At 39.9% G+C, this 62,459-nt stretch overlaps 1 protein-coding gene across 2 annotated transcripts; it reads left to right on the top strand.

Annotated features, from left to right (window-relative positions):
* Positions 1-10,602: 10,602 nt before the first annotated feature.
* epg5 (ectopic P-granules autophagy protein 5 homolog (C. elegans)) lies at positions 10,603-58,457 on the top strand. Of its 2 annotated transcripts, none has more exons than XM_062050848.1 (45): positions 10,603-11,156; positions 11,561-12,157; positions 16,915-17,175; positions 17,263-17,461; positions 17,576-17,712; positions 17,801-17,908; positions 17,980-18,053; positions 19,159-19,267; positions 20,441-20,555; positions 20,629-20,779; positions 20,858-21,019; positions 21,099-21,256; positions 21,321-21,472; positions 25,205-25,345; positions 25,432-25,593; positions 25,675-25,797; positions 25,872-26,134; positions 26,218-26,358; positions 26,441-26,585; positions 27,584-27,781; positions 27,884-27,991; positions 28,073-28,195; positions 28,266-28,432; positions 30,546-30,782; positions 30,878-31,001; positions 31,083-31,227; positions 32,783-32,954; positions 33,058-33,220; positions 33,307-33,449; positions 33,535-33,691; positions 34,694-34,888; positions 34,967-35,180; positions 35,565-35,752; positions 43,138-43,345; positions 43,423-43,498; positions 45,647-45,750; positions 45,824-45,999; positions 46,276-46,488; positions 46,560-46,769; positions 49,735-49,879; positions 49,962-50,204; positions 50,273-50,486; positions 55,103-55,321; positions 56,208-56,318; positions 56,388-58,457. In XM_062050848.1, exons 1-45 carry the CDS (start codon positions 11,121-11,123, stop codon positions 56,449-56,451), a joined length of 7,551 nt encoding a protein of 2,516 aa, XP_061906832.1. In that variant the 5' UTR covers positions 10,603-11,120; the 3' UTR covers positions 56,452-58,457. The 2 variants fall into 2 exon arrangements, with proteins under 2 accessions (XP_061906832.1, XP_061906831.1); XM_062050847.1 differs by having other exon boundaries at positions 56,208-56,322.
* Positions 58,458-62,459: the final 4,002 nt, after the last annotated feature.

The following is a 62,459-nucleotide window of genomic DNA, read 5'->3' as shown; positions in this document are numbered from 1 at the left end:
TTATTATAGAGGTTTATTTGAAATAGGGACAGATACAAAAACATAGACATCTGAAACAGTTATCCGATGCATGCATCACAGTGTTTGTAGCCAAAGCTAATTTACAACACTTGTCCCCAACAACAACAACAACAACAACAACAACACAGATCCAACATCATTAAAATAGGAAAATAAAAAATAGAGTGAGTTGATAATAATGATAATAGTAATAACACAGACAAAGTGCAAACTAGATAAAAGCCAATAATAATAATAATAACACAGACAAAGTGCAGACTAGATAAAAACCAATTAGTAAAAATGAGTAAAAACTAAACATGGGAACACGATTGTTGCTCAACTAGCCATAATTTTGTTTGTTTTTTGAAAGTGACAAGTGCAGGTATACTTTTCAAAGTGTCCGGTAAAGAGTTCCATAGTTGTGGTCCTTTTATTGAAAAGGCAGTCTGGGCAAAAGATGTTCTACGGAATGGAACACAACAGTTGCCTTTTGACACTGCTCGGGTGGTAGATCTGGTACCACTTTGCAGTCTTGTAATTGCCTTGCAGAGCAATTGGGGAGCAGAGTTATGCAAGCATTTAAAAACCAGTTTGACTGTGTGTAACAAAATAAAATTGGTAAAACTTAAAATATTGTATTTGGTTAAAATTTGGCAATGATGATATCGTATACTCTTCTTGTCTAGAACTTTCAAGGTGCGGTTATAAAGACACTCAATGGTCTTGATTGATGACTGGTGTGCCTGGGACCATGTGGTTAAGCCATAAGATATGTGTGACAGAATCATTGCATTCATAAAAGTAAAAGCACAGCTAAGAGTTAAGCAGTGTCTTATAATCTTAAAACAGCCTAGGTTTGCCTTCAGGGTTTTACACATCTTCTTAATGTGACTTTTAAAATTCAGCTGATAGTCTATGATTATGCCCAAATATTTGACTTCAGGTACTTGTTCAATGACCTCCTCATTAATTTTTATATTCAGGTTTGTTTGAGGTAGCTTTTTTATGGAGAAGCAGACAGAGTTAGTCTTTTTAGTGTTTAGGGTTAAACAGGATGACTCCAGCCAAGATGCTATTTTGTCTAATTGAGCATTTAACTTCTCAGCAACTAGAGTACAGGTCTTACCTGATGTATATACCACTGTGTCATCCGCATACATCTGTAAATCTATATCTGTGCATACATCTGGTAGGTCATTGATGTATAGACTGAATAGTATAGGTCCCAAGACACTACCCTGAGGTATCCCTGTTTCTATTTTGCGGAAGGAAGATCTCACATTATTAATGGTGACACATTGTTCACGGCCCTTTAGATATGACTCAAACCAGGACAATGACTGTTTGGATAAATTGAATTTAGTTAGTTTTGAAATTAAAATGTCATGATTGACTGTATCAAATGCTTTTTTTAAGTCTAGAAATACTGCACCGACCACCTGTCCTTTGTCAAGAGAATGTTTGATCCTTTCAGTTAAAAAACAAGTGGCAGATTCTGTAGAATGGTTATGTCTGAATCCGAATTGTAGGGGAGTCAAATAGTGATTTGTCTCAAGGTGGTGCATTAGTTGTTCCGAAACAATCTTCTCCAGGACTTTAGATAAAACTGGAAGAAGGCTGATAGGTCTATAGTTAGATGTCATTCCAGCATCACCAGATTTTAAAAGTGGTATTACCTGTGCAGTTTTCCATCCATCTGGGAATTGCCCAGTTTTAATGGAAATATTAATAAGATGGGTAAGAGGCTGTATAAGGATGCCGCTATATTTTTTAAGAAAAGCTGTGTCTAGGTTATAAATATCCTTTGAGTATGTGGTGTTTAGGTCATGTGTGACATTTAGGACAGTTGTCTGACTAACCTCCTTGAGCTGAAATGAGCTGTCTTGTTCATTAGGTATGTCTGTTGTTTGATCATCATTAGTCCTACAAGAGAATGTCATTACATGATCCCTTATTTGAATACAAAATAACTTCTGACCACTAAGTTACTGCTAAAACATTAACTTTTATTTACAACAAGTATTGGTGGTGACGAACCCCAAGATGCAGAGATGGCAGGCTTGGTGCAGGAAAACATGATTTAATGTCCAAAAATGCAGGTAAAACGCAAACCAGGAACCAGGAAAACAGGAGACAGCAAACAGGAACAAGAATCAGGAACCAGCTCACAAGAGACGAGGAACCAGGGAGAACTGGAGACAGCAAACAGTACACAGCTTACAGTTTACAGCTAGTAGCATACAGCTAGTAGTCCACAGCATACAGCATACAGCATACAGCGACAATACTCCAGCACTGACTGGAGGGCAAAGCAGGTCTAAATAGCAGCTGGCTGATTGGCACCTGGCCACACCTGGTGTCAATCAGCCGCAGCTGAGGGGAAACAGTGCTCAGGGAGTCAAGCAGGAAACTGAACCAAAATAAGGGTGCTAAAAGAAAATAAAAACAAACAGAGGAAAAAACAAAACATATCTAAACTGTCAGTGACAAACCTGACAGTAGCCCCCCCTTCCGATAACGGATACCAGACGTTCTAGAAACCCCCCCCAAAAAAAGTCCAAAGTCACGGGAGGGTGGAGGGAGGACAAGGCGGTGGGCCGCTAGGCCAAGTGTCCCGGTAACCAACGGGGAAGAGTCAGATGGCGACGGCGAGTTGAACGGTGCCACAATTGGCGAGGCGGTCGCCCATGGAACGACCACATCCGTGGCCGACGAGAGGTCCGCATGCTGGTGCCTACTGGCCGCCAGCGCATCAGGCCAACTAGAGGTCGCGTATGCGACGATGCTGGAGACGCTGGCGAAGCCATTGGACGGCCAACCAGGGAAGAGGAAGACGACGTCGGCGGCGTGGGCGGAACCAGAGATGAGAAAGACGACGTCGTCGGCGTGGGCGGAACCAGAGATGAGGAAAACGACGTCGTCGGCGGAGTCACAGGAGCAGGCGGCTCCTCTGCCGGCGTGGGTGGAGTCACAGGAGCAGGCAGCAAGTGGCTGTGCCTCCCCAGCTGCACAGCTACTCATAGCCCCACCCCCCCCCCCCCCCCCGCCCCCCCCTCAGGGGACGGATCCAAGACGTCACCAGATAGGCCCACAGACGACAGGGATGGGTGGGAGAGGGCTTGAAATGAGGCCGAACTTTTCCTCAATTTAGCCATCATCCCCAGAATCCCGTCAAGCCTCTCCGCCCTTGAAATCTCTGCGGGGTTCGTATTAGGCTGGAGTATTCTGTCACGTATTAGTGGTGACGAACCCCAAGATGCAGAGATGGCAGGCTTGGTGCAGGAAAACATGATTTAATGTCAAAAATGCAGGTAAAACACAAACCAGGAACCAGGAAAACAGGAGACAGCAAACAGGAACAAGAATCAGGAACCAGGGAACAGCTCACAAGAGACGAGGAACCAGGGAGAACTGGAGACAGCAAGCAGTCCAGAGTTTACAGCTTACAGCTAGTAGCATACAGCTAGTAGTCCACAGCATACAGCATACAGCATACAGCGACAATACTCCAGCACTGACTGGAGGGCATAGCAGGTCTAATTAGCAGCTGGCTGATTGGCACCTGACCACACCTGGTGTCAATCAGCCGCAGCTGAGGGAAAACAGCGCTCAGGGAGACAAGCAGGAAACTGAACCAAAATAAGAGCGCTGACAGAAAATAAAAACAAACAGAGGAAAAAACAAAACTTAACTAAACTGTCAGTGACAAACCTGACAGGTCCTCTATTCCAGTGGTCCCCAACCTTTTTGTAACTGCGGACCGGTCAACGCTTGAAAATTTGTCCCACGGACCAAATGTTTTTTGTTTTTTATTTTCTATTTTATTTTTAATTTTTTTTTGTCGTAAAAAATTACAATCATGTGTGCTTACGGACTGTATCCCTGCAGACTGTATTGATCTATATTGATATATAATGTAGGAACCAGAAATATTAATAACAGAAAGAAACAACCCTTTTGTGCGAATGAGTGTGAATGAGTATAAATGGGGGAGGGAGGTTTTTTGGGTTGGTGCACTAATTGTAAGTGTATCTTGTGTTTTTTATGTTGATTTAATAAAAATATATATATATATTTTTGTATTTTTATTTTTTTTAAATTTCTTGTGCGGCCCGGTACCAATCGATCCATGGACCGGTACCGGGCCGCGGCCCGGTGGTTGGGGACCACTGCTCTATTCCACCCATAAAATCCAATAAAAAACATCCAAAAAGCGCCAACAATACTTCATTTACATGTCGTGACTTGAATATTAACCAAGTATTTGGGATATTGTCATTATAAGCTCTAAACACAGACAAAGTATTTATAGCGGCGCTGTGATCCAGAGATTGCGTGCCAATGTTGACATCATCGACTGATCAGCTGCTTCCTTGTTTCCTTGCTTGTTTGAGTTTGAGTTTGAGTTTATTTCGAACATGCAAGCATACAACAGGATACATCACAATTTCCAGTTTCTCTTTTCAACATGTTCGAAAAGGAGTAGGAAGAAGCAGAGCTTATTTAATCCTACCCCTTTTCTTTACATAATAATTGCTGAAACTTTTTTTATTCACTTCCTGTTCTCAATTTATTCACAATAAACTCCATAGGTAATCACAATAAAAATAAATAAATAAATAATAGTAAGAATTTAATAATAATAATTGGTGAAGAAAGTCATGGAAGTTTATTGTAGATCCTAAATCATGCCTCTCACCTGTATAGTAGAAGAACGAGGACGTATTCCGACAAGTGGAACATCCAGCACTGCCCTGGTGGATAAACCCCCTATGGTTAACAAAAACGTAAAAAATAAAAAAAAAAGGAGGAAAGGAAAGGAAGAGATCACAGACATGCCGACCACAAGGTCAGTAGCCCAGCAGCTGGGCCGCCATGCAACACCACAGAATACCATGCAACACACCAAGGTGCCACGATAGACACAGGGACTAGACCCAGCAGTCCCTAACCAAGACGGGCATCAGGAAGAGGGTGGGAAGCGGGCCCCAGGGGCCTCAGACATGCAGCCCGGCTGCAGCAGCCCCATACTTTGACCCCCCCCCCCCCCCCCCCAGGGCAAGCAGGCCCCCGAGAGCTCCCCCCAAAAATACATATATATACAGTATATATGTATATATATATATACATATACTGTATATACATATATATATATACATATTCTGTATATACATATATATACATGTACTGTATATATACACACACACATACATATTTACACATATACTGTACATATACTGTATATACACGTACACACACACACACATACATATATACATACGCATACATACATACACACTCATGCATACATACATATACATACCTAAATACATACATACACACTCATGCATACATACATATACACATATACATACCTACAAACCCCTTTTCCATATGAGTTGGGAAATTGTGTTAGATGTAAATATAAACGGAATACAATGATTTGCAAATCCTTTCCAACCCATATTCAATTGAATGCACTACAAAGACAAGATATTTGATGTTCAAACTCATAAACTTTTTTTTTTTTTTTGCAAATAATAATTAACTTAGAATTTCATGGCTGCAACACGTGCCAAAGTAGTTGGGAAATGGCATGTTCACCACTGTGTTACATAGCCTTTCCTTTTAACAACACTCAGTAAACGTTTGGGAACTGAGGAGACACATTTTTTAAGCTTCTCAGGTGGAATTATTTCCCATTCTTGCTTGATGTACAGCTTAAGTTGTTCAACAGTCCGGGGGTCTCCGTTGTGGTATTTTAGGCTTCATAATGCGCCACACATTTTCAATGGGAGACAGGTCTGGACTACAGGCAGGCCAGTCTAGTACCCGCACTCTTTTACTATGAAGCCACATTGATGTAACACGTGGCTTGGCATTGTCTTGCTGAAATAAGCAGGGGCGTCCATAGTAACGTTGCTTGGACGGCAACATATGTTGCTCCAAAACCTGTATGTACCTTTCAGCATTAATGGCGCCTTCACAGATGTGTAAGTTACCCATGTCTTGGGCACTAATATCAATCAATCAATCAATCAATGTTTATTTATATAGCCCTAAATCACAAGTGTCTCAAAGGGCTGTACAAGCCACAACGACATCCTCGGTGTCGAGTGGGTCTGACATAATATTGTGAAAGTCCAACAATACACCCCCATACCATCACAGATGCTGGCTTTTCAACTTTGCGCCTATAACAATCCGGATGGTTCTTTTCCTCTTTGGTCCGGAGGACACGACGTCCACAGTTTCCAAAAACAATTTACGATTTATACCCAATCATGGCACCCACCTGTTCCCAATTTGCCTGTTCACCTGTGGGATGTTCCAAATAAGTGTTTGATGAGCATTCCTCAACTTTATCAGTATTTATTGCCACCTTTCCCAACTTCTTTGTCACATGTTGCTGGCATCAAATTCTAAAGTTAATGATTATTTGCAAAAAAAAAAAATGTTTATCAGTTTGAACATCAAATATGTTGTCTTTGTAGCATATTCAACTGAATATGGGTTGAAAATTATTTGCAAATCATTGTATCCTGTTTATATCTACATCTAACACAATTTCCCAACTCATATAGAAACGGGGTTTGTACATACATACATACACACATCTAAACATACACATTTTTTTCACAACAATAATTACATACATTCACACACCCACATATATATATAAACAAACAAATCATTAAATAAATCCCCAGAGCCCACCGTCCACCGAGAACCAGCCGATCCATTCCCCCTCTCCCACAATCCCTGACAAGCCCACATCCAGACGACCGCTTGACATCGGGTGCCGAAGAAGTGCGAGGGCAGGCCCGACAAACCAACCAACACGAAAACAAACAAAACCACCACACACGTGCCACCACAAACCACAACAGCAACCACTCCCTCGCACCGGACCAGGCAGCCACAGGATTTTGCACCACACAAAAACGGCAGCAAAAATTAGGTCTGCAAAACCCCCGACAACCAGCACCACCCGATCAAAACGACCGAATAACTTCAAACGACGAGACAATGGAGACCAGCCGGCGCTAGACCGCCAGTCAGCCCAAATGTCAACAAGCAAAAAAGAGCCATCATCCCGAGAGGGACAAGCGGTAGAAAATGGATGGATGGATATTACAGTTTTTAGGTTATTAGCATTATATGTTTTATGGTATTAACGTGTAATTAACATGTTAATCATAACTAGAGCCAATCCAAGTAACAATCTCCCCACACTTATAACATTTGTTTTTGCTTCGTTTGTGCTTGATTGTGCTGCAAAACATGTTGGTCTAACCATTATAGTTTTTAAGTTATCAACGTTGTATTGTTATGTTATTAACCTGTAATTAATGTGTTATTAATCATAACGAGACCCAAACTAAGTTTTGTATCGTTAGTTTTTCCTTCGTTTGTCTACACATAGTTTTTAACTTATTAACGTTTTGTGATTCACCTGTGTGCACGTTGTCCAACTCTCCTAAAACGTTTCACAATCATTTGTGCTTAGTTTGTGCTGCATACATTTTTGTTCGTGCTGTTACAATTTTTAAGTTATTAACGTTTTATGGTATTAATGTGTTAATGTGAGTGTGAATGTTGTCTGTCTATCTGTGTTGGCCCTGCGATGAGGTGGCGACTTGTCCAGGGGGTACCCCGCCTTCCGCCCGAGTGCAGCTGAGATGGGCTCCAGCACCCCCCGTAATCCCTAATGGAACGGGCGGTGGAGAATGGATGGATGAATAGGTATTAATGTGTAATTAACATGTTATTACTCATAACTGCGCCCCCGCACCCCTTCCACAACTATGTCACAATCCTCCCCAACTTGTTCCATTCGTTTGTGCTCGTTTGTGTGATAAAGAAAATGTTGGTCTAACTATTAGTTTTCTAAGCTATGTTCATAACCAGCTCCATAAAACGTAATTTTTTTTCTTTCCAATTGTAATTATAATATATTCACCTACGTTTTTTGCAGCACAAATGATTGGGATAGGTTTGGGGAAGGTGAGGGCGCTGTTCATAAATCATAATTCAATATTAATTAAAAAAAATTATAATTTAATAACATTTATAAAAATTTAATTGAATTGCTATGGTATGAAAAGGGGTAGGATTAAATCAGCTCTGCTTCTTCCTACTCCTTTTCGGACGTGCTGTACTGAAACAACTGGAATTGTGTGATGTATTACATTGTATCGTATGCATGTTCGAAATAAACTGAAACTGAACTGAACTAAACTGAACTTATAGTTACACCAACATGTTTTGCTGCACAAACCAACACACACGAAACACAAACAAATGGAAAAAGGTTGCGAATATTTGGACAGGGGTTAGTGCATGTGCCTCACAATACGAAGGTCCTGGGTTCGATCCTGAGCTCGGGATATTTCTGTGTGGAGTTTGCATGTTCTCCCCGTGACTGCGTGGGTTCCCTCCGGGTACTCCGGCTTCCTGCCACCTCCAAAGACATGCACCTGTGGATAGGTTGATTGGCAACACTAAATTGGCCCTAGTGCAGTGGTTCTCAAACTTTTTTTGTCATCCCCCACTTTGGACAAGGGGGAGTTTTCAAGCCCCACCTGCCCCCATCGCCCCAACAGAACGCTAATGCCAAGCTTAACATTTTCATATTTATTGAACATCAAGTAACATCAAGTTGTATACATTCAAACTCAATAACATAAAATAACATCAAGTTCAATAATAAATAAAATAACTGTGCAGCTGTGGTATAACTTGCATCAAGTTCAATAATAAATAAAATAACTTGCACCAAGTTCAATAATAAATAAAACAAAAGTGTTATAACTTGCATCAAGTTCAATAATAAATCAAAAAAAGTGTTATAACTTGCATCAAGTTCAATAATAAATCAAATAAAAGTGTTATAAATTGCATCAAGTTCAATAATAAATCAAATAACTTGCATCAAGTTCAATAATAAATAAAATAAAAGTGCCACTTTGCAATCTTTGCAAAAAAAAAGGAGGAGCTATGCATTTGGCAAGACAGGAAAAGTGAACATGAGTTTTACAGTACTCCAGCATTAGTGACTGCAATGAGCCTGTTTTGCACTGCACAGCTTTTCAAATCGGGGTTGCAGGCTTGACACTGCCACTCTTAGCCTGCTACCCATCCGCGCGAACGTTTGTTCCGCTTAGCCCCGCCCCCATTAGTTACTGTTGCTATGTCTGTCAAACTTTCGCTCCTACCTAGAAATTTAAAGCCTAAAGGAAAAATAAGTAATTTACATTTATTTATAAAGCGGATTTCACAGACAGAATCACAAAGTGATTTACAGTGTGTATAGAAAATGAAAGCATAGTAAAAAAAAAAAAAATCTAACAATATAAAAAAACAAAAAAACAAATTTTAAGTGAAATTTCCTCCAGTTCCTCACGCCCCACCTGTCATGTCTCTATTCCCCACCAGTGGGGCGCGCCCCACACTTTGAGAAACGCTGCCCTAGTGTGTGAATGTGAGTGTGAATGTTGTCTGTCTATCTGTGTTGGCCCTGCGATGAGGTGGCGACTTGTCCAGGGTGTACCCCGCCTTCCGCCCGAGTGCAGCTGAGATAGGCTCCAGCACCCCCCGCGACCTCGAAAGGGGTAAGCGGTACAAAATGGACGGATGGATAGGTAGGTCATATTCAAGTGCATATTCAAACAAACACATACTTGCCAACCCTCCCGTTTTTAGCGGGAGAATCCCGATATTCAGCGCCTCTCCCGACAACCTCCCGACAGAGATTTTCTCCCGACAAACTCCCGGTATTCAGCCGGAGCTGGAGGCCACGCCCCCCCCCCCCCCCCCCCCCCCCAAAAAAAAAGTCTGCCGCAGCTCCGATTGGACCTGACCAGCCTCCGGGTACAAGTACTGGAGTACCAATTGCTTGCCAGGGAAGATCTTCCCCAGGAAGCAAGGATTGACCGGTTTTGGGCCATGCTAGGGAGAGATGGAAGATTCCACACTCTGGTGCATTTGATGAAAGCACTTTTGTGCGTGCCACACAGCAATGCATCATCAGAGAGGGTGTTCAGCATGGTTAGAAAAATAGTGACAGAGAATAGAAAGAGGATGGACAATTGAACCCTTAACAAAGCATTGTACTTTTAAGTACAACAATGAGTAGATGAGTGTTGTGTGTGTGTGTGTATATGTGTAAATAAATGAACACTAAAATTCAAGTATTTCTTTTATTTATATATATAATTTAAAAAAATTATATATATATATATATATATATATATATATATATATATATATATATATATATATATATATATATATATATATATATATATATATATATATATATAGCTAGAATTCACTGAAAGTCAAGTCACTTCCCGATATTGGAGGTCTCAAGGTTGGCAAGTATGAACAAACACCCCTAAAAATGACTATTGACTAACATTACATGGCAATTATTATGTAATTCTGGTTTACAATATAGAACGGACTCATATCACTATCCGCTTTCGATTGGTACAATTTATATATAACTTTTTTTTAATTCAAGATTGTTTTGTTTGCGAATGATTAGATTTGGTCTATTTGCCGTTCCGTAGAAAGGTGGAGTTCCCACGTGACGTGAGATTGTGACAGCACAGTTCCCGGGAGCAACATAACAAACAACAGCTGAACGGCGAGCGAGGCTGACATTGTTTGCCTACCGCTTACAAGACACGTTTTCTCATTTGTATGACATGACAACAAGGGACACATTTGACACGCCGACAGATGTACTAAATAGGAGGAAGACTGTGCGACTTGTAAACAAACCGCTACCAGTTAGCATATAGCTTAGCATTCGCCGCGTCGTTAATGTTTCCGCAATTTGGCTTACGGTCAAATGTTTGTACTGTGAAGTAAACTCTCTTCTAGCTGTACTGTTCATTGTCGTCAACGAGCTGTCGAAATAGATTTTTGTTTACAAACTGTGTTTATCTTGACAACACAGCCTGCTTCTTGGTGCTTATCGCGAGGAATAACATGTATGTTCCCTTGACCGATGAGTTGTTATCGATTGTGTACATAATGTTGCTGTGAAGACTGCCTACATTACAGTAGCAAAGCTTTCTCCGGGAGGGATGTAATGCGTGCAAAAGATGGAGGCTGTCCGACACAAGAAGGCCAAGGCAAAGGTGACGAGTACATTTGTTTTTGAATAGACAACACACATGAATAGTGAAGGGGATCCTTACATGGCACTGTAATATGTGGTTGTGATTGTTGCTTGAATTGTTTTTTTAATATAGTGTTTCTATATGGGGGACGGCGTGGTACGGTTGGGAGAGTGACCGTGCCAGCAACCCGAGGGTTCCTGGTTCGATCAACCAACTTAGTCACGTCCGTTGTGTCCTTGAGCAAGACACTTCACCCTTGCTCCTGATGGGTCGGGATTAGGGCCTTGCATGGCAGCTCCCGCCATCAAAATGTGAATGTGTGTGTTAATGGGGGAATGTGGAAGTAGTGTTAAAGCGCTTTGAATACCTTGAAGGTAGAAAAGCGAAATACAAGTATAACCCATTTATCATTCTATTGTCAGGTGGTCAGAAAGCAGAGAACGACTGAGGACAAGAGGAGCGCTGCCCCCTCAGTCATTAGTGATGATGCCTCTGAATTCAGCAGTATCCCTCTCAGCCTGCCACATCAGGAGAAGTGTGACCCAGTTCAACCCCCCGAGACAAAAGAACAGTCATTAGATCTGCCTGCTGAGTCTCATCAGACCTCCTTGTCACCAACAGCGGTGTTAACGGAGACTTTGCAATCAGGTCTACACTTGTCAGAGACGTTACCAGCCATAGCCGAACAGGCGCAGTCAACACAGCGGGGAGAAGCTGATGGCGGCGTGTTGGGGGCTCAGCTTCCAGGCAGCAACCTGGAAGCTGATAAACAGTCAAGTTTTGACGTGGAACATGTCCCAAGTGCTCCTGCACTGTACCCGTCTGTCCCGACTCTTGTGGAGGGATCCAGGATAGAGCTCCACAGGGAAGCCGTGAGGACTTGTGGCATAGGGCCTGCAGTTTTGGCACTGGCTGAGCCGGAAACTTCTCCTCCAAGTCTGCAGCCTCTGGAGTCTGTAGCGGAACTTTCCAGGAATAAACTCTACCCTGAATTGCCAAGGACAACAACAGATGTTCAGGTATTTCGTCACATACCGTGTTCCTATTTTGTGCCTAAAACTTTTGCCCACAAAGGCCAAAGTGAAAATGGGCTGCAGGCCAAACACAGTGCTTTTAAATGTGAAACACGAATAGCCCTAAATGTAAATAATACAGTTCCTTTAATTAGTGCAAATAATACATTGATAGCTAGTAGTTAGCCTTCCAGACATGCCATCAATGATTGGGTGCGCTTTAGGGTTATCCAGATACAACTTTTTCACTTCCAAAACAATACCAATATTAGCACCCTGAGTGTTTTCTAATACTGATATTAATCCGATATGAAAGCAACATGAATCATACTTCTATTATTTGGTAGTGTGCAATGTTAGAATAAGGTTTGACCAAGTGAAATTAGGCAGAGAACAATGGTAGGTATGAAAAACACTAACCTATTTATTATTAATCGTTTTGACTTAGGCTGTATTTAAATTGAAGTGGAGTGGTAATTGTTTTTTGGTGACACCTGGTCACAATTATTCAATAACTGAAGTTCATGACGCAGTAAGTTAAATGATGCAGACACGTTTGTATCCAAATACTTTTTAATATGATTCTGCCTCAGAGACTTTGTAAGTAATAAGCAACTCAGATTATTTGATACTAGTTTATTTTGACAAATATCATGTAAGCGATATGGCTGAAAACTGTATCACGATTTAAGTGTTTTATATCGATCAATATCGATAGTTATTTATGTTTTATGACCTATCAAAAATAAGGACCAGAAAGAAAAAATATAAAACTTTTTATTGTATTTTATTTTTTTTAATGTGACCTTCCTTTGATTATAATCCCCTCGGATATCAATGCAAAAAGGAAATGAAATGTCAACGCAACCATGGAAAACACTCAACCAATGTAAAGAAAATTCTAAAATCACATTGAACACTTAAAGGGGAACTGCACTTTTTTGTGAATTTTGCCTATCGTTCGCAATCATTATGAGAGATAAGAAGACAAAAGGTGTTTTGTTTTGTTTTTCATTCTAACATGGACAAATCGGCTTGTTCTTGGTGGCTAGCAATGCCGCTAATGGTAGCAATCCATTCTACTTATAAATGCGTTAAAAAATTGTCAACAATACTAAATTTACGTTCCGTACCCTGTATAATAACCAAGCTGTAGCAACATTGTTTTTGTAGGAGCGAACACAGAGTAACTATTTTTCTAGCGTAGTAACACATCAGTGTGATACAGTATTAACCGTAAAAGCTAGCTACGGAAAGAGATAAGCTAGCAACTGTGTGAACACGAAACACTTTTGAGTTTGTGATGCAAAACACACTGCGATAAGACAACAGTCAGTACTGACTGAAAAATGTGAACAATTATATTACAGTATTTGTAAAGTATTAGCCCACATTTCATGTTTCGTTTGTACACAGCTAGCCAGACAGCGTATGCTGTCTGTCATGACACACGCATGAGGTGCTGCGTGTATCATGATCAATGTAAAGTGTGACTCACTCAATGGACAGTTGTCTGTTTGGTCCAGCTGGACAGGGACGTTTATTCCGGTTTATTTGGGTAAGCAATCAATTTATGTCGAAATAGCATGGCTTCAAATTCCATATTTTGCAGCTTCGAATCACTTTCACCTCACTCTCGGCTTCCGTCTGCTCCAACGTCTCACTTTTCCTTCGTGCTGGCTTCTGTAAGTAGTAGTTCATCCTCTCATCCTCTATACAGATTCAAAAAGATAAGGTTGTGAATCCTCATTTGTCTATAAATAGTCGTCTTCGTTGTTTGTTACCGAATCTGCCATGTTTCGAAGACACGTCTTTGTTTCCGAAAGTACGACACACCGTTGTAGCCAGAAGTCGGAAGTGCGCTGCTATGGAAACGGAAGTAAATGTGCCGAGGAATTAGTTCTTGCATTGATTAAAATGACCAAAATGCAATAAATATTGTACATATTACATATTGTTATGAACATGTCTGTTACTACATTATATATATATATACTTGCAGTGTTTAAACAAATTGTTGATGGAGGGTTTTGTTTTAGAGGGCTTTTAAGGCTACAAAGGTTACTCCTAATAGCTGCTTCTTCCAAGCGTATTATATCATCTTTAAAATCCTCCCCTGCTCCCAAAAAAAAGATGTGTTTTTGTCTCTCATAATGACGATAGGCAAAATATTAAAAAAAAGTGAATTTCCCCTTTTTCTTGGAGGTGACAAGCGCCTTGGTCTGACAACGGTCTGTTTAAAAAAAAAAAAAAAAAATGCCATGTTGTCAAATGGTGACTTTTCCAGTTTTATCTGCAATTTCTTCGCTATGTGCAGTCTGCAGCATTCATTTTTAGTTTCCCTTCTCACTTCATGCAAAGAATCAATTGCAAGACGATAAGATTCTATTCTATATCCTCTCTGGCTCTCATTGAAGGCGGACGCTTTCCATTCCCTCGCCCTTATCTCTCCTGCTTGCATCTTTGTTACGTCTTGTCTTCCATCCATCCATCCATCTTCTACCGCTTGTCCCTTTTTGAGGTCGTGGGGGGTGCTGGAGCCTATCTCAGCTGCATTCGGGCGGAAGGCGGGGTACACTGTGGACAAGTCGCCATCTCATCACAGGGCCAACACGGATAGACAGACAACATTCACACACTAGGGCCAATTTAGTGTTGCCAATCAACCTATCTCCAGGTGCGTGTTTTTGGCGGTGGGAGGAAGCCGGAGTACTCGGAGGGAACCCACGCAGTCACGGGGAGAAAATGCAAACTCCACACAAAAAGATCCCGAGCCCGGGATTGAACACAGGACTACTCAGGACCTTCGTATTGTGAGGCACATGCACTAACCCCTGTTCCACCGTGCTGCTTGTCTTGTCTTAACTTTCTTAAAGCCTCTTTTGGCACTGCTTTCCAAAATCTAAACAATGGAGTTGATCAACTCCCTCTCAACAAAATTGACAAGATCTCGACGAGAAGCTCGGGTTTGGGGAACCTGCCTGTCCTGACGTAACGATTGTTGCTAGACACATGATGGCCTCTTGAGAGAAGTGGAGTGCCGCATTTGATCATGCTGTTACCTGATTGGCGGCGACCCTTTCAGTCGAGGACATTGAATATATCCGAATTATGATAACAGGACATCTCCTGATTGGAGTTAGCGTTGCCCTTGTGTATTGACAAATTGGAAGATGTTGGCAGCCGTTCAAGGTACCTTAAAGCTGCTACAAATGATTGTAGGATGTGGGCAGAGCAGTGGGCACTCAGACTTTTGTGATATAGACTAAATCGCAAACTTGTTAATATCTTGGAGACACCGTCTGCCCTGCATGGCAAAATATGATGAATTTGAGAACCATTAATAAAAAGATAGAGTGAAACGTTTAAATTTGTTTTTGTTCGTTCAAACACAAACATTCTAATCTGGATTATTTTCCTTGGCTTGAGGGTCGTAGCTTCAAGAGGCTCCCAAAAGGACAGTGCAGCGAAGACGCTTCAAATTCCTTCCCTGTCTCTTATGGACACACCTATTGTTTGTTGAATAAAACTCTGTGAGAGTGCTAAAGCCGCGGAACAAAGCCACTCTGCAGGCTTGCACACATACGCAAAACGCAAAATACACCCCACCCACCACATCCCATGCCTTTTCCTGACGGAAAACGAAGCAGGCCACCACTGGTGACGGCAGCTTCAGGACGGCTGCCCGCCCCCTCCCTTCTCGTTGCTAGTCTTGAGTTGTATGTCGTAATATGTACATGTGCTTTACTTGTGTTTTTTTGTGGTCTCAAACTTAGTAAAGTATTGTAAGAATTACGTGCACATTTTGAAAGTCTTGGCAATAATATACCAAACAAGGTACAGATATACACTAAGAGATAATGTAGGAAACGCACACATATAAACAATTTAACAGTGCACCATTTAAATCTGGTTTCCCTTTCTTGGTTGAAGCAGTTGTTTAAACAAACAAGCTTATTTACCTTTTCAGATCACAATGCTGATCTCTTTTTCATGAAATGCGTCCAGAGCTCATTGTAATTACTTACATATGTCCAATGTTCTCCAGAAAGCAAAATAAATCCACATTCAGCCAGTAGTTGCAACTTATTGCTCTTGTTTTGTATAGCACAGTTTGTTTATCCTTGCTGTAATTACGCCTTTCCAAGATATTGTGCGACAAATCAGCTGTATTTATATGAATGACATCATCTTGCAGATCTTGTTCTTCACAGATGTTAAGTGGCCCACATGCGGTGGCTGTCCATATAGCAAAGGAATTGTTTAACTTATCTGTTGTACTTTTGTTGACAACATTGATGCAGCTAAACTATGCCATCGTAGCATTCTCCTCTGCTTGTTGTCAATGTAGCATTCATGCTAGCTGCGCTGTCCTCGAGTACGCTTTGCTTTAAGATTGAATTTTAAACTTGATTTGCGCCGATATTAAGAACTGTGTCTTTGAAATCCAGCCAGTTACCTCCGTTGTATCTAATGTTCTGTTTTACAGGCCGTGTATCAATGCGGGTGTCTTCCGGGTTAAGCCTTAGCTCGGATGTGATTAATCTTCATTCATTTTTGATAACAAGATTATTAATCGCATGCGTTAGCGCATTAACGTTATATATAGTTTTAAAAAGTTATGTAGCAGCTTCATGCAGCTGGTTTGCTTATGTAATGTTTGTATTAATGATTTGGATAAAATATGTTATATTTTATAATGATTAATATGATGTTGTATACATTTATTTTACTAATAACGACCTACTTCTTATACTTTCTAGCCGTTCTCATTGGAGCAGCTGAGTGTTTGGGAGCCAAGTGTAGGACTGCAAGCTTGGCTAGAAGGCGTTAATGTATGTGCGGACCAGTTTTGTGCTCTGGCTCGGCAGGAGAACCATGAACTCGCCGAACTTCTGCAGAACTACTGGCGCTGTCGCAGACAGCTGACACAGTCTCACACGCAACTACACACACAGTCCTCGGACTGCAAAAGCACTCAAAATCGTCTGTGGAGCTTCAGAGATGAACAGTTAACACTCCAGGTTCAGTGTTTTGTAAACAAGCAAAATTCTGCCTTACATCTATTGACATGAAAAACTGCTGATGTATATGAATTTCGTCCTTAAAAGGGTATGTGTGCAGATCAGGCCAAGGTGTGTGGGTACCACCGCTTTCAGCAGGCAGAGTTCAGTCAGGGTGTGCTAGCTGAGCTAAGCAGGTTGTTTGAAGTTCGCCGTGAGCTGCTCCATCAAAAGGTGGCTTTGCACGCATACACAGCTTTGCTGTCACGCCTTCAAGTGGAGTCATACTTTCACCGCCTATTAAAAGGTAATCCCAGTCTTTTTCTTTTATTTGTATCAAACATTTGGCCCCACCTGTGACTCCACATATTACATAGTTCACATTGTTTATCCTTTTCTTTCGGTTAATGCACGTCATCAGATTGTTCTGCTAGCCAACAGCAGCCCTGTTCCCTTCAACCTCTTAAAGAGGCCATCAGCGTTCTTTTTAGCTTCACTCGAAGAGTCCTTGATGACACACAGTTCCAGACTGACATCCATCACTGGTTGGAAAGACTGGTAAACACGCATATGCACATACTCACCTTGTGAGTGTTTAACCCTCACCACACCATGACTGATTTTTTAAATATATTTTTGGCTGCAGGTGGCAGTGCTGCTGCATGTTGGTGAATCAGGAGAGCACCTCTACCTGCTCTGTCATCTGCTGTGCTGTCCTGCTGGGGTGGGCAAGTGGGCTGCCTCATTTCTTCAGGTTAGCTGAGAGAAACATTTTCCCAATAGTTGTCATGGTCTAGGTTTTGACCTTGATTTTAATCTGCTCAGATCCAAGTTTGGGGGAACACCTGTGGAGTGCAAGACTTCATGCAAGCTCTTGCAATTCTCATGTCACCTTCTCGGTAATGAAATACACTCACTTGCCACCACATTGGGTACACCTTACCAATTGAATGATACAAAACCAAATGTATTAATAATACTTACACAGTATTATATAGGGATGTCCCAATTATCATTTTTGGCCTCCAATCCGGATACGATTTTTTGGGCCTCAGATCCTATCCTATTTTGAGTCCCGATCTCATTCTTTGACAATAGATTATTTAAATGAACATGTTTTATTGCAAGTAACTTACGTAAACAAAACAACACATTTTTATAACATTTATCGTATTAAATGTACAACTTGCTAGTATTGTTGTAAATCAGATAATTTTTTAAACCAGAATGAAATGGTTAATGGACAATAGTTAAACAACAATTACTATTGGCTTTTACCCTCAAAGCTTTCCTTTATACAGAGACTGTAAACAAAATAACAAAAACAACTATTTGTGCAATAACAAAAATATCTAATCACTTTACTATAGTTTATATACTGATACTTTACGAGGTATCGATAGTATCGACATCTTGATCGATCACCCCTACTTTACGCTGAAGCTTTAGCGGTTAGCTTGTTTGACGTCCTGCTCTGCTGTGTGTGCACAGGTAGCATGCTTAACCATTCATTTTCTTCTAGTCCTCCAGTGATAATCATACATGGAAGAAACTTAGTTTATTTTCCGCCGTGGTAGTGAGGATTAGTATCTTGGTAGCGGTTTTGCATTGTGGATCGCGACGCGCTCATTGAGCTTGCTCTCAAATTAGAGCTAGTGTTCTGGCAAAACACGCACCCTCCTGGAATTTGTGCAACTCCTGCATGTGTCTAACAAGGAATCTGGAAGTTTAATTGTGTCTCTCTGAGTGTGCATCCCTTTTGAAGAAATCTATCACGTGAATACAATAATTGGCCAATGTAAACACTGGGACACAGCTGCAGTAATGATTAGCTGGGATCTGCTGCCGATCAATTAAAAGGGCGATCCGATTCAATGATTAAGATCAGGACATCTCTAGTATTATGTTCGTGTAGGTTTACACATGTGGTGGCCAGTGAGTTTGAAGCATTGTATCAAAAGCAACATATATTGCTCACCAATTGTGTCTTTGTTTTGAATTTAGACACCGAACAGAATTTCTGGGTCATATGAAACCATGTGACAGCCTTAATTCAGCTTCATCTGGACCTGAGTCAGGAAACTGGACCCTTGTGGATGAAGGAGGAGAGGAGGTACTAGTAGCTACCCAATACTTACATGTTTGCAGAACAGAACTAGAGAAACAAGACACTGTATAAAATCCAACAATAATAGCATGGTGGTGCATTTGGTTAGTTTGGGTTAGAATCCCAATTTAGACCCCTCAATGTGGAGTTTAGTTTTCATGTTCTCCCTGTACTTGCATAGGTTTTCTTAGTTTCCTCCCACCTCCCAAAGATCTCTAATTCAGGGGTGTTAAACTCATATTTACTGAGGACATACATTGCAATTATGGCTGCCCTCAGAGGGCTGCAGTGAATATTTATGAATATAAATGTATTATCTTGTTACACAATTTACAAAGGTAACTTTTTTTGGATTATTGTGTTTTTTCCTTGATTAATGGATAACTTGTGTCAACCAGATATTTAAGTATTTATTTTTGATAACCAAATAAAAAATGTTGCCTGATCGGATCATATTAAAGTGTAGAATTTATGCAGTTACTGCAGTAAATGTTTCTGTCGAAATTGAAAGAACAAATAAATTGGGCTAGAAAGTGCTTTATTATTTCCAGCTTTCACAGGCCACATAAACATTATATATCGAATACTGTAAATTGACAGCTTTTTACATAAAACGATGTGGCTGCCCACATAAAGTAATGTAGTGGATCACATAAAATTACATGGCATACCACATAAAGTGATGTGGCGGGCCTCATTAAATGAAGTGGCGTACCACGTACTGTAAAATTATGTAGTGGGCCACACAAAACGACTTGGCGTCCCACAAAGTAAAGTAGCGGATCATACAAAATGATGTGGCAGACCACATAAAATGATGTGGCGGGCCTCATTAAATTATGTGGTGGACCACATGAAGGGCCTTAAGTTTGACACCTGTGCTCTAAAGTGTTCATACCCTCTGAACTTTGACTGCAATGTTAATATAATTCCATTTAGTTTCTACTGTTGTTACAGCTTTAGGACTTTTTTTTTAAATTGATGATGTTCAGATGATGTTTTACATAACAAAATGTTCCAGTCTTTGTTCCAGTCAGCTGAGTCACACTTGAAGCTGTTAGGATAAAAAAAAATTGTGCTAAATGAATGCCCATTTAAGTATCAGCCTGTTGATTTCACACTACAACTGATGCCTGTATTGTTAAGAAATGTTCTGTAACAGACTGGTCTTATTTCCAGGATGAGGATCCGGAGAGCAGCTGGTTGCTGCTGTGTGAGGACGACCTCATCTCCTTTATGACCCAGTTCCCTTTTCAGCAACTCTATTCACACATGCTGGGGATGAGCAAGCCAGGTGAAAGTGTGCACATTTATTTTTGGCTTGTAACATTGTAAATGAATTAAGTGACTAAACACTTTGTTTACAGGTGTCTATGAGCCTCAGGGGTACTCTAGTCAGAAGATGATGCGTGTGTTTGCATTTGCATCCTCGCTCATTGAAATTCTTGCCCTTGGCCTACAAACCTATAACAGGGCTCGATACAGACAGCTAGTGAAACGAATAGGACACATCATACGGTTAGTGCGCCAACTTGATCATCCACAATTTACACACAAACTTGATCTCATGTCTTTGTCTTTTCCCATCTTTTACAGGATTACACTGTGTTATGTCAGTGATCACTGGGCTCAGTATGTGAGTGTGGCTGGCACCAGTGTGTCCAGCGCTCACGCCCCCTCTTTGTCGCTGGAAAAGCTTCAGGTGGAATATGACCATCTCTTCATCAGGGCTGTTTTGCATGTTCTCAGAAACAAGAGGTGTGTTGTTGTTCTAGATTTAGAGATAAATAAAACTAGTATTGTATATTTATGAGATGTTATTCTCTTTCTCTCGCAGGTTGGGAATTTGGTTGTTCATGTCTGAGATGCCTTATGGGACCCTCTCCAGCTGCATGCTGTGGAGGATCCTTTATGTAATGCAGTGTGCAGAAACAGCCGGACTAGAAGCTATTAGTCCTGCTAATGACACACAATCCAGCATTCAGGCTCTTAGAGGTAAACAGAGTTAACTTTATTTCTGGGACACCGCTTCTGCATTGAACTAACGTTTCTCTTACAGAGCCAGAGCACCAGGAGAGGTTTGAGCGGTGGTTGTGTGAGGTGAACAGCTCTGACGGCATCTCCCTCCTCACCGCCTTAGCACACATGGCCACACCCACTCAATACTCAGATCCTGCCTTTGTCACAAACATCACACTGCTGATATACCAGGTGTGAGAAAATTGTTTTAAGGATATATTGTAATCAGGGTTTTTACGGTCATGACACACCTGGAGAAGTCATAGAATTTTAAAAAGGCAATTTTCAGGCCCTAAAAAAGTTATGGAAAAAAATATTATATCAGAAGTTTTGGGAAAAGTAATGAAAATATATCTAGAGTTTCATTAATCCAGACAAAACTGGTGTGTTGTAGGTAGGGATGGGTACCAAATTCGGTACTTTATTAGACACCGACCAAACTCCTTCGATACTACCGTGCCGTTCTGGGCAATATAGAACAAAACTGATATTGTGATATTTTTTGTCCGAATATCTTTAAAAAAAAAAATTGCAAATTGCTTCAGTGTTTTACAGCTAGATAACCAGTGTTGAGAACACTTAAATTATTTTTGTTGTAAGTAGTAACGTAATGTGTTGTTTATTCTTTAAAAAGTAGTAAGTTAGACATTTTCGTTTATTTTGTGTATATGTTAGGTTTATATCCTCACGCTTGTGCGCGGCACAGATGTAGCTTCTACTCACTCACTGTGGTGAAAGCTGCTGGCTGTTCAGGTTACAACTAATTTTCAGCCACCCAACCGCTACACTACAGTACCTTATTCCGCATAGGCCGCCTTAGCACACATGGCCACACCCACTCAATACTCAGATCCTGCCTTTGTCACAAACATCACACTGCTGATATACCAGGTGTGAGAAAATTGTTTTAAGGATATATTGTAATCAGGGTTTTTACGGTCATGACACACCTGGAGAAGTCATAGAATTTTAAAAAGGCAATTTTCAGGCCCTAAAAAAGTTATGGAAAAAAATATTATTTCAGAAGTTTTGGGAAAAGTAATGAAAATATATCTAGAGTTTCATTAATCCAGACAAAACTGGTGTGTTGTAGGTAGGGATGGGTACCAAATTCGGTACTTTATTAGACACCGACCAAACTCCTTCGATACTACCGTGTCGTTCTGGGCAATATAGAACAAAACTGATATTGTGATATTTTTTGTCTGAATATCTTTTAAAAAAAAAAAATTGCAAAATGCTTCAGTGTTTTACAGCTAGATAACTAGTGTTGAGAACACTTAAATTATTTTTGTTGTAAGTAGTAACGTAATGTGTTGTTTATTCTAAAAAGTAGTAAGTTAGACATTTTCGTTTATTTTGTGTATATGTTAGGTTTATATCCTCACGCTTGTGCGCGGCACAGATGTAGCTTCTACTCACTCACTGTGGTGAAAGCTGCTGGCTGTTCAGGTTACAACTAATTTTCAGCCACCCAACCGCTACACTACAGTACCTTATTCCGCATAGGCTGTGGGTAGAGGCACTTCTAAACCGAGTTGCAGTTAAATATTTGACACACCGTGCAAGCAGCAGAGAGGAGCTCCTGTGCCAAGTCGCTAACAGAAGTGAACAACATAAACAGATGATATTAGTGATAAAGTCGCTACAAGGAGAGATATAGGTTCTAAACCAAATTGGTGTATGTGTAAGTAAAGCTGTAGTCTCTCACCAATCGCCAAATGCAGTCGCTGTCCAGAGCATTGCATAACTCGGGAGTCAAGAATTCGGAACCGCGCCGCCATATTTTTTTTTTAAAGTTTGACGCGCCTCACAGTGCATCATCAGAGAAGCCTCCGTGAACACCCAAGGGGGTGGTGGTGAGCCAAAGAGGATACCCTGTGCTTTGCCTGTCAGGTGCAGAGAAGATCAAACAGCCGTAAAAAAGTACTGGTATCGAATCTAAGGTACCGGTAATTGGTACTGTATTGGTTCAAATGTGAACTATACCCATCCCTAGTTGTAGGCTAATAAAATGTAAATAGGACTCATGTTGGTGGTGTGAAAAATTATTCAATCTAGTCTGTGTGAGTATGCGGCGTGCAAGCTCCAAACAAACTGCAGACATTCCCCACTAGTTACTTCTGTTGGATAAGTGATGATGCTAAAAAGAAAATGCCAGCGAACTGCAGTTCAATAATATGTTGCTTTTTAAGGATAAATGCAAATTTTGGCTGGCAAAAGACACTGACCCAAAACTTGCTGAATTTAAACTTTGCTGTAAAACGTTTGACATTTCAAATATGGGCGTGGCAGCGGTCGAAAAAAAGCACAAAACTAGCCACAGTTGCTAGCACCACAATACCCATTGGTGAGTTTATTAACACAGATGCTGTGAGGACAGCCAGCAATACCACTACAGTTTTTACAGCAACAAAGCAGACAACTTTGGACGTGTCTGCAAAAAATAAAGTCCTTAAAGCCTAGATAGTGTGGGACAAGAGGCGTCGTTTTCCCGCCATATTCCCGGACAGCCAGATTGTAGCATAGTATAACTGCTGAAAACAAGTGTGTTTACGCCTGTGCTTTTGGGCTTGCGCTGCATGTTAAAATACTCTTACTGTTATTATTGTCCCAACAAATGGCATATGTAGTGCTCTTTGACCAATGCCTTAACCACTATTTAACCACCAAATGGATGTATACGTAAGGCAGTGGGATGGAGCAGAAGTAAAGACTAAATACGTTGGAATATGGGAAGATGAATCTAAATTAGCCTGTCTGGTTTCTTTTTCTTTTCTTTTTTTGGAGAGACACCATACATTTTAGACCAGATATTACTTAGTGTTACAATAATGACTTTTTGAGATAAAAATAATTATTTTGGAAATTTAGTAAAAGGTTTTAGAGAAATCATGGACAATCACTGATTACAAAGTATAAGAATCCTGTGTTATACGATAGGATAGGATAGGGACAGACTTTAGTCATCCCACAATGGAATAATTATGTGGTTGCAGTGCTGATTCAAAAAGTACACAAACAAGTATTAAAGTAGCGCAACAGTCACACAACTGCTACCCTTCATTGTGCAGTCCCTTAGGGGTTTAAACCAAAAGGTAAAAAAACATGAGGGAAACATTTAAGAACACAAAGTGGGATATAAAAGAGGACATAGCTGCTGCAACCAGCTGCAACTTCAGCGGAGCCATTTTTACATACAGCAACAAAAGTAAAACGCAATGAAAAACAAAAAATTTGTAATAAATAATACGTACTGCGCACATATGATTGCACAATGCACAGATAAATAATAAAACAATAATACAAATAATAGTATATTTCATTATGAACATAAGCAACATAAGATGTGTATTAAAAGTATGTGGTATGGAATTACACTGGCTCATACTGAGAGGTGTTTTTAAATGATAAATAAATGATAAATGGGTTATACTTGTATAGTGCTTTTCTACCTTCAAGGTACTCAAAGCGCTTTGACAGTATTTCCACATTCACCCATTCACACACACATTCACACACTGATGGCGGGAGCTGCCATGCAAGGCGCTAACCAGCAGCCATCAGGAGCAAGGGTGAAGTGTCTTGCCCAAGGACACAACGGACGTGACTAGGATGGTAGAAGGTGGGGATTGAACCCCAGTAACCAGCAACCTTCCGATTGCTGGCACGGCCACTCTACCAACTTCGCCACGCCGTCCCGTCCGTTTTTAAAGTTTTAATTAGTATGGAGTTAATTTAGGGAACAATAGAAACACATGAGGAAGGTCAGTTCCACAGAAACGTATTCCTACAATTAAAAATACTGTTATAATACTGTTAAATCCTTACATTTTTGACAGTGTATCTGAGATCTACTGTACTGTATTTTGGTGAAGCCCAAATTCTTGACAACTGGTTTTAATCACCGTGGTTTTGTTCCAGGTGTCTTATGTGAGTGTTACAACCAGAGAAATCTACTCTAAAGTTGGAAGGGAGTTGTTGGCTGCCATAGCAACAGCTCACCCTTACATTATCTCGGTGCTCCTGGAGCGGCTGAGAGAGACCATCCAAGCTGTTGGCATGGTTTGTTCTCTTTTGACCGAAAGCTTACTCTGAGAAAAGCGTGTAAAGTGCAGAACTTAAACCTGTATATATTTCCGTCTGCTTAGGCGGCGCTGTACTTGTGCAAAGAGTTGCCACTAAGTCTGTGGTGTCCACGATCAGAGGAAATATGCGTGATCGGCGCTTGGCTGCTCCACCATCCTCTGTCTGCGGTGGAGAATCGTCTGGCTTGTGTTATACTAGAGGGTCTCAACTGGGGATACTCACAGGTAGTATTATATGCACTCCCAATCGTTTACAATATACTTTTGTTTCGAAATGACAAAGCCTCTTTGCATTTGGTCCCGCAGGATGGCTCTTTGGCATTGTCGTCATTGCTCCACAGTGAGGTTGCTCTGCTGGTAGCCGAGGCCTTTCAAAAGTATCTGACTGACAAACCATACAGTGGCCTCATTTCAGAAGGCATTAAACAGGTCACATATAATCACAGACATCTACCGTCCTACATTTTGACAGCATCCCTGAGACCTTCTTCTCCTTCCTCCAGGTGTCTTATCTTGCCAGTGTCCTTCGTTTAGGCGTATCCCCTGAAGCGTCATTCAGCCAATGGGCGTGGCAGCTCTTGCTGAGGCTCAAGCTCCATGCCAATGCTCAGAACCCAAAAGGAGCCTGGTCAGTTCCTGCTTCAGTGTCCAGCCCACCTGCAGAACTTACACACTGTCCTAGCATGCACTCCGTGCTTAGAGCTGTAAAAGCAGGACTCCCTATTGGCGCATACCTGTCCATTGCCATGACAATAGTGGGACATAGGTTTGTACTCGTGCACTCATAATGATCCTTTACAGGCCGATAGAATGAATGGACGAGACTAAAATGTGGATTTTTTTTGTCAGCCTGGAGCGCTTTTGTACTGATGGAGTCAGCCTGTTGAAGAATCTGATTCAGTCTCGTCACCTGAAAGCTGCTGTACACCTGCTTGACAACATTCTTCCTCAAATCTACCCACTCAGTTTCTACCTTCTTAACAACTCTCAGTAAATAAGGCACCTTTTTACTGCATAAGCTTTCCCAAGTGCCCCACTAAAACTGTACATTGTTTTTTCCTGTTGATTCTAGGTTTGTAAACTGCATTCAGTTATTTTTGCAGTACGACAGTGTGTGTCCTCAAGGTGTGACGCAGCAGGTCACTCACCGGGTAGCGCCACTCCTCACTGGAACCACTTATGGAGACAATGTTCGACTGCTGAACAGTGTCATTCAGGTCACCATCAAAATATTAAACAAGGGAGTTTTTGTTGTAAAGCAATGTGCATGTATGAACAATATACACAGGAATGACTTTCAATGCACTGTGCCGGTATTATCATAAGTCTATTAGTGTCACTGGGCTGTGTAATTATTTTCGGTAGCTTTTACAGAAAGTTGCGACAAAGTTGCAATGTTTTGAGGCTTATTTTTTCAATAACATTGAATCATCTTGTGATTTAATTTTTTTTTTTCATCAATGTTTTGAGTTTACCTTAATCTAAAAAAGAAACAAAAACAAACATTTGGAAAACTAATACTGTATTGATGTTTTATAGTAATTGTCAAATTGCATTTTAGCAATTTTACTGAATAATAGTAATAATTATACATAATTACAGATAGAAACATTCCCAAAGGCTTCCTTATTGTCCTCTTTATGTTCCAACACATTTACCCCCAAATGTTGAGGACATTTGTGAACTGGTAAAAATAATCTATAGCAGTATTATTTGTTGGCAAAGAGAGATGATGAGAGATTATCATCACTCGTCAACATTTCTGTCATGTATTGCTGCCTCTTTCCTAGGTCAGCATTGCAAAAGAAAAGCTGTTCTTAATTGCCTTACATTGGATAAATAAAGACTAAATGAAATAATACATGTAAAATAGTGAGGACGCCAGTGTGTCGCTAAATGTTTGTATAATACATTACCCAGATGTTAAGTGCTGTAGATAGGAACCAGAAGTAAGTCTAAGCTATGCAAGAGGACAAAAATTGTGCCTTTCGTGCAAAAAATATTCAATACATTGTTAAATGTTTCTGTTCCTGCTTCCCTTACACAAACATAAGTTTTGATTAGACAGTAGTCGTGCGTCTTTGAGCGCCGCTCAGAGACAGATTGATTTGTGAAAATGTGCAACGTAGTTGCAGGCATTAGACAAAGCTGGTTAATTTTGCGTGAATTGCCGCGATCTGATTACAAACAAATAATGTACTTGTTTTTCTTCTAGAGCCATTTGGTGGAGAGTTCACAGCCTGGTCATGTCGGTGCAGCAACTGTGCTGGAGTTTTGGGTAGGGATTTTGACACAGCAGAACTTGTGGTACAGGGACAAAACAGCCCTGTTCCTCATGGATCAAATTTGCTGTGCTGCATTCATACACCATCTGGAGGATTGTATGCACAAACTCCTGTACCAACAACATAAGGTATTCACATGTTCACATTGCATCAGCATCAGTGATGTGTTTGAGTTCATCTGCAAAAATGATATAATTATGATTATGATATGGCGTTCATGTCTAATGCAGAATGCTTTGGGATACCATGGAGACAGAGGTCTACTCTCCTCTCTGGTTGGCTGGATTTCTGGAAATGCCACACCTTCCTTCATTGAGGGCCAATCACTGAGTACAGAGGTAAGGGAGGGTCCCTCAGCCTCAACAGTTTGTACAACAGCTATTTGTCACAGTTGTTGACAGAATGAACATTGCTTCCAGGTTTGGTTTGCCTGGTTGGTGCTTAATATGGAGGGTGCGTTTGAGGAAGAGTCTCAGCTCAGACGCTGTGTTGAACATGAGCTCCTGGCCGAGCCCAATATCTCTCCAGAACAAGCCCTAAAGGTACAAGTGGTATTCACTCCCAAAAGAATATATGACTTTCACTAAGAGGTAATGTTTTTGTGTGAGCCAGAGGGCACAGCAGAGGCTGAAGTTGCCAGTCACCCCATCTCTACAGCGGCTACAAGTGTATCGCTGGGCCTGCCAGACTATAGCCACACCCCCTGATCACCCCCTTATTCCGCTGGTTTGGCAGAGATTTCTACAGCTGTACCTTAGGCAACCTGGTCCCGATTATGGGTATGATTCAAACCTCTAATCTAAAGCCAAGTTTTCAACAAGTGGTACTGATTTTAAATGTTTTATAGTTTGACATGCCCAACAGTGAAATTATATGCAGTGGTACCTCAACTTAAGAGTGCTCCAACTTAAAAATGTTTTGAGATAAGCCCATGTCTCTCTACTAATTGTATTGTTTTAAGTTGCAAGCAACAATCTGAATTAAGAGCATCCCGCTATTAGTTGCCGTAGAAAATGTAAATGTGTGTGTGTGTGTTTGTGTACGTTTGCGTGTGTTTTTGTGAAAGTGTTTGTGTCTGTGTATATGCGCGACCTCCCGTTCCAACGTCGCAAAAGTCAGCTCGTCACAACTTAATTAATGTTCAATCAGCGTTGTGCCTTGTCTCCTTACACAGCTCTGAAGTGCAGCCCAGAAGAACCAAATAAAGAAATATGACTAACACTAGCATAGAAGTTTGAAACAACATTTAGAAGGAACAGCGGCTTTAGTAACATGTTTTAGTTTCACTATCTGTTGCAGCGCAAAAGTAATCCCGCCCTGAATGTGGACTTGCAGGCACTCCCAGAAGTCTATGTTAGTCCCGACTGGGAGAATAAACTCATCCACAAATTTTTATATCTAAATATTTACATTCGCAAAGATTTCACTACTCTGATGTGGTATGTACTAAAAAAAACTACAGCCAGACACTTTGTGTTCTTTTTGTTTGTTTGTAGATAAAAAACATTTTGTTCCTGAAATAGTACCGTAATTTCCGGACTATAAGCCGCACCTGACTATAAGCCGCACCAGCTAAATTTAGGGGAACATACAGATTGCTCCATATATAAGCCGCACCCGACTATAAGCCGCAGGGTTTTGATGTGTAATTACCGTAGTATATAGGGGTTCCTGCTACCACGGAGGGGATTGTCGGGACAGAGATGACTGTTTGGGAACGCAAAGCGTCCCATTTATTAACAATAAATCTTTCAATCATTCAATCAAACTTTCACATCTTTGACATGGCGAACAGCATTCGTGCAGAGTACAAATAATACAACGGTGCAAAGTAATACAAAGTGCTCACCTGTACGTTATCAAAATAACCAGCCTACCGGTATATGAAAAGTCAGTCTTTAATCATTGTGTCATCGTCTTCCTCCTGCGTACTAAAACCACCGAAATCCTCTTCGTCGGTGTCGGAGAAGAACAGGCCGTAAATAAGCCGCACCCTTGTATAAGCCGCAGGGACCAGAACGAGGGGAAAAAGTAGCGGCTTATAGTCCGGAAATTACGGTAGTTAAACTTGTTATATGTGTTAGTACACATTATTTTAAAGTACCTCAAATTCAAACTGCACTTTAATGTAATTTTTTGCTACAGTATTTGAGTTTTAAAAAACTCCACAATGTGGGTCACCGCTTGCCGTTTGCCAAAGCACTGGTGAGAAGCACTGACACAAGTAATTAAAGAATACAAATAATAATTTACCACTTGAAAGTGTTGTTTCGTAAACGTGAACTTGAAGTAAAAGTCTTATAGTATTCGGTACACCACTAATACTTTGTTTACTGCAGAATGCACTTTTTGATGACAAGCAAAATAACAAAAGAACTTTGAGAGGGAAAAAATATTTTTTACTCCCACAAAATGTACTGAAAAAGAAGCATAAACCGTGGCCCTAAAACCGAGGTACGGACTAGATCGTGGGTTACCTGTACTGTTGCACCTCTAGTAAGCACAATTATATATATGAACAAAATGACAGTTGTCAGCTGTTAGCATATATTACCTCAATGGCGGACATGTCTGTTACAAGATACTGCAATAGTAAATAGTAGGGATGCAACAGTACTCGCTATAATCCTGCATGGGACAACCCGATTACATTTTTTTGGGGCAAATTGTGATAATAATCCAGATCGGACGATATGAAAAAATTAATTGGTATCATTTGTTCTGCCATATCGCCCAGCCCTACCCTGAGTTCTATCTAAAATGGCATGTTCACCACAGTACTCTACAAACGTTGTCATTTTGGAGTTTTATGTTGGAACCAAATTTGCTAACCAGACAATACAGGCTGAATGTGAAGTCACTAGGTGTCTTTCTTAATGCATTGTCTAACAGACTGGCTGCTGGTGGGTGCATTGGCCGTCGATTCTTCCAGGCTTCCTCCCAGGCCACTTTGCTACGAGACCTAAGGCAGAGAATACAAGAAGTGTCCGACTTCCACCATGCTGCCAGTCAGGCCCTGAAGGTGCCCCCGACACACTCCTCTTCAGGAGACAATCTGTGCAATCAGACTCCTGGCAACCCTGGTCACCTCTGCCTTACCTCTCCTCAGCTGCACACAGAGCTAGTCAGGTATGGTCACTTACATTAATTTGATAGCCAGTAGTTAAAACGATTATATATTACAGACTGTTAGACAAAATCTTGAATAACTTCTTGCATTACAGGTTGTTTGGGGTTTTTGCTGTGTGGTTGGATGATGAAACTCTGCAGAAGCAGGAAGTTTACCTTCCCTCACTTCCGCCCGAATATGAACCACATAGACTTGCACAGGTTATGCAGCAGCAACAGGTGTGTGTAACACCTCTGGATAAATATTTTAACACAGATTACTTAAAGAAAAATTCAAAAATCGATTACATTCTATTTTAGGAACTGTGGCTGGAGTATGTGGACCAAGAGCGTCTGCAATATGACAGAAAGGAGGTTCTGTCCCTGTGGGAGAAGGTGCAGAGCGAGCCATCTTTCCTCCAAGCACAAAATGCTTGCTTCACAGATTACACCAGCCTCAACAATGGTAAAAAAAATACAATATCAGTTGTGAGGTGACCACAGCTACATCAAGTTGAGTCAGTGCTGTTTACCAATAAATGTATCATATAAAATATGACAATTATATATTTAATCAATCAAACAAAATGTATTAAGCACTTTTTATGTACAGTCAAGTTGCAACTCAAAGTGCTTTACGCCAGAAAAAAGAATCACACTCATTCACAGACGCAAACACAGCACTATTGACAATAAAAAGACATAGCATGGCACTGAGGATTAAGTGAAGTGAAGTGAATTATATTTATATAGCGCTTTTCTCTAGTGACTCAAAGCGCTTTACATAGTGAAAACCCAATATCTAAGTTACATTTAAACCAGTGTGGGTGGCACTGGGAGCAGGTGGGTGAAGTGTCTTGCCCAAGGACACAACGGAAGTGACTAGGATGGCGGAAGCGGGGATCGAACCTGCAACCCTCAGGTTGATGGCACGACCACTCTACCAACCGAGCTATACCGCCTATAAGGAAAAACACCACCTTTGAAGAATAACAAACACTGAAGAATAACAAAAAATGTACATCTAAAAATGTAATAAAATAAATATAAAAAATTAAATATAAATGAAAAATAAATAACATCATTAAATAGTGAGAATAATGTTAGTAGTAATGATAGCAATAAATTAAAAATAGAAAATATTGATTTGAAAATATGCAGGTGCATCTCATTACTTAGAATATTGTGCAAAAATTATTTTATTTCAGGGGTTTAATTTAGACTTGGAGACCGAATAAAGGCTGAGGAAGTTTTTTTAGTTATTTTTTTGATTAGAGAGTGAACTAGTAGTCAGCAATATTAAAAAAAAACTTTTGTAAAACAATTTGAGGTTTTTATATATCTTTATACTGTAATCGTCTAAACTAAATGAAAAAATACATTACTTAGATATTTTGATTAATGTATTGTGCATGTATGAAATACTGTATGTTTACTTTGAATTTATTGAAATACATTTTAATAAACTTTTCAAAGATAATCACATTTATTCAGATGCACCTGTATATATAGATAAATATACAATGTGCAACAAAATGACTTGAAAACAAAACAAAAAGGGGAAAGTGTAAACAAAGCCTTATTTGACCTGCACAGTTAAAATAATTGTGCTTTGACGTTCTGGCCATGCAACAAATCATATATATTTTATTTTTGCCCATCATAATTTTGGAATTCAAAAAGGGGTATTTGTTTATTTAGAAGAAAAAAAAAGATTGAGTATTTGTATTTTAATGAGTAATGTTGGAGTTTATTTTATGCAATAGACTGGTATGAGTGTTGCAATATCAGCCGCTACACTACAGTACCTAATCCCGCACAGGCTGTGGGTAGAGGCAATATCTATCTATCTAACATATCAGGTGACCGTGAGATAAGCGATAGTCCAAGTAAACAAGTTCATATCTAAAACTTTAGAAAGGAGGCTGCACACAAGCAAACAAACCATGTCCTCTTTGACAGAGGTCATTACGGAGACATGGGTATTAAAGTGCGGTAAGGTTCTGCATTTTGGTCCGCAGCAAAGGAACGTATCCTGAACAACCTGCAGAAGCATCCAGTGCCACAACCTGCTCCAGACCTGCAACAACTGAAGATTCCTGTGGCTGAAGTCCCCAGTGTGTGTCTCTCAGACTCTAAAGCTGCTGCAGAACTACTGCAACGGGACCTCAACATTCTGCAGGACCAAGCCAGGTACCCTTACACCCTTCAACCATCTGCTAGTATAAACAGTTTGACATGCATACTGTACACACAAGTGTACAGTGTTATCACACTCAAAGAAAATGTGTGTCAGGATTGCAGTATGCAGAGAAGCTCAGCAGGTGGCGATGGAACAGGAGCTTTTGGAGTGTCTTCCTCTGCTTTACAAGAACCGAGCTGAACAAGTGACCATGACATTGGAATGTAAAGGGAAGGGCGGGCAGGCATGCCAGGGCCCAGCTAACATCACAGTTACTGTAAGAGCACTGTCACTGCACAGATTACACATTTTGAGATGTTGTGTCCTTTCTATGAATTGTTAATGTGTGTGTTAATTGTGTAGTGTGAGTGTGTACAAAGACAAGAAGCAGTGCACACTCAGATAACATCACTGCGCAGGGACATCAAGAACCTTCAAAGTGATGCTATGGCTCCGCCTTCTCTAAGCCTGGCCCAGGCTGCTGTCCACACTGAAAACTTTATCACGTCAGTATAAACTAAAACCATGAACACAACTGTGTACCAATGAGTTTAAGTTATAATGTGGTATTTGTGTAATTGTTGTGTACAGGGCTCTGGTGAACATGTACAAATCTCAGAAATCCCCATCAGTGCAGCATGTTGGTGTGTCAGCCTTCTACCAGCTGGTCTCCTTTGTATGTGAAGACACACTGCGACATCCACCAACACGCCAGTACCTCTCCTCGTGTGTGGAGATACTGGGACAGGTACACACCCACACACATTCAGGTTGTAGAAGCCCATCCCTCCACCTATTTTCTTCTGCTTGTTCTGCTTATCTCAGCTGGGTGGTAGAAGTTATTCCTATATAATAATAGTAATAATAATGAACAAGTCATAAGCTGATTTCAATAGCACATCACATTCAAGCCAATTGTACCAAATTGTACATCTATGCATGCCTGAATTATCATGATATTTGATGGGACCTATGATGATTTTAAGCTACATTTAAAGAAATTCCTTGTGGTCTAAGTAATATGTATTGATTATGCTTTTGGTGTAAATTTTGCGTACATTTTCTCCACAGTCACTTTTATAACCCGTTTAATGAGTCTGTCTGCAAGAAAGGCATTTTTGGAGGCGTTCCCAGATTGCAAATGAAACCACGCTCCTCCCTCTGCAAAGTAGCATAATTAATATTTTGAAAATGTACGCTGTTAACTATATATCTCAAAGTCATGTTGTCATGATAGATAGATAGATAGATAGATAGATATACATTTAATTACAGCTAACGCTAACTATCCAAATCGCTATTATAAGCTCACAAGTTACAAAACCCAAAGCTAATGTGCATGCATGTGTTATATACGTACGTAGTTATGTCATTATGTCGTAGAAGCCGTAAGAGAGCAGGATATAACAGTGGAAAGTTAGCGCTCTCTAGACATCTGTGTAAATGTTGCAAACAGCCCATTTAAGTCTAGCTCTCAGCCAGAGGGGTAAGAGATCCTCCCCCTCTGGCTGAGAGCTTGACCTAATGTCTAAATGAGTGCTTCCACCTACCGGTGATGTTAGAACATGGCCAAACTGCAAAATCCCGTTATGATTTGATGCTTTGGCATTGTTTAACTTGAGTATGCAACATTGTAACAACATTTATAAGTCAGAAAAGACTAAATTTGTCATAGGTCCCCTTTAGGTGTCATAAATTAGTCCCCTGTACTGGGGGAAAATGCTAATATGTCTAATTCTCTTACATCAAGGTGTTCATCCAAGGCAACGCTGAAGAGTGCAGCCATGTCCTGAAGACCATCCTGGAGCACAGACGGCTTTGCCCTCTCATTTCTCCCTTTTTCACACCAAATGCAGCCCCGGCCCAGCTCGTTTTCCTTTACCAAGACGTGGTGATGTCCCTACACCTTGATAGTGCAGATGTCATTTTCATGCTTCTCACCAAGGTCAGTCAAGACTGTGAGGAAGTAGGTACAATACAAACACAATCCTTCATAGTACATCAACTCTTGCATCTATTGCAGTTTGATTTGTCTGCCTGGCTAAACGAAGCCCATCCCGTGTTTTCTGAGAGGACCCGTTTACTGGAGTTAGTTCATGGAGGTCTCTGTGTCTGTGGCCGAGATCCTGAACCTGAACTTCTCACACCTTTTCACCTTTTCACCAAACACTGGACACTGCTTTTGCGCCACCACTTTCCTGACCACTACAGTGACTGTCTGCGTTTGCTCATGACCAGTAAGTGTGTCTGTGTGCAATGTAGGGCAGCAGATTGTCAGCATTCATCTGTTTAAGTCTGCCAGAGAATATTCTAAATTCAAGTGGTGCCAGCAAAAAAAAAAGATAAGTGAGTCATACTAAATAAGTGACATTTGTCTGTTATCCTTTATTTGCAAGGACTGGGATTTACTCCTTGTTCACGGTTACAAAACATTAGATACGTAGAATACATCAAAATGATATAAAGTTTCTGAATCATTGTTTATCTTTTTTAATCTTGATTTTTAATATTAGTTTCAATGGTTCAGTACTAAATGTTTAAATCACACATTTTGTTATGGAGCAACTTCAGTGTAAACGAGTGTAGGTATGGTTCTGAAACATTTTTCTCAACACCCCCAGGCTCGTCGAACCAGTTACTAAGTCCTGATTGCTGGAAGGTGACTCTGCAAGTGTTGGGCTGCTCTCTTCCATCCCGTAGCATCAAGAACAAAAGTGAACAGAGTCCTAGCACCTCTGATGTCTGTGGACGTATTCCAACTTCCCCAGCATCTACCTATCGCTCCTCCATTAGCCTCTCTTCCCAGCAGGTAATCTCTGAAATCTGATGGTGTTATACACTTAGATCCAAATACTGTGCGCTAAATAGTGTGTGCAAACTATAAAATATACGCTTCCATATCAAGACTACTGACAAATTTAAGTTTAAACTAGGTTTGTATGGTATACCGCTACTAATAAAGTACCGTAGTACTAATTCATTGAAAACTGTACTATACTACCTTTGAAAACTACCGTTTTTTCTACAGAGCTGAGGCACATGATGTTGAATGTGTCAAAACGCACACACAAAGCGCATAAAAGCAATAAATCGTGGAGAGGAAAAATGGCAAAAAATGCCAATTCTACTGGTTAATAAAGAGGGTGCGTAAAGCGCAATATGGAGGTATTGAACTTTTAAAACGAACGATAAAGGTGACGCTTTAAACAGGGAGGCGCTGCTCTGCAAGTGTTGCTTTAAAATATGACTTGCCAAACGCGCCGATTAGTATTATCACCTTTGCTTCAAACTTAGGTAAATATTTAAATAATAAGCAATCAGATCTGCACATGGAGTTATAAAGAGTGACATGTAATAATGTATTTGTTACACCTTTCCTGCTGTTCGGCTCCCATGCAGAACGTAGTCGAGGAGCGCAGGGCAGACGTTTCCTCGAGGGCCAATGTTTTCGTCGGGGGTAACACCCTTCACTTTACCCGGTAATGGGTCTGCAAAGCTCTGCTTTCGGGTCAGAATGACAAGGCCGCCACTTCGTGACAATCGCTTTATTATTAGTTTTGCAGGATACAACCGGACCCGTTCTTCACTCTACTGCGCAGTGCTCACTCCACCTCTCTCTCTCTCTTTCCTTGCCCACTCACTCACTGAAGTCACTCAGCAAACACATTGCCATTCTCGCAAACACACATACGCTACTCTCATAAATTAACCAGCTCCCCCGCTGTGCACATGTAGATACGTATACACGCACACAGCTGCTTGACTTGATGCCCAATTAAAGTCAAATGAAATGAATCATTTTTATAACAAATTCCTACAATTTGGGTTTTATATTTAACAATGTGTGTTTTACCTGCTACATGGCTTATCTGTGTACTTTTATCCATAGTTTAGTTTTTAGTATTTACTAATAATTGTATTTTTTTAAAGCACAGACCAGGAGGGGCAACAATAAATCATGAAGCATTTAATATACTTTCCATCCATCCATTTTTACCGCTTGTGCCATTCGGGGTCAATAAAGCTTTTTATTTTATTCTAATTAGTGCTGTCAAATGATTAAAATATTTAATCGAAAATAATCTCATTTTGTTAAAAGTTTACTCAAAAAGTATCGCGATTTGCAGATACAGTAGGTATGATTTTTTCATCATTAATAGGTGAACCCTAGGCAGATAATTTTCGGGGGAGCAGTATCCTAGCTGTAATCTGTGATATTTCTACCTGAATAAATGCTTCTGATATTCTGTACATTACATGTTAACAAGTTAATGGTCTTCATATTGCTGCATGACAATGTTTTAACCTTTTCTATTAATTATTAAAATGTAATATTGAGACTGCTAATCATTCTGTAATTGAGGACTTAACCAGAACATGTTTACACATGTTGATTTACACAATATTTCAGCCAGCCAGAAAATTCCCCTCTCAACCCCACCCACCCCCATATTCGTAAACTGATGTACTAGCATTTGTTTAGGTGCAAATATCACAGAATAACATTACAAAGCATCTCTGACAAAGCATTATTGTAATGTAGGACATTTTTATTTTGTTAATGTCAGGGTTTCCCTTAAATTGCCAAAATACCTCTGACGGTGTGGCGTCATGGCATGATTTTCTATGATGCATATACAGTATATTCTTTAAAAAGAAAAAAAATATCAATACAGATTTAAAACAAATCTGTTATTATTACATACAGTGTTAATATATACATGTTTTCTTACTTAATATCGATTTGTTCTATTTTTAAATTGTTGCTGCTTTTTGCACAATGTACTTTGTTGAGAATTTTGTTAGAGATTTCTCTAATCCTTTTAGGCAAGGCAAGGCAAGGCAACTTTATTTGTATAGCGCTTTTCATACACAAGGCAGACTCAAAGTGCTTCACAGACAACAAAGTGAAATGAAAGAAAATAAAAGCAAAATTAAAATGCAGACAATAAAAATAAAAACAGTGCAGACGTTAAAAGTTAAAAGATTAAAAGATTTAGCTGAAAGCTAAGGTGAACATAAAAGTCTTCAGTCTAGTTTTAAAAGTAGTGAGAGTTGGGGAGAGTCTGACATCTTCAGGAAGTTTATTCCAGCTATGTGTTGCATAGTGACTGAATGATGATCTCCCTTGATTTGAGTTTACTCTTGGAACCGCTAACAGATTGGTCTCAGAAGATCTTAGTGATCTAGAGGGCGTATATAGTGGGAGCATATCAGTGATATACTTGGGCCCTAGACCATGTAGTGATTTATATGTGAGCAGGAGGATTTTGAAATCTATTCTCTGATGTACAGGGAGCCAATGTAAGGATTTAAGAATTGGTGTAATGTGCTCACATTTTTTGGTCTTTGTTAGAACTCTAGCAGCAGCGTTCTGAACAAGCTGTAGCTGCCTGACAGTTTTTTTGGGAAGACCTGCAAGGAGACCATTACAATAGTCTAGCCTACTGGTAATAAAGGCATGTACAAGTTTTTCTAAGTCTTGAGCTGACATGAGCCCTCTAAGTCTTTTTACATTTTTGAGGTGATAGTAGGCCGATTTTGTTACTGATTTGATGTGACTGTCGAAATGTAAATCAGAATCTAAAATAACCCCAAGATTTCTGGCTTTATTTGAGGTTTTCAGGGACAGTGATTTAAGGTGTTGGATGACTTTAAACCTTTCTTTTTTAGCACCAAAAACAATTATCTCAGTTTTATCTTCATTTAGTTGTAGGAAATTTTGGCACATCCAGTGTTTGACTTGCTCAATGCACTGGCACAGAAGATCTATGGGGCGATAGTCATTTGGTGATAGCGCTACATAGATTTGGGTGTCATCGGCATAGCAATGATGGTCAATGTTATTATTTTGCATGATTTGTCCTAGTGGGAGCATATAGATGTTAAATAAAGTCGGCCCCAAGATTGAACCTTGGGGGACTCCACACGTTACGTTGGTTGGTTCTGATACAAAGTCACCAATGGAAACAAAATAGTTCCTATCTTGTAGATATGACTTGAACCAGCTTAAAACTGTGCCTGAGATCCCCACCCAGTTTTCCAACCTGTCCAAAAGTATTGAGTGGTCGACAGTGTCAAATGCAGCACTGAGGTCCAAAAGCATTAATACTGAAGTTTTGCCAGAGTCTGTGTTTAGACGGATGTCATTTATAACTTTAAGAAGGGCCGTCTCTGTGCTATGAAGAGGTCGAAATCCTGACTGGAAGTTGTTGTGGCAGCCAGTAGAAGCCAAGAAGTGATTTAGTTGTTGGAGGACAACTTTCTCAATTATTTTACTTATGAATGGTAGATTTGAAATTGGTCTGTAGTTGTTGATAACAGAGGCATCTAGGCTCTGCTTTTTTAGAAGAGGTTTAATGACTGCAGTTTTGAAAGCCTTCGGGAAATTGCCCGATTTAATAGAATTATTAACTATTTGCAAGATGTCTGTTGATAGGCAGTCAAAAACATTCTTAAAGAAGTTGGTAGGTAAAACATCAAGGCAGCAGGTGGATGACTTTAGAGCTGTCACCGTTTCCACTAGAGTTTTAGAGTCTATGGCATTAAAGCTTGCCATCATTGCTGTGTTACTTTTGCCTAAATGGGGTGGTGATCCAACTTTTTTACTTGAGATATTGATGGTGCGTCTGATGCCTTCAATTTTATCAGTATAAAAGAATGCAAAGTCATTGCATTTCTGCGTGGAATGGAGTTCGGCTGGTATTTGTGTTGGGGGTTTAGTCAGTCTGTCAACGATTGTGAATAGGGTTTTGGCCTTATTTGTGTTGCTGTTTATGATATTGGAGAAGAATGTTTCTCTAGCACTTTTTAAGACTAAATTGTAGGCCTGGAGGCTCTCTTTATAGATGTCATGGTGAATATGAAGTTTTGTATTCCGCCAGATTCGTTCAGCCTTCCTGCACTCTCTTCTCTGGGCTGTTACAGCAGCAGATTTTCTCCAGGGTGCCTTTTGCTTGCCAGAAATCGTTTTAACTGTAACAGGTGCAATGATATCTATGATATTCACAATTTTGGAATTAAAGTTGCTTACAAGATCATCAGCATGACATGGGTTTAGAGGTGGTAGTGAGGAGATGGCGTTTTTAAAGAGGACATTAGCATGTTCATTTATGTACCGCTTTTTGACATTCTTTGATTCTGTTTGTGTGTCCGGAATTACAGAAATATTAAAGAAAACACAGAAATGATCAGACAATGAAGGATCAATCACAAGAACATCAGAAACATTGAGACCTTTTGTGATAATCAGGTCCAGGGTGTGTCCCTTATAGTGTGTAGCCTCTTTCACATGTTGAGACAGTTCAAATGTGTCTAAAATAGTAAAAAGTTCTTTTGCGCCCTTGTCATTTAAATCGTCAATATGAAAATTAAAATCACCAGTTATAACCAGGCAGTCAAAGTCAGTGGAGATGCTAGACAATAGTTCAGTAAAATCATCAAAAAAATTTGCAGAATATTTAGGTGGCCTGTAGATAATTAACAAGAGAATTTTGGGAGAGCATTTCAACACAGCACACAGGTATTCAAATGATGTAAACTCACCGAGTGACATCTGTTTCCCCTGAAACATGTTTTTAAATATAGCAGCAACCCCTCCACCTCTTTTCCCCGATCTACATATATCAATGAAGTTATAGTTGGGGGGTGCTGTCTCGATCAGAATGCTTGCACTGTTATTTTGTTCCAGCCATGTTTCAGTTAAAAACATAAAGTCAAGTTTAGAAGTGCTAATAAAATCATTGACTAAAAATGATTTGCTATTCAGAGACCTGACATTGAGCAGACCCATCCTGATGGTGTTATTGACAGGCTTCGATGTTGGCTTTGATTTGGAGATAATAGGAATGAGATTGTTTAGGTTAGCAGGGTGGCTAAGTTTCCCAATGTTTACTCTCTTGGTAGTCACAACAGGGATGTAGAAGGTGCCATGATTTGATGTAGGCAACCTTGGGCCCAGCTGATAATGTGGTCTACTGCTGAACCCTTTTCTGTATCAGAAATATTCAGGACTGCTTTTAGTCACTCTTTCTTTAAGAAAAGGACTAGCAACAAATCTAGCCTCTATTTCTGGTGTTACTGGCGACTGTACTCGTGTTTAGAGGCTCTGTTTAGATTATTTTGTGCCATATCCGTGATGAAAAGCGAGCCTGATGTCACACTTGCTTCGCGATGCTGGGAGCCTTTCTCTCATTAAAAGCCGCCAGTGTCATCTTAAATTGTGAAGATCGCTGTCCAAGAGTATATCTCGAATATATTAAAGTACGTCCACAGCGCGTCCACAGTGCCTCCGCTCCAGACAACTCCATACGTATAGCTTACGTCATAACAACATTGGTTTTGGGAGCACTGTTCCGGTGATTAAAGTACGTCTTTTTCCGGCCAAATTTTCGGTGCATCATTCATAAATCAATAGTGCGCAAATAATAAACTATATATAGCCATTCATAATGTAACTCCCTGCTGGTGTTAATGTGTATGTTAGTGTGTTACGATGGTCATTGTCCCATGGTCTGTGAACACACCGTGTCGGCGGAGAGTAAACAAGTGTTGTGTGTTTTGAAGTGACGCATGGAGGCAGACGTGTGTGCACGGAGGAAATACTTGTTGTAATTGGGCCCGTTGTCATAAGATTGACAATAAAAACTAAAAAGAAAGTCAGACTTTGTTTGTTTTCTCCTGGAGGCTACAATAAATTATATTACTTTATTTTGTTTGGTGGGGCGGCTAATATGAAGCCGTACATTACGGAGAAACTCTAAATGTAGTTAAACCGGATGTATAGCGTAGTGCTTTTAATTTGAAGCCGCAAAAGTGTGTGATTGTTTTGAGAAAGTGTCTTGACAAGTTTTGATGTCGGATCGACTGTTTGCAATAAAAAAAACTTTCCTGTCGATATCCTGCCAACCATCTTTCATTTCTGTTAAGCTTTTATGTCATCTTACTTAATAAATCAGTCACAGTAACAATCTAAATGTTGTGTTATCCCTGCACCTTAGTCGTAATCTGAACACGGAAGTGAAGCAACATCCACCTCTTTCCACGCACGCAGCAGGCTTTTGCTGTACGGATGTCGCTTCTTCTCACTGCGAAAAAATTGTCCTTTCTTGTCGGTAGAATAACTTGCCATGGCTTTGAAGCAGATATTTCCATAAGATAGACTTTCTTTTGTCCATTTCTGCTTGCTTGACAGCTCTAATTCTAACCTAATCCTTAATTATATGTAATATGGAAACCTTTTAATTGTTCTTTGAGTGCAACAAGAAAAGCCCAATGTGTTTAATGCCTTTTAATTTTTAACCATCTAAAATTGTTCTTTGAGTGCAATAGAAAATATATGTTTAATATATTGTAATATTTTCTGTTAAAATAAAGCCAATATTAAAATTTTTTGTAGTTCCTTTTATTTAGAAAACTATCAATATACATTTTGGTACCGGTAGCAAGTTATTGGTATCGGGATGACCCTAGTTTACACAGTGGGCTACTTTTTATCAGAAATGGTTGCTGCGTACGATTTTAGCATGCATGTGTGAGCCAGTCTGTCCCACAACAAGAGGATAGAGAAAAATAAGGAACTTATCGATTAAAATTTTGGAGAACAACTGGATGAAGATGGGGGAGCACAGCTTTTGGGTAAACTTCTACCATTAATGAATATATCCGCTGACCTAACTAAGGCAAAATATGTCTGTAAAATCTCAAATTCTAAACAGCTCGTTTATTGTATACAGTATGTTCTAAAATAATCCAAGAGACTATAATATTAATGCGGCGACAGGTTGTCCATAAAACTGGAGGGTTGACGGTACACACCCCACTTCCTCTGTCTCAGTCACTGTTGTTGTGCTCTTGGGCAAGACACTTCACCCACCTTGCATCTGGTGCCAGCCACAATGGTGTAAAAATGTAAATAAATGTTTTTGTGATGGTCTGTTAGCGTGACATTTCTATCGAGTCTAACCCAGGACAGCTCTGGCTACAAAGGTAGCTTACCACTGCAGAATCAATGAATAAGTTTTGACTGTAATTTGTTTAGTGTCAAGAGAGGTAGTCATTTACCACTGTGTATTATTGTGGTTGTGGTTTACATTGCATCAAACAGACGTGTTTCTAACATTAGTTTCTATATTTAATTTAAGCTTGTACTAAGTTTAAAATTAGGATTTTCAAGTTAGTCGTTGTTCCTGACAGGTGGATGAGACAATAGACTGGCTCAGTGATTACTTGCTGCGGAGTCGTCTCAGCAAGCCTGACCTGCGCAGCTTCGGCCTCTACTCTGCCTGGTCTCTCTACATCGGTGACATTGTTTCCTTCTGGGACCATTTAATGGGATCTCTAATTAGCGTGTCACTCAGCAGCTGTGCCAGGGAGTCGGTGGGCAGCAGTAAAATAATTAAAGGTAAATGTCACAATACCGTTGATTCAACACATCCTTTTGAGTTCATATGTCATAACAGAAATCTGACACTCTCACAGCTCTTCATGCCTTGCACAGTAAGATCGTGAAATTATTCAAGCCTTGGATATTTCCTCTGGACACTGAAGACGGAAGGTACGTTGGTCATAACAAGCAATGTTTCACAGGTTTATAGATAAAACCCCTGTTCAACTTGTCACTTTATGATCAATGGTAAACACGTACTTAAAGATTTTACATTTAAGATTAAAGATTAAAGTACCAATGATTGTCACACACACACTTAGATGTGGTGAAATTTGTCCTCTGCATTTGTCCCATAAAACACTTCCTTGTGGTCCGTTTAAAAATAAACTTCATAAACATTAAATAGATTCACTCGGTTACCAAATTAGGTACACCTGCACACTCGATTGATTCAGAATCCGCATATAAAAAGCTGCTATTAGCAGCATTTATGTTAATGCATATTGCACGTCAGTGTTATTGGGCGCATGCCATGATTAGATAAATATCATACTTTACCTTACCTTTTTTTTGTTTTTTGTTTTTCTTTCCCTCTTGCTGACCGCTTTACTTAATGTTTAAGTAAGTGCTTGCACCTCGTGGTGATGTCACGTCAATGTTCCCCCTAATGTGTGCATCTGCACAATTGCGCCTTGCTCACGCATCCTCTGTGCACAGCAAATCTATGCCACATACAAAATAAAATCCAACCAAAGCTCTCAACAAAATAAACACATAATTTATTTTGTACGATTTTGCAATACAACTCTGTCTGACAGCTGACAACAAGCACCCACAAGACTGTTAGTTATTGAAACATCTGTCAAGATTTTTTAAGGATGTAAGGAAGTGCATCGGTCACGTGGATGAGCAAAACTGTTTGTTGACCGTAACCACACCAAAAAACTACCATCTAGCAAAACTGGTCATCTTCTGTGGTAGGAACATCGCCCCAAACCAACTCGTTGTCATCTGCCATATCAAAAGCAGCTGCACTCTCTCTTACTTGCGCCTACAGACGCACTCATTAGACTCAAAACTGTTGTGATATATTTTACAGACAGAAATCTCATTGTGCAACATGTGAATGTTTTATTGAAAACTAAATGTGATCTCTGAAAGAGGTACACATTATTTCCAAAGCAGGACTCCCACCCATACATACAATACCAGTACATATGTTTTTGTTATTTTAAATGTAAGTGGGCCAAATCATCTAAATTAGAAAATTATTGATTGAAAAAGACTACTGTCATTTGATTATAAAAAGACATTTAACTTGTTATGGTGTCTGGTTGTCAGGTTTGAGACAGGTGTGCTGCCGATGTGGCCACAGTGTGCACGTCTGACGTTGCTCACATGTGGTCCAAGGAATGCTCGGAGAGTTTTTCGTTTGCTCAGACACATAATAATTAGGGGGGACATTGGTCCCGACATAGCCAGACTGCAAAACCCCATGAACGGAGGCAACCAAAACTGCTCATGCCAAAATCTTCTGATTGAACGCTTTGGGATTGTTTAACACAACTATCCATCATTAAAGCAACATACACTACCGTTCAAAAGTTTGGGGTCACCCAAACAATTTTGTGGAATAGCCTTCATTTCTAAGAACAAGAATAGACTGTCGAGTTTCAGATGAAAGTTCTCTTTTTCTGGCCATTTTGAGCGTTTAATTGAGCCCACAAATGTGATGCTCCAGAAACTCAATCTGCTCAAAGGAAGGTCAGTTTTGTAGCTTCTGTAACGAGCTAAACTGTTTTCAGATGTGTGAACATGATTGCACAAGGGTTTTCTAATCATCAATTAGCCCTCTGAGCCAATGAGCAAACACATTGTACCATTAGAACACTGGAGTGATAGTTGCTGGAAATGGGCCTCTATGCACCTATGTAGATATTGCACCAAAAACCAGACATTTGCAGCTAGAATAGTCATTTACCACATTAGCAATGTATAGAGTGTATTTCTTTAAAGTTAAGACTAGTTTAAAGTTATATTCATTGAAAAGTACAGTGCTTTTCCTTAAAAAATAAGGACATTTCAATGTGACCCCAAACTTTTGAACGGTAGTGTATATAAGTCAGAAAAAGTCATCATAGGCAATTAATCAGTTGTGATTAGTTAAATGGATATGGTATGACAATAGAATAGTAGTCCTGGCAAAAGGTTACTTTTGCAATGGGGAAACAAATACACTGAATCCTTATGTTTTTATTTTGCCTGAACATGAGCAGCATATCATGGGCTCTCGTGACTATTGTCTGTTTCCTGCAGTAATCTCAAGAGCTTCCCCTGGCTGGAGACTGATGCAAGTGTGGCAGGGTGTCTGGTTGGCCTTTATGCTCGAATAAATGACACACTGCACCAGAGATCCAAGGGTAGACCCTTTTTTCTATTAATATTTGATGTGTGTAATATCTAATTGTACTCATTGGTACACAAACGTTGCAGACCGTCTACTCCCTGGTCAGAGAGGTGCTCTGTGGCTCTGTATGATGCAGTACTGTGAAAGCTGCACCTCTCCACGGACACCAGAGTACCTGTTGTACCTGCACCACACTCACCTGCGCAGCCTGCCGTGGAGACACCTGCATCCTGACACTCAACTCATGGAGCAGCTCTTTAACGTCAGTCCCTATAACTTCTAACTACTACTGACACTGACATAATTTACGGGCAATCAGTAGAAGCTCTATGTTGGTATTAATAGCTGGTAGTTATCATCTTACACCTTTTTATTAATAATATTTCATTCTGAGAAATTAGATACGCTTTCAAGCAGCACTCATCATGTTTAGTTATTGTGGATGTAGTCCAAAAACACATAACTAGACATAAATTGTTATTGTTTGTAGTGTTCTATAGCTCTTGTTTGAAAGAGTGTCCTCTTTTTTTCTCTGCAGGTGGAGAGAGGAAGTCCTAAGAGCTGTTTCCTGTTTATGGGAGAGGTGTTATGTGAGGTTAACTGGGTCAGCGTCCTAAGCGATCACATTCACTCTCTTCCAGCCCCTGTAACAGCCATCGATTCTCAGAAGAAGGAATCACACACCATGCTGGTCTATTTGTTATACATGCTTGTATTTCTGGCAAAAGAGGAGCAGCTCCTCAGCCAAAAGGTGACTCCTAATTTTTTCTTAAGACTCTTGGCCTGCAGGCTTTATGAAACGTTTCTCCTTTTTCCACCCAGGAATCCCCTCTTCTCAGTCTGTTGGTCCAGTGCACATCTCTGCCTTGGCACGAGCTAGATCTGTCATCATACCAAGGGGTTCTGGGATATGTCAGCACGCACTACGCACCTTCACTGCTCCTTAGCACGGATTCTGCATCTCAGTTGCTGCTGAAATCACTTCGTAATGCAGCTGGACTCCATACCGGTCCTAATGAAGCTGCTCACATGGTGAGGCAGAGCGTTGAATTACATTCAGCATAAACTCCATATTAATACACTGCTGTGTAATATAATATTGCAACATTTTATTTATAAAGCGCTTTTCAAAAACTAAAAGTCGCTTTACAACAGGGGTCTCAAACTCAATTTACCTGTGTGAGTATTGGTGAGGCAGGGTTGCACTAAGTATTTACTTTAGAATAATTTTAAACACATGACAAAATTTGTTAACTACTTCTGCTAGCAGCTATAGTGACCCTGAACTGTGATAGGCCCTAAGTCAGTATTTCCCAGGTCTAACATGAAATGTAGATTATGAAGTAAATATGGTATATTAGAGGTAGATTATGGAATAAATATGATACATTAGGTTAATTATTTAGTAAATACTGTATATAATAGGTATGTTAGAAAGTAAATATGGTATATTAGATGTAGAAAATAAAGTTAATATGGTACAAAAGAGGTAGATTATGAAGTAAATATGGTAAATTAGAGGTACATTATGAATAAATATGGTACATTAAAGGTAAATGATTTAGTAAATATGGTACAACGGGATAGACTATAAACTAAATATGGTATTAGAGCAGTGGTTCTTAACCTGGGTTCGATCGAACCCTAGGGGTTCGGTGAGTCGGCCTCAGGGTTTTGGCCGAGGTCAAAACACACCCGACTCATCGTGTAAATACAAACTTCTCCCTATCGGCGTATTACGGACACGGCAGCAGCTGACTGGTTTGCAGGTGTGTAATTTGTTGTGAGTTTATGCACTGTGTTGGTTTTGTTGTTTGAACATTAAAACATTAACAAGATTGTTGCGTTCAAATGTCTATTAAGTAGATCAATTGTAAAAATGTTGCGTTCAAGTGTTTACCAAGTAAAACATAAACGAGAGTGTTGCGTTCAAATGTCTACTAAGTACATCAATAGTAAGAATGTTGTGTTCAAGTGTTTACTGAGTAAAATAATAGTGGGAGTGTCGCGTTCAAATGTCTACTAAGTACATCAATAGTAAGGATGGTGTGTTCAAGTGTTTACCAAGTAAAATAATAGTGTTGCATTCAAATGTCTACTAAGTACATTAAAAGTAAGAATGTTGTGTTCAAATGTTTACCAAGTAAAACATAAACGAGAGTGTTGCGTTCAAATGTCTACTAAGTAGATCAATAGTAAGAATGTTGCGTTCAAGTGTTTACCAAGTAAAACATTAACGAGATTGTTGCGTTCAAATGTCTATTAAGTACATCAATAGTAAGAATGTTGTGTTCAAGTGTTTACCAAGTAAAACATAAACAGGAGTGTTGCGTTCAAATGTCTATTAAGTACATCAATAGTAAAAATGTTGTGTTTACCATGTAAAACAATAGTGGGAGTGTTGCGTTCAAATGTCTATTAAGTACATCAATAGTAAGGATGGTGTGTTCAAGTGTTTACCAAGTAAAATAATAGTGTTCCATTCAAATGTCTACTAAGTACATTAAAAGGAAGAATGTTGTGTTCAAGTGTTTACCAAGTAAAACATTAACGAGATTGTTGCATTCAAATGTCTATTAAGTACATCAATAGTCAAAATGTTGCGTTAAAGTGTTTACCAAGTAAAACATAAACGAGAAATGTGATGTTCATGCACGGTTCATTTTATGCACCAGTAAAAAAGCATGGTAACACTTTAGTATGGGGAACATATTCACCATTAATTAGTTGCTTATTAACATGCAAATTAGTAACATATTGGCTCTTAACTAGTCATTATTAAGTACTTATTAATGCCTTATTCGGCATTGCCTTATTGTAACCCTAACCCTCTAACCCTGACCCTAACAAATAACTCTAAATTAAGTCTTTATTACTTGGGATATGTTCCCCTAGTGTCCAAATAACTCTAAATTAAGTCTTTGTTACTTAGAATATGTTCCCCATACTAAAGTGTTACCAAAATCATATAACTTTGTCTTGAATTTGAAAAAAAAAAACATTTTATTTTTCACTAGAGAAGGGTTCGGTGAATGCGCATATGAAACTGGTGGGGTTTGGTACCTCCAACAAGGTTAAGAACCACTGTATTAGAGCAGTCCTTCTCAAAGAGTGGGGTGGGCCCCTCAGGGGGGGCGTGGTGCGCGTGTGACCTTGGGGAACATACTTATTTTGCCGCACCAGAATATGATGAAGCGTATGTAGCACTTGGCTTTACTGTAACCACGGTGGGAGACGAGGAAAGACCGATGTGTTGTTTCCTTTAATGTTAATAAGCTTACAATGTTATGCAGAGGGATAGTTATAACTATTGTATAGACAAATAATACTACATATAGTCACGGTGGAGAGCGGTGGGGTGTGAAATATTTTCTTCTTCCTAGGGGGGGCTTAATAAAAAATATTTGAGAAGCACTGCATTAGAGGAACGTGATTACGTAAATGTGGTATATAAAATGTAAATTATGAAGTACATTAGAGGTATATTATTAATGTGTATAATATATTACAGTTACATTATGGAGTAAATATGGTACATAAGAGGTAGATTATGAAGTAAATATGGTATATTAAATGTAGAAAATTAAGTTGTTTTGGTACAAAAGAGGTAGATTATGAAATAAATATGGTAAATTAGAGGTACATTTTGAATAAATATGGTACATTAGAATTAAATTATCAAAGGAATATGGTACATTAAGGTACATTTTGTAAATATGGTACCTAAAAGGTAGATTAAAGCACAAATATGTTACATTAGATGTACATAATGAAGTAAGAGGTAGATTATGAAGTAAATATGGTACATTAGAGGTACATTACAATGTAAATGTGGTATATATGAGGTAGCTTTTGAAGTAGGATGAAGCTCATTTTTGCACCACTGCAAGCAATCAGAAAACCACATATTGTAAATGTGCAATGTTGTTAGTAAATTAAACATAAACACCTTTAGTAATGTCCGCCGAGCTGAAGAACTTTAAATTATGTGTGCCAGGATGGGACGCTGAAGGCCGCGGCATACGTGTCCTGGTGTGTGCAATTTTTGGTGACTCTTGAGCAAGCCGGCAGCATCAGTGTGATCCCCTTGGAGACACAGCTGGAGACGTTGTTGGAGAGCATCATCACCTTCAGCCCACCAGGTGAGCCGATTCTACCACTCAAACAGCTATATCGCCCTTCACTCGTGAAGTCTTCAATCACCATCTGGCCCTTCCTCCACAGAGACAGGTTTGGAACAGAGGCACATGGCGTTCAGCAGCCTCTTTAGTGGTGCCCTAGCTTTGCTCAATGGAGTCGGCGTCTCAACTGGAGAGGCCCTCGCCGCTCGTGTCATTGCCTGGCTGGACAGGAAAGGGAGGGGCTTTCCTATTCTGCCCCTGCTCACCGCTTGCTCTCGCTGTCTGGCCTCAGTGCGTCACATGACGCGCATCATGGAGGCGTGCATCACGGCCCACTTTAATCATGGTAAATGGTCATTTCCAGCCAATCTTCCTAATTGCTGGTCATGTGACATCACATGTGTTATTGCGCAGCTGAGGAGGAGTGTGTAGGCTGGGGTCCTGTGCTGGCATCATTGCAAGTGCCCGAGCTCACAGTGGAAGACTTCCTGTCCGAGAGCCAATCAGGAGGCAGCTTCCTCACACTCTATGCCTTCATTCTGCAGCGCCTTAACGCGGAACACACAGCAACCAATGAGAGGAGGACGCTGGCTTTAATCAACACATGGACCAATCAGGTTTCCCCAAGGTTTGTTAAATGTGAATTGTCTTTGTTTCCTTATTACCGAACACAGTGGAACCTCAATTCACTAACTAAAATAGTTCCTAAACATGGTTCGTAACTAGAAAAGTTTGTATATTGACGCAAATTTCTCTTTAAGAAACAAATGTAAACATGAATAATGGGTTCCAGCCTGGACAAAAGTCCATAGTTTAGTACAAGTGTGTACACTTTGAACACAGTATAAAGACCTATACAGTAATGTATATCAAACAAACATAACAAGGGGATGATGGCTCAATGTTTTATTTAATAATAAAGTAAAAAACAACAATGAGCTGAAGTGTTCTTATTTGCAGCCGCTTTGCCGGCACACTGTCACTAGCCTTGTGGCGCACTAACAGTTTGAAATCACTAAACTCCTTAACTTAAACAGCCAGGTCGCTGCAATGATTAGGGATAAAATATAAAATGCACTTTACCTCGTCGGTTAATCTTCTTGGCGTGCAGCAGAACAGAGGGGGAGAAGCAGTGTTGACAACACTGTGGATACTTTGTGAATGTTTTAAACCACACATCGGTTGTCCATCACTTTCTTTGGAATATATGGAGCTCGCAAACTACAAACCCCATTTCCATATGAGTTGGGAAATTGTGTTAGATGTAAATATAAACGCAATACAATGATTTCCAATTCCTTTTCAACCCATATTCAATTGAATGCGCTACAAAGACAAGATATTTGATGTAAAACTCATAAACTTTATTTTTTTTGCAAATAATAATTACCTTAGAATTTCATGGCTGCAACACGTGCCAAAGTAGTTGGGAAAATGCATGTTCAACACTGTGTTACATGGCCTTTCCTTTTAACAACACTCAGTAAACGTTTGGGAACTGAGGAGACACATTTTTTAAGCTTCTCAGGTGGAATTCTTTCCCATTCTTGCTTGATGTACAGCTTAAGTTGTTCAACAGTCCGGGGGTCTCCGTTGTGGTATTTTAGGCTTCATAATGCGCCACACATTTTCAATGGGAAACAGGTCTGGACTACAGGCAGGCCAGTCTAGTACCCGCACTCTTTTACTATGAAGCCACGTTGATGTAACACGTAGCTTGGCATTGTCTTGCTGAAATAAGCAGGGGCGTCCATGGTAACGTTGCTTGGATGGCAACATATGTTGCTCCAAAACCTGTATGTACCTTTCAGCATTAATGGCGCCTTCACAGATGTGTAAGTTACCCATGTCTTGGGCACTAATACACCCCCATAACATCACAGATGCTGGCTTTTCAACTTTGCGCCTATAACAATCCGGATGGTTCTTTTCCTCTTTGGTCCGGAGGACACGACGTCCACAGTTTCCAAAAACAATTTGAAATGTGGACTCGTCAGAACACTTTTCCATTTTGTATCAGTCCATCTTAGATGAGCTCAGGCTCAGCGAAGCCGACGGCGTTTCTGGGTGTTGTTGATAAACGGTTTTCGCCTTGCATAGGAGAGTTTTAACTTGCACTTACAGATGTAGCAACCAACTGTAGTTACTGACAGTGGGTTTCTGAAGTATTCCTGAGCCCATGTGGTGATATCCTTTACACACTGATTTGATTTTGATTTTTATTAAGGATCCCCATTAGCTGGTTGCCTCAACAACCCACTAGTCTTCCTGGGGTCCACAATTCAATACAATTACAAGTAAAAGCATATAATTATAACTAAACAATACAGAAAAAAATAAAAGCATCAATAAAAAACACTGATATCGCTTGTTGATGCAATGCAGCCTGAGGGATCGAAGGTCACAGGCTTAGCTGCTTACGTGCAGTGATTTCTCCCGATTCTCTGAACCCTTTGATGATATTACGGACCGTAGATGGTGAAATCCCTAAATTCCTTGCAATAGCTGGTTGAGAAAGGTTTTTCTTAAACTGTTCAACAATTTGCTCACGCATTTGTTGACAAAGTAGTGACCCTCGCCCCATCCTTGTTTGTGAATGACTGAGCATTTCATGGAATCTACTTTTATACCCAATCATGGCACCCACCTGTTCCCAATTTGCCTGTTTGCCTGTGGGATGTTCCAAATAAGTGTTTGATGAGCATTCCTCAACTTTATCAGTATTTATTGCCACCTTTCCCAACTTCTTTGTCACGTGTTGCTGACATCAAATTCTAAAGTTAATGATTATTTGCACAAAAATTTTTTTTATCAGTTTCGAACCTCAAATATGTTGTCTTTGTAGCATACTCAACTGAATATGGGTTGAAAATGATTTGCAAATCATTGTATTCCATTTATATTTACATCTAACACAATTTCCCAACTCATATGGAAACGGGGTTTAGTAGAAAAATGTCCCGAAAAGGCTAAAGAAACATTTAAAAAGCTAACGACACCACTGCTGTGCTGAGTGAATGAGCACCAGTGATCGATCAGCCCGCTCACAATGGATGTCCTGCCAAGCACAAAATAGCTGAGCTGCGAAGCACACAATGGGCTGATGAAACGTTTGCACATGGAGACAAGGTTCTTACACCAAAGCATATTGTTATTCAGTCTGTGATTTGTAAAAACTGAAAGTTTGTACAATGAGGGGTTGGTAAATCGAGTTTCAACTATACTCACTATACACATGTACAGTTGTTTCTAAGCCAATTTCAATCACCTTTATGTTTCCACATTTTAATTATTCATGAGCAGTTTTAGAAAATAACATCCTCACTAATGCTGTTTTTTTACTAGTTACGACCCCAAGCGGTAGAAAATACATGGATGGACTCGAGTAATCAAATAATTACTTTAACGTACGTTACAACGCCGTTACCGATACGTTTGATGTAGCGTGGCACGCTTCATTTGATGTGGTCGTATGTCAACAAGACAGAGCCAAAAGCACAGCAAGTTCAATGCAGGAAGTAACTTGACTAATGAAATCAACAACCACTAAAATGATCTTGATATTAAATAGGAGGAGCCGACGCCACACAGCAAACAACATTTAAGCTAAGTGCACACACATACACACACATTCTACGAGGGAATAATGAACAACAAACCAACGATTGAAGTGACATGCTTCCAATCCTACAATACCTCGTTTGTGGAAAAGAACACAAGGCCGCCATCGAAGCACTTTCAATATTTTTATTAACTAGCGCTAACACAATCCATTTTGAAGATTCATCAGCACTACTGGCATACTGCCTCTGCTAAGCTAACAAACACCACTGAGCTAAAATGCTGCTCTGAACGCGCTCTCGCTGACATCACGCTTCACTTGGCAGCAGGCCCTGCTTTTTAAAGGCACACACACACACACTCTGCTCTCATGAAACGTCTCAACTGCATATGCCAGATATTTTAAGTTTTGTTTTTAAATAACACAATAACTTTCCCTAATGATTAATTAAATGTGTTAAAGAGTACTTCCGTTAGTAATTGAATCCTTTTTTTGGTAAAGTAACTCGCAACTATAATTAGTAATTTCTTTGAACACTGTTTATTAGGGGTGTGGGAAAAAATTGATTTGAATTCGAATCGTGATTCTCATGTTGTACGATTCAGAATCGATTTTCATTTTTTTAAAAGCGATTTTTTTTTTTTTTTTGTTGAATTTTTTTAATTTTTTTTTTTTTTTTTTTTTTAATTAATCAATCCAACAAAACAATACACAGCAATACCATAACAATGCAATCCAATTCCAAAACCAAACCCGACCCAGCAACACTCAGAACTGCAATAAACAGAGCAATTGAGAGGAGACGCAAACACGTCACAGAACAAACCAAAAGTAGTGAAACAAAAATTAATATTATCAACAACAGTATCAATGTTAGTTACAATTTCAACATAGCAGTGATTAAAAATCCCTCATTGACATTATCATTAGACATTAATAAAAATAAATGAACAATAGTGTCACAGTGGCTTACACTTGCATCGCATCTCATAAGCTTGACAACACACTGTGTCCAATATTTTCACAAAGATAAAATAAGTCAGATTTTTGGTTCATTTAATAGTTAAAACAAATTTACATTATTGCAATCAGTTGATAAAACATTGTCCTTTACAATTATAAAAGCTTTTTACAAAAATCTACTACTCTGCTTGCATGTCAGCAGACTGGGGTAGATCCTGCTGAAATCCTATGTATTGAATGAATAGAGAATCGTTTTTGAATCGGGAAAATCGTTTTTGAATCGAGAATCGTGTTGAATTGAAAACAAATCGATTTTGAATCGAATCGTGACCCCAAGAATCGATTTTGAATCGAATCGTGGGACACCCAAAGATTCACAGCCCTATTGTTTATGTATCATATTTCAGAAGTGTGGTCTAATTACCTATAAATATGCCAGCCTCTTAATGGGTTCTGTTAACAATATTACAAATAACTATTTATTTAATCTGTAATTTGCTGCAATGTTTTGTAAATGTATTTTTCATTCAGTGTGCGCTTTCTATTCACTTCAATCATGTGTGCATGGTCCTTCTCCATTAGTGATAATACACTTCTTGATAGACTGACTTATATTCACTCCCTCCATAGTTCGATCACACAAGATTGATGCACTTTTCAGAACAGTGAAGAATCCCTGTGCACTCTTTAGCATGATACATTTGTGTGTGTGTGCCTAGTGGACCAAGCGACGAAGCCAAGCTGTTTCTGTGGTGGCACAAAGCCCTGAATCTGGCAGTAGAGCAGCTGCAGCCTCAGGCGGGCTACACTGAGTTATCCGGCGTGGTCACGGGTCTTCTAAAGTTGCAAACCAGGCTGCTTCATCTCGGAGAAGAAAGGCTCAACTCCGGACTACTCGGGGCCATCGGTCTTGGGAAGAAGTCTCCTGTTTCGAACAAGTAAGCTCACTATTTACATATGTTACACCGTAATTCCGGGCTGTATAGTGCATCTGTATTTAGGCAGCACCCACCAAATTTTAGAAGAAATTTATATTTTGACATATATTAGCTGCACTGGACCATAAGCCGCAGAGGTATACCGGTACGAAAGTTTTTGTAAATGTTTATTTACATACCTTAATTGTTTCCAAACGCTGCATGTCACACTGCAGTAAAACGGATGATCAAACAAAACAGAAGTCATCGTCATGGACCCACAAGTTGTGGAAGCTAGCCCTCCAATCAGCTAAACAGACTCAATAACTCCACAGTGACGTCTTGGTGAATTTACAATACCGAAACAAAAACGTGTTAGCATATTCGCCAATGCTAACAACGCTAGCTTGATTACATTACAATAGCATGTACAAATATGAATGAAAACCCTCCTACATACATCACAAATTGGATGGTTTAGTAAGTATAAATTGTTTTAGTTATATTGTAAAACTTTCAAACGTTGCTCTGAGTTATGAATGAAGAATCCTTTCAAACAAACGATAGATGAATAGTAGACAAAACGGGGCATTTTTCGAGAACAAGAAGTACATTTTCAAACCGCAGCACCTGCAGTGAGCTAACTCATCCAAAAGTTGGCGCCATAGCACAAACATTAACACACCTTTTCAGTGTCGCTGTCAGTGTTTAACTATTTGTTGAATACAAAACAAGATGGCCATTCGCAAAGAAAAATCCATAAATTAGCCGGAACATTTTATGAGCTGCAGGGTTCAAAGCGTAACAAAAAAATAACGGCTTATAGTCCAAAAATGTTGGTAGTATTGCATATTAGAGCATTATGAGGCTGTGTTAGTGCAGCTGTCAAAATGTACTGTGTGTCTAGATTCAGAGTGGTGGTTCGCAGCCTGGCAGCCTTCCTCTCCGTGCAGATACCATCAGACAGCGAACTCCGACTGCAGCCAACAACTGACCTGCAACTCTCTGCAAAAACACAGCAAGTATGCACTTCAACTTTTATCATGTAAAACCTTCTTCTTTGAATAACCTTTTTTATTTTGTGCAGACACTGGGAATGCTGGAAGCAATGCTCAGCAATAAGCAATACACAGGATTGGAGGATTCTGTGAAAAAAACTCTTCAGTTCATCCGTTACCCAGGGCACTGTCTTAAAGATGGACCTCGACTCCTGGCCCTGCTAGCCAACCTGCTTTACCCAGACCTCAGATACCTGCACATTATACTTTGACCCTACCCTGGAAAACAAGGATGGGGCACAATATTCTTTCAAGCTGAGACTTGCCTTTTGTTGTCACAATTCTGAAACCAAGTCTGTTGTTCGAGCTGGCATTTGCACTTTTCCTCCTCTTATCGTCCAGCCTTTTTACCCTTTTTAATGACGTCCCTAATCATCCATTGTATATTTATTTCAGAGGCTGATATCTGTTCTGTGTGTGGACAGAAAAATAAGAAGATGGCTACACAGATTAGTTGAAGGTAATAATGGGACATATCTAATCATTAGCTTTTGAAGAATAAGGCGCAGAACACGGGTGGAACAAGTAAGACGTGATTGAGCGTCATTACTTCTCACACACAAAAGATGGCTGCCTCTGAAGTGATCATGTATCATGTTCACATCTCGCCAAAAGTGCTTTCTAAGGAGTGTTAAGGCCTCACTGAAAGGAAAAAAAAAGTTGAGAAAATTAATATTACGAAAAAAAACACAGTTTTAAAGGAATATATAGTATAAATGTGCACCTTTGCTCAGATAAGTTGTCAAGTTTGACAGACAATGAGCAGTCATTCCAGGAATTTACGATGTCGCGATCACACTAATTCAACCAATCGCAAATAACGTTGTGCAATGCCTGCAAATTCCCTGCATATTTTAGTGAATTGACATAATTTTTGACCAATTTAATTTGTCTCTGACTGGCACTTCAACAGTATTTCTTGTGTAGACAAAGCAGGGACAGCAACATGTAACAAGGTATCCACTCTTTATTGGTAAAGGGCATAAGTTTCCTCACATACCTACATCCAAACTTTGATAAATGTAGTACATAAACATCCTGACATCCTAGTGTATTTGTATATTTAGGGTATTAACAGGTTCTCATTTTCATTGCGGACATTGCAAAGACGCAGCATTCACAAGTCAGAGATGTTGAAGTGTGATGATAATCTCTCATTTACCAACAACAATCACTGCTATAGATATTACTGTTATCAGTTATAACTATTTAAAACAGTGCAATAATTTGACAATGAGCTGTGAGTGTGTCCTTTTACTGCCATCTAGTGTCTACTTGGTGGTATACAATGAGTAAAACATCAATTCAGTATTGGTTTAACAATTTTACAGGTCAAGTTTGCCAGGAACACTTAATAATAGCAATTTCCTGAAAACACAAGTTGACTTAATGTTATTGTAAAAAATAAGCCTCAAAACATTGCGACTTTTGCCGCAACTTTCTGAAAAAGCTGCTGTGAATTCAGGCATTTCCGAACAAAATCGAAAATTCCTGGAAGCACTGAATTATACACCATCATTAATGTCATGCTTTTGTGCAAACATTTGTGTCTGTACCTGATATTGAAACTTTGGGATATGTTAGCATATTTAGTTTATATTAGCTGATGACAAGATGGTTGGACATCCACAGAGAGATGGTTTCAGTTACACTTGAGTGAACTCTGACATTCATCAGTCAAAGTTAACATTTCCTAGAAAATGCGACTTGATTTTTTTTTTCCCCCACTGTGGCCTTTATATTCCCTCATAACTGCCCCTTATTTTGTTTGCCAAATAAATGTTTTGTTGTTTTTGTATATTCAACCACGACCATTGTAGTCTGAGTCTGGAGGAACAATTTGCTGTGTAATACGCCTTCTTCCTGGGTACCACACACACACACACACAGTGTTATAGCATAGATTTATATTCAGATTATTATTTTTTCCACAATTCAAGTTTCTGTGTCATGCAGTGGTTGTAAATGTCTAAGTCATTTCTTCGTATGAGTCAGTGTTTAGAAGGGTAAAGAGAACTGAACGTCTCACGGATGCCGTTTGTTACAATGTTGTGTATTGAAGAAAGCCTCTGCAAATAAAAGGATCCATTTGTATTCTCCAGGGGGTGTCCAAGCTGCAGTAAAACTTTTGGTGTGTATCCTCGTCTGACACCACGTTGGTCTCCATGGTTACACAAGTGGTAAATGGGATGGAGGAGGTAGAACGGATTGTTCTGAAGCTCGGGGAAAGGGAAATGAGGGGGTGCACAGACTCACGTTTCTCCTGTGGTGATTTTGTGTAAAGCTTCTGTCTGGCGCTCTCCTCGACCTTCTGTTCGCTCGTATCCCGGCTCAGCTGGCGAACATTATACGCTGAAGCACGGCCAATTTATGTAACTCTGCCATACACACACATAAAAAGGAGGCAGATTACCCCTGCCAGACACATCACTGTCTGGCAGATCCCTGTGTCACCATGGTAACCCAGCATCAGGTCAGGAATTGTTGGTCCTAGAGTCTCGTTGCCCACAAACAAAACATGTCTAGTCCAGAATCAAATACTGCTTTCTTTGTGTACTATACACAACTTACCATTGCCACTTTTGTAGTACATCCATTAAAATACTTGCAAATGTTTCATTTCTGAATCTTTTTATAATCACAAGATTCAAAACTACATATTGACATGGTGTTTGTACAGCTTGAATATCTTCACCTAAATTACTTAATTGATATAAGAACACACACACATGACGCTGATGGTTATTAAAAGTACACATGTTGACCTGCTAAGTCTGATACAAGGGTCATAGCCCTGAAAAGAAAGAATGATCATCCTGCAACCTCCTCAGCTTGTAGTTACACATCCAGATTAAAGCCTTGAGTATTGGCCGATACCAATATTGATGCGATACAATATCAGCGGGAATCATACATACTTATAAAATGTTTGATGAATGAAATGCATCAAATAGAGAACAATCTTAGGTATGAAAAACACTAACTTATTTGTTATTAACCTTGTGCTTAGCTGTTGTGTAGCTGCTAGTCCCTAGTAGCCTAGAACCTACCGTATATCAAAACTTACAGCGGACATTTTACATGCAAGCTGATATAAGCCAGTACTTGATTTTTCTGCTGATATTATCTTCTATTATTAGTTTAAATGGACAAAACAAATAACCTAAATGCAAATAAAGTACCCACCTTTTGGCGGGCCATATTTGGCCCCGAGGTCCCACTTTGGAGACCCCTGGTCTATGGGTATGTTTGCAGTGAAAAAATAAGTTGCCTCAATTCAATTGGACCTGCTTATAGTGACAATAAAAGGCATTCACGCAGTCATTATACAAATATTCATGCTCATATTCACTGCCATGTCTGTTGGAATGATAATGTACATTTAAATGAAAATTGAAAATAAAAAAATACATTAAATTACATTAAAAACATTACACAATTTAAAAAAAAAACGGACGTATTAAGTGGGTAAAATTAAGAAATATATTTTTTAAAAGTCCAATTAACCAAAAATGTCACAACCCCCCTGCAGCAAGGAGTAATTAAGGCCACACTGAAAAGAAAAAAAAAGTTGACAAAATCAAAATTAATATTATGAAACAAAACCACAATTTTAGAGGAATATAGAGTATAAATGTTCTCCTTTGCTATGATTAGTTAACAAAGTTTGACAAACAATGAGCAGTCCCTCCAGGAATTTGCGATGTCGCGATCACATAAATTCAACCAATCTTCGCAACGTCTAATGTCTGCAAATTCCCTGCATATCTTAACGACTAGACATAATTTTTGACCAAATTAATTTGTCTCTGACGGGCGCTCAACCGCGCACTTCAACTGTGTAAATAAAACTTGTATTTCTTGTGTAGACAAAGCAGAGACAGCAACATGTAACAATGTATCCACTCTTTATAAGTAAAGGGCACAATTGTCCTCACAGACCTACATCCAAACGTTGTGTAATGTAGTACATGAACATCCTAGTTTACATGTATTTCTATATTTATTTAACCTTTATCCAGGGTAAGGCAATTAACCGATTCTCTTTTTCAATGCGTACATAGCAAAGACGAAGCATTTACATGTCAGAAATGTTGAAGTGTGATGATAATCTCTCATTTACCAACAAAAATCACTGCTATAGATATTACTGTTATTAGTTATAATTAATTGAAACCGTGCAATAATTTGACAATGAGCTCTGAGTGTGTCCTTTTACTGCCATATAGTGTCTACTTGGTGGTATAAAATGAGTTAAACATCAATTCAGTATTGGTTTTACACTTTTAGAGGTCACGTTTGCCAGGAACACTTAATAATAGCAATTTCCTGAAAACACAAGTTGACTCAATGCTATTGTAAAAAATAAGCCTCAAAACATTGTGACTTTTGCCGCAACTTTCTGAAAAAGCTGCTGCGAATTCAGGCATTTCTGTCACGGCGCATGCGCAATCCCGCATGTTATCTGCTGCAAGCGCGGCCCGCACCTCCGCTCTTCCCGCATTGCGGCCACGCGCCTGCACGGCTGCAGGCAATCATCAATCAGCGCACCTGGGTCTGATGAGGGCAGACAACATAAAGACCAGCGGACCCGAAGATCCAGTGCCGGAACGTAGTTCACTCTTCGTAGTAAGCATTCCGTCTCTGGCTTCCCTCTGCGTACTTGCTCTCTTTGTGCTTTCCCTGTGCCCTTGTCTTATGTCCTCTGTGTTCCCCGTAGTGCTCCCTCTGTTGCCCGTGATCGACTGCTTACCTCGATCCTCGACCCCCGCTTGGACACGAACCTCGTCGCCTCTTTCCAGCCCCCGACTTCTCGCTTGCCCACGGACTGCCTTCTCGCCTTACCCCTTTGGTCTGACGAAGGATTCATCCATCATGCACATACAACAAACTCTGGTAACTTTTACATTGTTAATTCTACACCTCGTCTTGCACCATTCCACCATTCACGTAGAGCAGCATACACACCCCAACTATTCATCAGTATCAATAAACCTATTGAACTGATCCCTGCTGTGGTGTCGTCTCCTTCCCCCGCCGTACGTAACAATTTCTGACAAAATCGAACATTCCTGAAAACACTGAATTATACACCATCATTAATGTCATGCTTTTGTGCAAACATTTGTGTCTGTACCTGATATTGAAACTTTGGGATATGTTATCATATTTAATTTATATTAGCTGATGACAAGATGGTGGACATCTACAGTGAGATGGTTTCAGTTACACGTGAGTGAACTTTGACATTCATCAAAGTAAACATTTCCTAGAAAATACCCCAGCTCTGCGGACCTCCTGTTGAAGACCTCCCTGTTAGATAATCAGTCCTCACTCGAACGTGTTTCCCAACTGTTGCGTGCGCCGTGATTGTTTTCTATTGTCTGTGCGGCGGGCAGGTGGTGAAAGGGTAGGCTTGATGACTCACGCCTAAATGAGCTTTCATTTCTCTCAAATTGACCCATCAGGGCAGCTTGTCCCGCTGTGAGCGCCTTCTTGCACACTCGATGTTAAAAGTCGGCAGTAATGACTCAGAGATGCTCTATGCTAAGTGCATTTTTAGAAAACAGTGGGCTGCTGGTGGATGTGCATCATACTATATAGCATGTGTCGTGTATGCCTTCATCTTCACATTAGGATGACTTTTGTGTCTATACACCTCTTGACACTGAAATACACAAACAGCAACAGTTCTCAAAATACAATGCCCATACTCCAAGCCAGGGGCGCCGCTAGGGATTTTTGGCCCCATGAAAAGAATCTTCACAGGGCCCCCTGTATTATAATTTCATCATCATTAGGGGCCTCTCTGGGCCCCCCTCCATCATGGGCCCCTAGAATCCGTCTCCTTTACCCCCCCCCCCCCTTTTCGGCGCCCCGGCTCCAAGCAATGGTCAGACACCGACACACATGTGAGACGGGCTTTAATAGAGCCCAGGTGAATGTGAGAGTGAATGTTGTCTGTCTATCTGTGTTGGCCCTGCGATGAGGTGGCGACTTGTCCAGGGTGTACCCCGCCTTCCGCCCGATTGTAGCTGAGATAGGCTCCAGCGCCCCCCGCGACCCCGAAGGGAATAAGCGGTAGAAAATGGATGGATGGA

This window comes from Entelurus aequoreus, linkage group LG06, assembly GCF_033978785.1.
Source record: "Entelurus aequoreus isolate RoL-2023_Sb linkage group LG06, RoL_Eaeq_v1.1, whole genome shotgun sequence".
Classification (NCBI taxonomy): Eukaryota; Metazoa; Chordata; class Actinopteri; order Syngnathiformes; family Syngnathidae; genus Entelurus; species Entelurus aequoreus.
Note: the sequence above shows the minus strand (reverse complement) of the source record. Positions and strands in the feature narration are given on the sequence as shown.

Bases quoted from the DNA above. Each gene is read 5' to 3' on its own strand.
- epg5 (XM_062050847.1), top strand. From the start codon at position 11,121: ATGGAGGCTGTCCGACACAAGAAGGCCAAGGCAAAG. The intron at 26,135-26,217 runs GTTTGTACTCGT...TTTTTTTGTCAG, and splicing joins ATGACAATAGTGGGACATAG to CCTGGAGCGCTTTTGTACTG. The intron at 30,783-30,877 runs GTATGGTCACTT...CTTGCATTACAG, and splicing joins CTGCACACAGAGCTAGTCAG to GTTGTTTGGGGTTTTTGCTG.